We start from the raw sequence: 72,089 nt of genomic DNA, 5'->3' as shown, positions 1-72,089 counted from the left end.
TCTAAATCGCACGGAGTCTATACAGTGTATCAAGCTCTAAATCTCCTGAAGTCTATACAGTGTATCAAGCTCTAAATCTTCCGGAGTCTTTACAGATAGCAAACTCTAAATCGCCCGGAGTCTATACAGTGTATCAAGCTCTAAATCTCCTGGAGTCTATACAGTATAGCAAGCTCTAAATCGCCCGGAGTCTATACAGTATAGCAAGCTCTAAATCGCACGGAGTCTAAACAGTGTATCAAGCTCTAAATCTCCTGAAGTCTATACAGTGTATCAAGCTCTAAATCTTCCGGAGTCTGTACGGTATATTAAGCTCTAAATCGTCTAGAGTCTATACAGCATATCAAGCTCTAAATCGCCCGGAGTCTATATAATGTATCAAGCTCTAAATCTCTTGGAGTCTATACAATATAGCAAGCTCTAAATCTCCTGGAGTCTATACTGTATATCAAGCTCTAAATCGCCCAGAGTCTACACTGTATGTCAAGCTCTAAATCGCCCAGAGTCTACACTGTATGCCAAGCTCTAAATCGCCCGGAGTCTTAACCATTAATTAAGCTCTTAGACTAAATTACTCGGGGTCCATATACAGTTTATTAAGCTCTAAATCGCTCGGGGTTTACTCTATATTGCAAGCTCTAAATCGCTCGGAGTCTGTAAACAGCTTATCAAGCTCTTGATCCTCCGGAGTCTACAATGTATATCAAGCTCAAAATCGCCCGGAGTCTTTACCAGTAATCACTCTCTTAGACTTAATCGCTCGGGGTCTATATACAGTATAGTAAGCTTTTGACTAAATCGTCAGGAATCTACACTATATAACAATCTCTTAATCGCTCGGAGTCTATAAACAGCTTATCAAGCTCTAAATCGCCCGGAGTCTACAATGTATATCAAACTCAAAATCGCCCAGAGTCATATACAGTATAGCAAGCTCTAAATCGCCCGGAATCTAATCCATATTACGAGCTCTAAATTGCCCGGACTCTATACACAGTACATTAAGCTCTAAATAGCCCAGAGTCTACACTTTATAACAAGCTCTAAATCGCTCAAAGTCTATATACAGCTAATCAAGCTCTAAATCGACCAGAGTCTACACTGTAGATCAAGCTCTTAATCGCCCAGTGTTTATACAGTGTACCAAGCTCTAAATCGGCCGGAGTCTATACAGTATAGCAAGCTCTAAATCGCCCGGAGTCTATACAGTGTATCAAGCTCTAAATCGCCTGGAGTCCATACAGTATGTCAGCCTCTAAATCGCCCGGAGTCTATATACAGTATATCAAGCTTTAAATAACCCGGAGTCTATACCATTATCGCTCGGGGTCCATATACAGTATATTCAGCTCTACACCATATAACGAGCTCTAAATCGCCCGGATTCCATAGACAGTATATTAAGCTCTAAATCGCCCAGAGTCTACACTATATAACAAGCTCTAAATCGCTCGGAGTCTATATACAGCTAATCAAGCTCTAAATCGGCCGGAGTCTACACTGTATATCAAGCTCTTAATCGCCCGGAGTCTTTACAGTATAGCAAGCTCTAAATCGACTGGAATCGACACCATATAACGAGCTCTAAATCGCCCAGACTTATACACAGTGAATTAAGCTCTAAATCGCCCGGAGTCAACATTATATAACAAGCTCTAAATCGCTCGGAGTCTGTAATGTATATCAAACTCAAAATCGCTCAAAGTCATATACAGTATAGCAAGCTCTAAATCGCCCGGAATCTACACCATATAACGAGCTATTAATCGCTCGGAATTTATATACAGCTTAATCAAGCTCTAAATCTACCGGAGTCTACAATGTATATCAAGCTCTAAATCGCCCGGAGTCTATACAATATGTCAAGCTCTAAATCGCCCGGACTCTATAAACAGTATATTAAGCTTTATATCGCTTGGAGTCTATACCATTATCGCTCGGGGTCCATATACAGTATATTAAGCTCTACACCATATAACGAGCTCTAAGCTCTTAATCGCATGGAGTCTATATACAGCTAATCAAGCTCTAAACCGGTCGGAGTCTACACTGTATATCAAGCTCTTAATCACCCGGAGGCCCGGAGTCTTTACAGTATAGCTTGATCTAAATCTCCTGGTGTCTATTTACAGTATATCAAGCTCTTAATCGCCCGGAGTCTATGTACAGCTAATCAAGCTCTAAATCGCCAGGAGTCTATACAGTGTACCAAGCTCTAAATCGTCCGGAGCCTATACAGTATAGCAAGCTCTAAATCGTCCGGAGCCTATAAACAGTATATCAAGCTCTAAATCGCCTGGAATCTACATTGTATATCAAGCTCTAAATCGACGGAGTCTACATTGTACATGTTTATCAAGCTCTAAATCGCCTGGAGCATAGACAAGTTGTCAACAGTGAATAGATTTAACAGAGAATATCAAAGGTTTTTCATATACACCAAACGGCATAACTGAAAGTACGCTTACATCACTTAACCTTCTGATATTTAAATCAAACGTCCTTCACTTTGAAATCGACGGCTGCACTTCGGAATATTCATTGTTCTGTACATTTAACGTGTAAAATAGAAAACAAAAACCTTTCTTTTGATCTGTTACGTTAAAGTGGAAAAGTTGAAGTCATCCCTTCGAAAATTTTACGGACGCCATCATGAGTTGATTGATCGTTAAGGATTAATAGTATCGCAGATGACGATGGATATGTTCCAGTTGTCGTAACTACAATCCCGTCCTCGATTGTGACATCACCGAATGAGACTTATTATCTTATGTGTACTTACATGAGCAACACGACGGGTTCCACATTAGGGAATCACCCCAGGTTTTTTAATGGGGTGTATTGTTCTTAGTATAGTTTATATGTTGTGTTTTGTAGAGTTGCTTGTCTCCTCGTGTTTTTCGTTTTTTGCCAAGGCGTTGTGATTTTACGTTCGACATGGGTTTGGATATCCCTTTGGTATCCTCTGTCTCTCTTTAGTGATAATTTGATAAGTTTGCATTAATATGCGCTTTAAATAGCAGTTATCCGTGTCGTGGTATAAAATGGTCATTTACTTTAAATAACAACAGTAGACATTGATTTTAGTCAATTTTTAATGGAAAATCCCCAGATTATTCTTTTTTCAACGGACTTGAAACAGAGAATATACTTATGTAATTTGTACAAACTGAAGTGGTTTTAATTAGTACCTGTCTTGTTTAAAAACAAACAGGAAGAGACAGTTTCCCCGTATTATTTCTCAAGCAGTTTAATTTTCAACAAATTCTTGAATCTATACTTAAGCTATCTTAGCTATAAATAAAGTTCGGATGACAACATGCCATACTCCTGAACATTCACAATTGATCACAATTGCATAAAACATATATATTTGTTATCGTATTGATATATGTAAGTACAAATGATATACCTTGAATATTTTTCAACAAGTTTACACATGTCAATGAAATCGAAAATTGTTCATTGCTATACTATGCCGTAGAAGACAATTTCAATGCATTATTCCTTTTTACCGAACATAGATCTCGAATGTCTTTATTATTGCCACTGAACGTTAAACTCACACAAATCAACGAATAAATCGAATGTCTTTCTTATTTATTTTTAGATAATTACCCAAAATTGGCCAGATTCAATTTTTAACTCCTTTTAGGGATTTATGATTAGGTTTCTTTTTTTTTCCAAAATCATGGATTTATGAATTTAGGTTTCTTTTTTTTTTTTCAAAATCATGGATTTATGATTAGGTTTCTTTTTTTTCAAAATCATACCATTATGTTGCCATAACCTCAATGTACACAACTGAAGCTATGATTCTGTTAACTGTTAATTTATTGAGTATGGACGGTTTTTGAAAACATCCTCATGTGAAATATTTTTAGGAGAAATTGGGCATACCTTGAGATATTCATCTTCCTCCTGAATGTCCTTGAATGCTAAATAAAAACTTCAAAGTCTAAGGAATCACAATAGTTTATCAAAATTATGAGCAGCAATGTGTTTAGCCGTATAAAATTTGAAGTCAATGGATAAGGGTGTAAATTATTGACATAATATTAAATTGCATCATTTAGACCCTTAAATACTCAAATTCTTTTAGATTTTATCAAATTTTGCTTTGAATGAAACAAAAACAAATGTTTAATTTGGCAATTCCACGTTTGTATAATTGTACCCGATATAAATGCCATGTTTTGACATATTGGGAACTTGTTTCTGAAGAAACATTACTTAACATGCTTTGCAGGTAGTAAAACAAAGTTAAAAATTACTGCGTATGCTAGAAACTAGTGGAAATCGTGTTTTTTTTTTTTATTTTCACATAAATACACATATTTGTCCAGTATATGTATAAACCTATTTGTACCGTACAACGCCCGCGTGTTAATATAAAACGGAATAAGGAAGCAAATGTCAAGTGATTTTAACTTCATAATTTGTGTGTCATTAAAACACTTGTAAATAGACAAAAAGGAAGTTTTATATTATATCTATCTTGAAACTCTTGAATGCATTTAACTTTAACATGTATACTTTAACGAATATATTTGCTTTGCATGTTGTTGAATGATACGAATCACCTGTCTGAAGTCTTTTTTTTCTATTTTGGCATTGGAGGATATGAATTTTTCCCTTTCCGTACTTCCGTCCGTTTTGGTTTGGTTTCGTTTTGTATACACGTATATCCATTTCCCAGAAATCAATAGGAAATTCGAACTGGAATAACATTTAAGCTGATTTTAATTATCAGTTCCATATACTAATTTGTTTTTGAAAAAAAACGTTTCAAAAAATAGTCGTGACTTTGTAGTAGAACTTTGCCAATGATAATGATTGGTTGGTCGTTTTTTTCACAGCCATATCTCCTACTGGTATGTAGTTCCAATTTATTTTTGTCTCTTGGGGAAAACACATTAAACAATCATATTATCATTTTTGAATTGTTACACATTTGTCATTGCTCTTTTAAAGCTTACTTTACGGTATGGGTTTTGCTCATTTTTGAAGGTTGTACGTTGACCTATTATATTTGTTTATATCCTCGTCATTTGATCTCTGGTGGATAGTTGTCTCATTGGCAATAAACAACATCTCCTTATTGTTTTTGTATATGTGTCTCCATAATATTCCAAGCTCTAGATCTCTCCGAATCTAGAAAACTTCTAATTAATACGAGACACTATTCGGTATCTATGTATCGACATACAACTAAAGACAACCGTTGATGAGGTTCCTGAATTGGGATTTGTACATGGACATGTAACGGAAATAAACTAGTGGTTCGAGATCACATTTTAATCAGTGGAGATGAAATGTCTTGTACTAATTGTATTTTATTAATTATTGTATAGATGGCACATATGTCTTTCTCTATACCTTGTCAAAATGATGGTTTATTGAGAACAGGAGTACTTATAAAAATACTCTGAACTTATTTATGAATTTGATGCGTACTCCGATGCCAAGCGCTAATCAGCTTTCTAAAGGTCATGACACAGAAAGTGAATTCTAATTAACAACTTTTCCTGCAATTTAATTTGTTTGCTCCTGTTGTCTGTTCAAAATCTTCATGCAAATAAATATGAAAGGTTAAAAGAAAGTAATTATTTGCATAGGCGACAAAGTAACATTTTGGGGTTCAGCGTTTTATTATAAAATAATCTTTAGGAAAAAGAACTTAAGATCCTGAATTTTCAACAGATTCGGTTGTGAATAAATCCGCAAAATAATCATAGTGCCGCCTCTTTTGTTATTGGAAAATGGCATTTTAAGGGAACTCAATGATTCCGGACTCTTTGATGATGATGCTGATGATAATGTATGGCTGTTTAACGTACACCGGCAAATTAAATGCATATTCAGGACGAAAACATGTTAATATTATACGAATATAAACCCTGCTTTCTATATTGTGTTTTGTGGTAATGTTTGTTGTCTTTTTCTTTTTTTGCTATGGCGTTGTCAGTTTATTTTCGACTGATGAGTTTGAATGTCCCTTTGGTATATTTTGCCTCTCTTGTAGAAGACTGTCGCGCTGAGGCTAGTTCACAATGCAACAGTCCGCAGGAAGACATGTCACCCTACCCGACACATGTATTCTGACTTCGAGCCAACCAGTTAGTCTTTGTTCTTACTCCTGAATGCTGCGTGCTAAGCGGAGAAGCACCAAATACCATTGTTTAGTCTTTTGTTTGACCCGACCGGGGTTCAAACCCACGACCTCCCGTACTCGAGGCAAACACGCTACCACGAGACATCCGAGGCGGTGCCGGATTCTTTGAAGTAGTATGAATGAAGAACATAATTGCATAATTTAACACACCATTTCTCGCTATATTTACACCAATAGCTGGTATTCATTTCTCACTATTTTAATTTTGTTTCTAATACACATGGACAACAAAATTGAGCTCGTGATTCTTTTTATCTCCTTTTAACCGAAAACCGAGTCAGTTTATTCCATAGAATCAAATTGTACAATCAAGTATAACTGAAAGCCCTTTATTATCAATTTCCGGACATATATCACAAAAATACTTTTATCGAAAAGAGAAGAAAAGAAATTTAATTTTCTATATCTCCGAGTCATGAATAAAAACATTCTTTGTCATTAAAATCGATTTTGTTTACGTTTTACATAGAATTTTCATTGAAATGTTAATGATGAAGAACACGAATTAATTTCTAGTTTGTCCATTCTTAGGAACGGAAATCATGAATAATAAATAAAAGCAAGATAGATACCGGGTATATCGTAAAAATAGCCCAAAGCCTGACCGATTACGGGATACATATATTTTTTTTACGTTATTAATTCTATAAGTACCCTGGATTTTTATTGCATGGTAAATAGAAAGTGTATTTTTCACGATTGTATTCATATTTCATCATCGCGGTGGTATATGCACAAGTATATAGATATAAGAAGATGTGGTATGAGTGCCAATGTGACAACTCTCCATCCAAGTTACATTTTGTAAAAGTAAACCATTATAGGTCAAAGTACGGCCTTCAACACAGAGCCTTGGCTCACAACGAACAGCAAGCTATAAAGGGCCCCAAATATGACTAGTGTAAAACCATTCAAACAGGAAAACCAACGGTCTAATCTATATAAAAAACGAGAAACGAGAATCACTTATGAACCACATCAACAAACGACAACCACTGAACATCAGGTTCCTGACTTAGGACAGGTGCAAACAAATGCAGCGGGTTTAAACGTTCTAATAGGCGCCAACCTTCACCCTACCTGAAAAATAGCGTAACATCACAACATAGAAAGACACACTATAAAATATCAATTGAAATGGCTGAACTCAATCAAAAGACATATTAATAAACACAAGTGAACATACACTGAACGAATAAATTTGATCTATGACACAATGTAAATACAAAATTAATAAAACAAGGGGGTTCGATGTAAAACAATATCATATACCTATTTTACCCACTCTGCCTTCACGGGTATTTGCAAATAAAGTATATGCCTTTTTCGGAGACGCTTGATCATTTTTGCGTTTTATTACATGCTGTGGTTTTTTTGTCTCGCCTTGACGAAGTCAAAAAGCGATACATAGGTATGCTGTTTCCGACGGCGTCTGCTGCGTCAACAATTTGTTAAAGTTTGTGATTACCAGTAGTTCAGATAAGGTGGAACCACTAATATTAAATCAATGATATTTTATATGCAGTAGTATAAGCATTTGGCACATTTCTATGGAGATTATTTGGTCCTGCCCCTTTAGTTATGGTCTATTGACTTTGAAACTTTTGCAGTTTACATGTTTGTGATTAGGTCAGTTTAAGGGGAACCACTTATGATAAGTCAACGCTATTCGGTATGCAGTTGTATAAGTATTGGCACATCTCATTTCCATTGAGATTATTTGGCCGCGTCCTCTGAGTCATGGTTCATTGACTTTAAATATTTTGCATAACTTACATGTTAAAATAAAGTATTTCTATTCTAATTTCAATATTTGCATTTTACTATGAAAATAACAAAAATGCGAGGCATTATATATCTGTGTTATCAAAATTTATCATGTGCAGGAGTGGTATTTGCGAACGAAATCAGTCTTGAGAAGAAGTTATCTCGACTGGTATTTTTCGCAAATACTCCTCTTAAACATGTTATATATTTTCGTTATTTGAATTCAAGTCGAGAGACATGCTATCTTAACAGGAATACAAGGTTTTCCGCTTAAAATCTTCAATCACTGCCGCGATTAATGAATGAAACCCACTAGTAAGTCTCGCGTCAGTGTTTATTACAATTTTGATCTCTTGGGGTTGTTTTTCGAAATATTAACGCGATTGCTGTGCAGATCTAAAGGTCAAGGTTTTTGTGCGATATTTTGATTATTGAGTTTATTTAATAACAATGCCATTAACCAAGATGTGAGTTTCGATAAACATACTTCAGATGGTCGAAACGGGAGAAAATACGTGCATAGGTGAACGTTCAAAGACAGAGTAAATTCAGGATGAATGGAATATCGTTACATTAAAAGAAACATTATGAATTATGAATTAAGCACGTGAAAGCATATACAAAAGAAATGAAAATAACAAATTTATTGAGAAGCATGTGGTGTATACAGCTATCAACACTGAGTCAATAAATATTTACAAATGTTGCATAATATTAAACACAAATGATTACAGATTGTTTGCATACAATACTAAACATCTTTTCTCATAAAAACAAAGCTGGCAAATTATTTCCTGCAATTGTATATTTTGTTTTTGGCATATAGAAATAGTCGAGTTTACTTTTTTCAAGGCTTTTGTCAAAGTAGACGATTTTGACAGTTGTTTCTCTTTTGGTCGTTTTTTTTTTTGCCATGGTGTTGTCAACTTGTCATCGACTTATGTGTTTGAATATCCCGTTGGTATCTTTCGCGTCTGTTAAAGAGTTTTTTCAAGTCTCAAAATGTTTTGCATCGTTTCACATTCACTGAAATCAGTACCATACAATTAACTAGGAAAAAAAAAGAGAAATGTATTTGAAGATTCCCTTGCATCAAATAAAAAAGGTACGCTCGCCAATATTCAAATAGAATACTTGCTCGGACAATTCTATCATAGAAAATCCAAGTACGTGTAGATACATGTCTACTGTTGATGTTGAGTTTCTTGATATATTCTGAGTATTTTTGTGTTGTTGTCTTATTGACAAACAACCCATATCTCCTTTAATTCATATATGAAATTAACTACACTGCCGGAAGTAAAACACTAAAACACACATGCATTGATTAAACAAGCAGAAATAAAACCGAAAGGCAAGGGAAATTACAATTACAGGTAGTTCATCCCTGGTCTCGGTGACTTTTTTATAATTTCATTTTTGATATGTACCTAGTGGCGGATCCACGGGGTGCGTAGAGGACGTACGCCCCCTTTTTTCACAATTTATTTTTATTATACATGTATTATGTTTTTAACGATTTATATGATATTTAAGCATAAAATCTCCAAAAGTTTTTCGCTTCGCTCGGCGGTATATAATCCGTTTTATGGAATTACGCCACCCCTTTCAAAAATCCTGGACCCTCCCCAGGTGCCAGCTGTCAGTGTCAAAACTGAGAATAATTGGCAGCAGAAAATAGCAGAATAAAGTTTCTGATTCCCGGGATGATATGGTTACTATTGCAGGTTTAAATTTGGAAGCAACTATTTGCCACCAGGTTAGCACTGACCTAGTATTTTACTTAATTGACCTAAGATGAATTTAGTTATTTTTTATGTCCCTTTTGTTCACATAGAACCTCATGCTAAGCTCTGATTCCTTGTCCGACTTTGACTATTCTATCTTTGTTCTTTTTGTGTTATAAGCTCTTTATTTTTTATTATTAAGTTTGGAGTTTCAAATATTTTAACCTCGAGCATCACTGAAGAAACATTAATTTTTGTTGGTACCTTTGATGTTATTAAGAAACTAAGGTTCCGACTATCTCAGGAAAGGTTGACATTAGATGATTTTTTTTTCTTGTGGGGGGGGGGGGTCCTTTTGGTCGTATAGCTCTTCACACGATTAGGTCTTATACACCCGTGGCTTTCAACTATTAGGGTTTGAGCGTTCCTGGTGAAGGTAAATCCAGAGAAAACTTTGGACGCACGAAATTATTCAAGTGTTATTTTCATTTACTGCTCCTTACATGATTTTGTAAATTTGTTAATATCGCCGTGGCATTCAGTGGGGAAAGACTCGTTCATTCATAATTTGAAGATGGACAGGGTCATTTTATTGCTCGTATTCGATTGTTTAAATTCATACATTTCTTTTAAACTATGTGGGCAAAATCGTTGAATTGCCTCGTAGGACCAGATTTCTGATTGTAATCATTAGGAAAACAATTTTAATTGTGTATTATTTATATCTTTACTAAGGGAAGAGAAACTTGATTAAAAATAGAAGACCTATCTATATTACCGGTATCATAGATTTGCCATGTAAATTTCAGATTGGAAAATGAAATATAAACTGAAGTTTTTTCCTTGTTCATGTAATTATACTTTACATTCTATGTTTGTTTTTTGTTGTAGTTTTTTTGCCACTTAAACTACATATATCATGTATCCTAACTATTGTAATAACACAGTTCTACTACAGATTAATTATATTTGACGTAATAATTTACGGACTTCATAAGAGATCATTAGCGATTAAGCAAAACATTACTTGTGACTTGTTCCAATCGAATTGCGTAATATTTTCAGCACTATAAAAGTGCACAACAGCCTTCCTATGTACAACAAAATTTGTCCATTGATATTCATGAGTATATTTAGATTTGATACCATAAAAAAAAGTAAAATAACAAAAATACCGAACTCCAAGGAAAATTCAAAACGGAAAGTCCCTTGTCAAATGGCAAAATCAAAAGCTCAAACACATCAAACGAATCAGTGAAAAACAACTGTCATATTCCTGACTTGGCACAGGCACAATGTATACTAGCTTCTAGTGTAAAAAAAATACTCAGGTTTATGAATTGTTAACTGTGTGTCATTTGTACTTTTGTGAAAAGGAAACATTTGTTGTAATAGTTAAAAAATTCAAAAAAACTTCAATTTTTTTTTAAGTAACAGATTGCACTTGTGTGTTGACATAATTTATTTCTAAAGAAGTCACATGATCGTTATGACAAGTTTGTTGACGATAACAAAGTGAACATTACTTTAACTTTTACTCTCTAATGTTTCCTATTTGCAACATCGAATATGATAATAACAGGCGTTGATACCGGGCAATAAAAATGGTGTCTCGAGCTAGGCAGTATAGGTTTACTTTCCGCTATCACTACTATTATTAGCACAACATTTAGTTATTATTATTACACGAGAGCTTGTGTTCGTTATTCATTTTGTTAGCTGCGATCTGTATCTCATTTTTGTCATTGGAATTTGATTTTTTTCACTAGTCCCTTTAGTATACTTTTTTAATAGTCTTGTGTAGCTACTCTTATTTCAAACGGGATAGCATATCCTAAGTTTTACGGAGATGTTGTTTACCGAGCCCGGAAATTTAGATACGATCCGGGTACTCTTATCGATCGTTTAAATAAACTTGTCTAAAAGTTACCAATTCAACACTGTAATTAGATCTTTGAATATTGTTTTTGGTGGTATCAATATAGATTTTGTTATCAGTAAATTAAAACCAAACTAAATATTATTTTTATATACATATATACATCCATGGCTCTACAATCTATCGATACCTGTATCTTGGCATTGCACAAGGTCATGTTTTTCTCTGACTGTTGATGACGTCTTTGCAATAAATCCATTGGATGTTTGAAGTGCACTGATTGATATTTTAGTCTTAGATGCATGATTTTTTTTAGTTGTTATTGGCTTTGAACTAGCTGTCAGTAACTGCGAGTACTCTCAGATCTGTACTTAGTGTCTTTTTTGTTTGATGGAATGTATAAGTACCCTGCCACGTCCGGTCTGTGTTGTTGTTAGATGTATTTCTCCTTTGTATCGATCTGATGAGTTAAGCCCTTTTCAACTGGTTTTTATAAAATTGAGAATGGAAACGGGGAATGTTTCAAAGAGACAACAACCCGACAAGCTTCAGCTGGCCCTAAACAAAAATGTATAAGTTTGTTCTTATGTTGTATTGTTACAACACTGTCCCAGGTTAGGGGGCGGGATGACGCCTTCAAACTAGTTTAACCCCGCCACATTCTGTATGTGCCTGTCCCAAGCCAGTAACCTGTAATTCAGTGGTTGTCGTTCGTTTCTTTATATCATATTTGTTTTTGCTCATTAATTTGTACATAAATCAGGCCGTTAGTTTTCTCGTTTGAATTGTTTTACATATGTCATTTTGGGGCCTTTTATATCTGATTATGCGGTATGGGTTTTGCTCATTGTTGAAGGCCGTACAGTGACCTATAGTTGTTAACTTCTATGTCATTTGGTCTGTGGAGGAGAGTTGTCTCTTATTTTTATATTTACAATAAGGGATACATGATACCATAACGTGTAGTAGTTTTTCTCAATAACTGTTTAAAAATGCTACCAAAGATTTGTCATCCTAGATTTAGTCACTTTATTAAATTTAGTACCGCTGAACATTAAATAATAATGTTTGCCCCTTCCAACGAAGACGAATATGACTATGAGTTTGCACTCGTCAATCTTGCCGTAGCTTTTAGCCTCCACTCATTCTTTCGCCCAAACTTACATCAGTCAACCCCTTAAGTTTGCATTAACATCCTGAGTTATATACCATATATACTTATATACAAGTACTTCATCGGAAGTGTCCTGTTGGTATCTTGTTCCGTCTCGATGATTAATATATAAGGTTTTCTACTTTTTTTGTCATAAATGGTAAAAGATATTTACCTGCTCATTTAATTATAAATTTGATATGAATTATATTATATTATCAGTATTTGATTTTTGCGCATTGTTCTACTTATTGTAGCATATAGGTGGAAAATACTATATAAAAGAAAAAAAACGTGAAACGACGTTAAAACAAACAAATCCCAAAACACTTCATACGAAACTGTCATGTTGACCATGGTAAGTACACATTTTGTGATAAGTTTCATTCGGTGATGTCAAAATCGTGAAAAGACAACGGGATTGTTGTTACGACAATTGGAACATATCTGGGGTTATCTGTGACACGAAGATTCCATATCGATCAACCAAACAACTGATGGGTCCGTAAAATTTTCGGAAACGTGACCTCCACTTTACCATTTGCAACCATGGGTTCAATAGATTCCATGTAAGCACCAATCCTCTATCAAGGAAATTGAAGTAGGAAGAGCAAGATCGGAAATATCGTATCAATTGGGAGATATAAACAATGTATACAGGCGCTGTTGTAATGTTAGCTACATAGAAATGAAAGTTTACAATTTGGAAGCTAAATTATCCCAATTGACTCAATCGACCCTCATTATCAATTTCTAGAGGTTAGTCAAGTTATGAGTTCGACTAGCAGGTACCATTAAAATATATCATTAAAGATTCATCTGGAATAAATGCTTAATACATTAATACAAATTTGCAATTTAAGTAACAATACTAATTTTGGTTGTTTAGCAGGATCAACAAATACATAATTCCCAAGTTTTTTCTACCTTAGATGATCTCAGCCAAGAATGGTCTACGATAACCAGAAATGGTATCTACCAAGTGGTAGTAATTTGAAAGCACATATTGGATATTTCAAATGCTCTACTGGATTAAACGTTCATCGTGTATAATCAAGTCAACACTTTAAAATACATTGGAAGCGCAGAACCAAACGGTTCTTATTTCAAGCTTTTTTGGAAGAATATTCGCTTCATATCATAGCAGGTAGATGTTACGATTTTAGCTTTAATGAAGTTTACACATCTTTCCGTAAAGTCTCGAATGTCTTCCGAAAATTAATTAATGCTCTGTTCATTGAATTTTGTGCAGACACTTTTATTATCATGCAAGTTGGGCATTACAGCAATTTACCTATGGATACGGACACTGACCTTTTAAGTCATAATGTGAATTTTGCTTTCCTTTCGTTATTGTGTTAAAAGTTGAATCGTTTATGCTTGACTAATGTTTTTTTTCGACAGTGAAGGGCGATGGCAAACAACAAATGAGATGACTTTCCATTTTGATGTAATATAAAATAAGGAGATGTGGTATGATAACCAATAAGACAACTATTACACAGAGTCCAAATAGCGTGGATATAAGCAATAATTATTGAATATCGTGCAGCTTTTAACAATGAGTCAAACCCATACCTGCAACAATAATGGTGTAACAGTACATCATAAGAACTGTAAAACTCAGTTGTAAATGTCTTGACTCATCAGATCGCCACGAATAACGTACCAAAAAAAACCACACAACTCAGGTGGAGAGTTGTTTCATTGGCAATCATACCACATCTTCTTATTTTTATAATAAATAAAGCATGTTCACCGATACCAAAGTAGTATGCTCCTGCATCTGGGATATTTATCTTACCTCCTATAAACTTCTAGGAATATTATTGGTTTAAAGCGAACATGTGTGAACCGTGTATATTTAATATTAGATCAGTGAGCGTGGTTTATTTGAGATACACGGTTAGTAGTAGTTAGTAGTAGTTAGTAGTAGTTAGATGTAAGAGTTACGTTCCTTTATGAAAAACAACACACACGGTGTTGTTCTCAAATGAACATACATTGCAAACATACATAACGACAATTTTCTAGCTTTTAGACAAACACATGTCTGTCTTTTCTCCTAATTTTTATTTTATTCAAATTATATCCTCCTCAAAAAGCTATGAAAGTCGAATGAATATCTTTGATTCCATGGTTCCGTATATAAAGGTAATACGTAAGGTTAAGATATTGTAGCCCTGCTAGTGTTCGCTTGTTCCGGTATTTTTTAAATTTGTACAGGAACCACTAATTCAAAATGAAAATTTGTATCAAATGATGACGTACGAATTTTGCTAGTATAATTGTTCAAATCTAGATATAGAAAATATTTGAACATTGTTATTAAACCTTCTATAACTGATATTCCTGCATATAGGATATCATAATTGTCTTGAACACTAATTCTTAAGAGAATTAAACCCTATATTTTACAATGATTATTTCAACTGATAAGTTTGATATATTTTAATACACTAACATTTCTCTATTGATTTTTGCAATAGAAAATTCTGTTATTTTCTTGAAAGACGTCACGATTGTCTATTTAGGTATTCTTAGAGGCAGTGATAGATGTTATAGAACAGGACTTATATAAGCAGCATAATGATACTGATGACGCTTTAATTATTTTTATCTATTTCGTGTTATACAAAATTGGAGTTAAAAGAGTACTTTTATTTGATAAATTATACAAATGGGTCGTCGATATTAAGGAAATACCTGCAAGCTATTGTTATCCAATTAAGGAATGTTTGTAATATTTGTTCTGTCTATGAAGAAATAACATCAAGTGTACACCACATTTTTGAGGTTGTTTCGAATAGGCAGAAAAAATATTACATTCATTCCTTATAATTTAATTCTAAATTCCATTTCTAAGGAGTAAATCATGAAAAAAATCTTTGATGACGTCACGGTCACGTGACAAATTTATGTCTATGAGCTGATAGACAAAATACTTTCAGCCAATCAGAAGACATATAACATTCAAAATTAAATTATTATAAACAAGTAACGTTGCTGATTTACAAAAATTACGACTGGGATAAATGTCATGTTTATATTAATGTTATCAAACAAATGAATCATTAAAAACATTTAAGTGCTTTTAGTTCAAATGTACTCACTCCGTAAAATGGCCTTGTTCTTGGAACAGAAGACAATTTGTTTAAAATTTCCGCTTAATGTTTTTCAGAACAATAGATACATTAAAATCCAGTTGTTCACGAACGAATAACTGTTCTTAGAAATACGAAAGAAAGGGAGATACTTCTGGTTCATACAAAGTAACATCTTCAGATTTGAAGGTCATGTTTAATGCACCTGAAATCAAAAGTTCCTAGGTCTCTACGACTCTTGCTTTATGAGTGACTATGTCTAACGTCTTATTTTAAACATTGGAGAAGATAAAACTATTAGAAATCACTTTAAGACGCTCACCTAAATGTGTTGCAATTGCAATTAGAAAAAAAAACTGGGAACATAGTTTTGTTTATATAATAGTTTAAAATATTACTTTAACGTCAATTTCAGACTGTATATCAAAATGTCACAGGTCTTTACGACTTTTCATTTAACTGATGTATTGCTTACGTTAAATAAGTCCTACCAGAAGTCACAGGATTCCGATCGTCAAAATTGATTGATTAATTTTGACGATCAAACGGACAAACCTGTTGATACTAATGGTAATGCTTTTTTGTTAATTAATGTTATTCAGGGTTATATCTGGTCTATATACCAGCTTTGATAAGTGTTTGGTATTACTATTAATTTTCACTTCTTCGTACTATGAACATCAACATTATTTATTTTGTAAAAATATTTCCTTTCTCAATTTGAACTGTACACGTATACCTAACAATAAAATTATTTTCATTTACCTGTGTTTAAAGTAATTGCTAATGGCTGATAATTTTGTTCAAGCATATTGTTTTTCTTGATGGTTTAGCATTTCACAGCGGTATAACATGCTACTTTAATTATTCTTCCCTTAGTTTATTTATTTTGTATTTACATTGTATCATAGATCAAATTTATTTGTTCAGTGCAAATTCACTGGTGTTAATATGTCTTTTGATTGAGTTAAGCCATTTCAATTGATATTTTATAGTGTGTCTTTCTATGTTGTGATGTTACACTATTGTTTCAGATAAGGAGAAGATTTGGTACCATTAAAACGTTTAAACCCGCTGCAATTGTTTGCACCTGTCCTAAGTCAGGAATCTGATGTTCAGTAGTTGTCGTTTGTTGATGTGGTTCATAAGTGTTTCTCGTTTCTCGTTTTTTATATAGATTAGACCGTTGATTTTCCCGTTTGAATGGTTTTACACTAGTAATTTTTGGGGCCCTTTATAGCTTGCTATTCGGTGTGAGCCAAGGCTCCGTGTTGAAGACCGTACTTTGACCTATAATGGTTTACTTTTATAAATTTTGACTTGGATGGAGAGTTGTCTCATTGGCACTCATACCACATCTTCTTATATCTAATTAAAAAGTATGTCAATCACTTTTCCTTTTTCATTGGAGTTTAGTGACTATGTTGGTCGAAATTATTCCGTTGAAACTTGAAAAATGGTTGCTAAAGAAAAGGTTAGTACCCTGGCTTATATCTTTAATTTAACAGTGAGGGTATTGGGAACTTAATTACGTCTGGAAACTACAGTGAGGGTTGTTTAAAGACTTATCTTTATGTTAAAAAAATTATTCAATTTTAAAATGGTGAACTTAACATTTCAGTGTAGCAACATTCCAACAGCACTTGCATATGGAGTATATATATCCAGGCTAATACGATATTCCAGCGCTTTTCTTGATAGATTTTTTTTGAACTGTATTTGAATAGTTTTCATACTAGACCATATCGAACAACAAAGACATTAAATATTAGTACTCTTAACAACTGTATTTGAATAGTTTTCATACTAGACCATATCGAACAACAAAGACATTAAATATTAGTACTCTTAACAACTGTATTTGAATAGTTTTCATACTAGACCATATCGAACAACAAAGACATTAAATATTAGTACTCTTAACAACTGTATTTGAATAGTTTTCATACTAGACCATATCGAACAACAAAGACATTAAATATTAGTACTCTTAACAACTGTATTTGGATAGTTTTCAAACTAGACCATATCGAACAACAAAGACATTAAATATTAGTACTCTTAACAACTGTATTTGAATAGTTTTCATACTAGAACATATCGAACAACAAAGACATTAAATATTAGTACTCTTAACAACTGTATTTGAATAGTTTTCATACTAGACCATATCGAACAACAAAGACATTAAATATAAGTACTCTTAATAACTGCATTTGATTAGTTTTCATACTAGACCATATCGAACAACACATTTGAACTTGTTAGAAAATTGAGTACCTCGTCACATGCTGAAGCAGCACCACAAGAAATCCTGATAACACATAGGACCATGAAGTTGTCTAGGAGCAATATCAGTGCCCTTTACCACACAGAATTTTCGAAGGCGATACCTACACTATATGAATCCAGCAATAAGGACTAACAGGTTTCATTTGAGTCCTCTTAGAGCCGCATAGAAATGCAAGAAAATATGTTACTTTTATTTTCATAGCTAGGAAAGTAAATGATGAGCAAACCAGAGACCTCGGATAGAGAAAACCAAAGACACATGTAAATAATATCATAGATTTAATCCTTGTATACTTAATAAAAAAAAGGCGCGAGAAATTGTAACTTCCTTTAAAAAGAACAGGTTACTCGCTAAAGGTAAACATTATGGATAAGGACCTTTTTAAAGCGAAATTAAACATTGGAATATAAGTATACCACAAGACATTATTTTAATGAACTGTAATTATCTTAATTATAATTAGCAGCAAATTTTCTGAAGAGATTGAAGGATTTTTTTACTCCGCCAAGGTAGTGAAAAAAGTAAAACTATGTGCTAATTTGACTAGTTTCTGAAATTGGCCACGTAAACATTAGTTTCTCACTTTTCGTATGCTTACCTAAATACAATATTAGTTGAACGACAGTTCTGTTGTTTAATGATATATTACTTGTTAAGTAACAAATAAAATCATATAACACCATTTATATTGTGGCATACAGTATCAACTTCAATGAACAAGATTTGACAGGTCTATATTTTAACAAACTGTATAAGGCGAGACATTGTACAAAATAAGAAATCGATTTAAGCGTTACTGAACTAGTTTAATGCTGGCTCGTCTACACGCACGTATCTTTTTTTTCTAAAATTATGCACGGTGTATATATATATAATGACTTATTACGCAATAACAATTGTTAAAGATAGTTTACCAGGTAGAATAATAACATGTAATATTGTAGATAATTACAAGTATGACGTTAAACTACGCTTTATTTTGTCAGAATGCGGAGTAAGACTTGTCTTCTTTATCACTTGATTTGCTGTCTTGCATGAGTGATGAAGGAAAACTACTAATGTGCAGTAAAAACTCCACCTAGTTGAAGAAAAATAAAGATGGTTTAATAGCGGAAAGCATTTTTAATTAATATTGGTCTTTTCATTTATTATACCGTTTTACCTTTTCCAGGTATTGCGATTGGATAGTAAAGTTCCTCGTGTAAATACCCATTTGAAAATAAATTTGGACTGCATTACTCTATAAAGAGCAAATATCCCTTTGTATTACATTTAAAGTAGATGTGGGGTCAAATTAAGGTGCTAGTCCGAACAAAACCTCATTTGACAAATAAATTAATCAACTACAGTCATAACAATGTTATCACTGGCAACATTCATACAGCGGAGCGTGATGTGAAAATATCAGTTTTTGCAGGCAACGAATGATAAATTTTGTAGAACGTCATCAGATATTTACTTCTCCCACATGTGTTTTGCGAGTATATGTTACAGGTTTTGGAGCATAAGAGTTTACCCAATTCGATATTAAGGGCAGTCTTGAACTTGCTGTAACGTGTGAGGTTTCACTTGGGACAGTCATAACCTTGTTGTTACGGAACCGTTCTCACCTTGCTGCAAAGTATGGAGTTTCATTAGGGCCACTCTTACCTTGCTAAAGCATGGGAAGTTTCAATAGGAGCCGTCTTAATCTTCATGTCATGTTTGATGTTTCACTAGAGACCGTCCTGCCCTTGATGTCATGTGTGATGTTTCACTTTAGTGGTCGTCTAACTTTGCTGTAACGTGTGAGGTTCCACTAGGGGTCTTCATGACCTTTCTGTAAGGCGTGAGCTTTCGCTAGGGCCATCCTTACATTGCTATAACGTGTGAGGTTTCACTAGGGTCTGTACTAACCCAATTGCTGTCATGTGTGATGTCATATGTGATGTGTTATGTTTCTTTAGTGGTAGTCTAACCTTGCTATAACGTGTGAGGTTCCACTAGGGATCGTCATGACCTTTCTGTAACGTGTGAACTTTTACTAGTGGTAGTCCTTGCCTTGCTATAACGTGTGAGGTTTCACTAGGGGCTATATTAACCTTGCTTTAATGTGTGAGGTTTCAATAGGGCTGTCCTTACCTTGCTGTATATAAAGTGATGTTTCACTAGTGGTCGTCTAACCTTGCTGTAACGTATGTGGGTTAACACAAAACTAAAGCTGTAACACCATATGTTGCTAAAATTGTTCCTAAATACCTTTTAGATAATGGACACCTTATGATTGATCCTGTTAAGTAATACTATAACCTAAAAGAACTTATGATTAAGACGTCAACACGAGACCACTGAAATACTTTGAAAATAGACTGTGCAATTTCCCTATTTTGGTATAAAACAAGAAAATGGAAACGGGTATCCCTAGTTTTATTTTACTGAAAGTCTTTGATAACAGCTATCATCACAAATTTCAGTTAAGTTTATACTTCCTGTCTCTAATCAATCAATTGTGAGTTTTCCTTTAAAAATATTATTTACATAAAAGAGTTTTGCTCAACTTGTAAACCAAAAACGGAGGCATACATTTTTATTGTATTTATTAAAGGAGTAGTTAGGAGTAATTTATTTTAAAATTTGATAAAAATTCATATTTAGAAAAAATAGTAATTTCCTATCTTCAATTTCTACGTTTCCTTTGAGATGGCCTATCAATTCGCTAAGATACCCAGCGCAGACTCCGACAACAGTATTGACATTTTGCATGTCAGTGGCCAGATTATTTATTATCATATTAATCTAGCGATTAAATTTCTTTAAATATTTAAATAAATCGTGGGCTCAGTAATTGCTTTTATAATATTTTTATTAAAAATAAAGAATTTCATAGTTCAAATACGCTTTAAGTCTGTTTTGTCCACAGCCAGGGTTCAAAGCTCAAGTTCAGATTGGGGAGAAACAAGTCAAATCTATGTTAAAAAAAGCTACCTCTTTAATTCAACGTTAGTGATAATTAATTATAAATTTCAAGAGTTCGTAGTCAAGGTTTTAAATTCGAAATATTTGACATAAAGGCATGTCCATATACTTATTTAAATACGAAAAGTCACAAATTCTTTTGAATGGCTATCACGAATTTGAGTTACTCAGTTTGTTAGAGGTACGTTTTGATTACAAAAATTCAAATTCAAATATTTAATTGGGTAGAGCACAATCAATATAATACGAAATCCAAAAGTACAACATAAAACATAGCATATAACTACATATAATGTTATCAATACATAGCAGGTGACAAAATTATCTACGTATTATTACATAATCGATGTAACTTTGTGGTTTTTAAAATATTAATATTAATGCGACGTAGACCAGCTGACCCCAAGTCTTGTTCTGCACATCGAAACTTGGATAAAGAGACACATTCAGAAAAAAAAGTACGTCTCATCATGTATATATTTTTTACATCTTAGAAGCTTCAGTAGCAGATGACATGCAGATCAATCACAAACAAAATAATGTCTTGTATAGCAGCCGACACTCTCACATATATCTTTAACTTGGAATAATTTTCGCTGTATAAAGTGATTATCTTTAAGACAATTTATTGGGGTTAGTCTTAGACTGGAGTTAATTACGTACGAAAACATTAATGATTTATTCCATTTTCTTTTATAATACCCATTGCATTAAGTTATTTACATTTTGAAAGGCCAATATTTTACGCTTTAAATGGCATATTTTTGGCTGAAATGTCTATTGTAATAATTCTCTATAGCCCGACTATCTCTTTTTGTTTAAGCTTAAATGAAAAGATCGTATTAATTTACAACAGTTATGAAGGTCAATAAACTAACGTGCTTGGCAATTCTCTACGGAAGTTTTATCGACTGAACTAGCTTCATCTTCAATCTTCTTACATCCTGTCGTTTCAACTAAGTCTTTCCAGAGTTCTGTTTATATTCCATCTAAAATCTACTTTCAGAATTGTACAGTTTTCACTATTTCATTTGAAAAATTTTCTATCATTTTGTAGTTCAGTGCTAACATGATTTCACATTAAAAGTACTACAAAGATATTATACTTTCGTAAAATTAACAAAAATATAAAAAAGTAATCACGGTCAATTGTTTTGCAATAAAGTAAACTTATTGTACTAAGTTTCCGTTGATCCAAATCAATACGTCCAGTCTTTGCGTCTAAACAATATATCTATTGTTAGCACTTGAAATTATGTCATAAGACAGGGTTGTAAGTATAATTAATATATTACCACAGCTTTCGTAACTATGTTGTGTAACATGATTTAATGATAATGTATTAGTAACAATATAACTTACGGAAGAAATCATAAAATGCAAATAAACTATTGGCGTAAAACAAGCATTGTACTCAACATTTGTTTAGCAGCTTGTGCCACAGCCATGTTCCTATATGGTTTATGTGAATGTATGTTGTCTTTTATTGGTGATTTTTGTTGTTACTGTTAACTTCATTTTTTAATACTTGTACTTTAATATGAATTGATAACAAACACTATGATACCTAGCACAAACTTACCTTCCATTTCTTTAATGCAGGCATCACACTGTCCCAAAATTGACACTAGATGGACACACGGTAAAGGAAATGCTCAAATTTGGGTGTAATCGTAAAAACATCGGGCCATTCGGCAGGGCATCTTAAGCCATCGTATGACCACCGGTTGAGTTTTCAGGCTCCGGCACTAATTAAGTGAGCGATGGCAAATCTTTGGCATGCCAAATATTTTCGAAAGACCTTGCGAAGGTTTATTTTCGTGTTAAATTCGTATGTCCATTTTGCCCTTTGTAATGCCATCGTGAGGGCAACTTGTCAAATCGTGTCATCTTCGTCTTTACTTCGTGTGATCATTGGTGCCATCGGGGATTTTCGCCTCATGAAGACAATACGAAGGAAACAAGAAGCTGCCCGATTGTCTTAGGAAGGCCACACGAATACGTGAAGCCCTAGTAATACTGTCGTGTATCCTTCGTATTATAGTACGATGACATCGAGATTGGACCACATTGTTGGCGAAGACAGCCGAATTCGAATAGCTCAAGCGTTGCACGTGTGTCATGGTAACTTGGACATATAAGAGGCCAGCCTCAGAGCATCTTCCTCACACAGTCTTGTGCAACTATACAGAACGGAGGCTTTGTACCTCCCCAAGTTTCAACCACAATTATTCACGATTCCGTTCCTGCGGATTGGCATACTTTTATGATGAGACAATCAGGAAAAAGAAGGCAGCATAGCTTTGTCATATCTTGCTATTTGCCTTTCTAATATTCGACAATGTCCTTATCTTGTTTTGCTTTTTCCAGTGCAGGAACGAACTCAGGCGAAGTTGGAAACCGAGTCGATGTGGGTCAAAAGATGGATGTCTGACAAAAGAAAAGAACGCCATGGCCACTATAGCACTCTACTAAAGGAGCTGAGGACAGGCGTCTACGATGAGGTCCAGCGATGGGTATAAGGCAGAATAGACACATGGTACAGATAAATTCTCCCTCATCGTCTCAAGCTGTCCATCACTCTACGACACCTGGCTTGCGGTGACAATTATCCAAGCCTATGCTTCAACTTCAGAGTTGCCCCAAACACCATCTACTTATCGTCAATGATGTATGTGATGCCATCAAAGCCGAGTTTGCTGTTGAGCCATTTTAGTGTCCTGCTACAACAGAGGAGTGGACCGCCATTGCTACGCAGTTTGAGAAGAAATGGAAATTTCCACACTGCTTTGGTGCTCTTGATGGCAAGCATTTTTCGGCCACCTGTCCTTGGAATACTGGCTCTGTGTACAGAACTACAAGGGCTTCTCAATTGTTCTCATGACCATGATCGACGCAGACTACACGTTTCACTGGATTGATGTCGGCTCTAATGATTCAAGGAACGATGTCAGTATTTTCAATTGGTCACACTGAAGGAAGGCCTGGAAAGTCCGAACAACATATTCAAACTCCCCGAAGAGGAGTTTCTACCTGGTGATGACGTTCCTGTCCCATACTACATAGTAGCGGAGAATGCTTTTGGGAAGAAATGGAAATTTCCACACTGCTTTGGTGCTCTTGATGGCAAGCATTTTTCGGCCACCTGTCCTTGGAATACTGGCTCTGTGTACAGAACTACAAGGGCTTCTCAATTATTCTCATGACCATGATCGACGCAGACTACACGTTTCACTGGATTGATGTCGGCTCTAATGATTCAAGGAACGATGCCAGTATCTACAATTGGTCACACTGAAGGAAGGCCTGGAAAGTCCGAACAACATATTCAAACTCCCCGAAGAGGAGTTTCTACCTGGTGATGATGTTCCTGTCCCATACTACATAGTAGAGGAGAATGCGTTTTTGATCATAAGTGCCTGATGAATCTGTTTTCCATCTGAATTAAATGAAGCACCGTGAGAAAATATTTAACTATAGACTTTCCAGAGCCAGGCATGTAGTGGAGAATGCCTTTGGTATTCTGGCACACACGTTCTGCGTTTTGATGAAGACTATGAACCAGAGGCCGACCGAAGATTTGATACCATCTGGAGGCCTCGTGAAGCCTTCGTGACCAAGTTTGAACGCATCGTATACTAGTACTCAATACGACATCGCATAGTCATCGCATTGCCTTCGTGTGCCCTGCGAATAAACATCGTAATAAAAATTCTCATCTTTGTGTTGCCTCCGTGTGTGGTTCAGGTGCCATCATGTGACCTTCTGTAGGCATCGTACTTGCTTAGGCCAATGATTGGCTGTTGAACAAATTCGGAACAATCTTCGTGCGAAATTCAAAATTCCATATTTGTGTGGCCATCTGGTGTCAATTTCGGGACATTGTGACGCCTGCATAAGTAACTAGCAATCATATTCATTTGTAAGTCGATTGGTCCTATGTTTGTTTGCAAAAGGTTTGAATAGAACGATTACTGGACCATGCAAATTTTACAAAAAGCAAAGCAACAACATATAACAGGAAAACAACAATCGGGAAAAAAAACTAATTTACAACTGAAATAATTCTGCAACGAAAATGAGAACAACCATGAATATTGGAGTAAGTTAAAGCGACAGTACATGTAGATTACCGATGGCCAAATTTCGTAAACCGATCAATACGCGACAAATCAATATAACAAACAAAAACTGAGGTAACCGCATCAACTCAAAAGAAGCGAAGCTTTGCATGCATCTCCCGACATGCAAATTTACACTCAGGCAAAATGACACAATCGGGAAGAGGCAGCAATCAGTTAAATTACAGATCAGACAACTATACTGGTATCTTAAGATCTAAGACCGCGAAAACATGTCACTAGTGAGTTTAGACACCAATTTATGATAGTGACCGTAAACTTTTGTGGTACCGATTTCAGTCGTTCTTCCTCATAAGTCTGTTAGAGAAAAATAGATTTCACCACTGCAACACGTGTGTTACGATATTTCTCCACTCGAGACAGTTAAATTTTAATATTTTTAATATTTAAAGCGCGAGGCTTGCCGAGCTTTTTAAATAGTTAAAATTTAACTGTTGAGAGTGGAGAAATATCGTAATACACGAGTTATAGTGGTGGAATCAGTTTCTCTAATGATTTTTATCCTTCCTTTTCAAAGATTTGCAGAAAGTTGTGTTCTTTATATGTGACGTCATCAGGCATGGTCGTCTTTTTTCATGACGTCACAATAGGAAATTCAGAAGAAACCAAGAAAACTTGACGTCATAATTAAATTTCGACCAATCTTTTGCCTAGAACAGATATTTCACTAGTGAGGAGAAATATTTTTCTCACACCGATCAAGAAATGTAAAAAAAGCACAAAAATTAGAAATTCTTGTGTAAGGAGCACACCATTGGTAATGTTGTACGTAAAGTGTGGCTCGAACGAACGTAACGTTTTAACTATGATATGTAAACGCCAAACAACGGAGCAGAGGGTATGTTACTGCTGAGATATGGGAAGTTGACAATTGGAAAGTTGAAATCATCACATTTGTCATAGATTCTAGTTTGAAGTCGTTCATCTGTGTCAATATCAATATCAAGGAAAAGATTAAGATATGGAGCAGAACTACTTTCGGTAGTATCCTTAAGCTCAAGTTCACTGGGATGTATGAAATCTAAGCACTCATTGAAATGTGGGTTATTGATTGACAAAATATCATCGATATATCTGAATGTGAAATTAAAGAACTTAGCAAGATGTTTTTTTCTTTTTGTCTTTGAGAAGTAATACCGGAAGCATGATTTTTAACAATAATTAATGGAATAAAATGACGATATCAAAAGAATAATAAATCATGACTTGCGCGAACCAAATAAATAAACTAAGAAATGGCTAATGTCATTTAATCTAGAAAGAACACAGAGATTGTAATATATTTAAATTCAAATACCTCCGATATGTTCGAATTTTCTTTTGATTGCAAAAATATCCCAATAGAAACAAGCCATAAGCACTTGGATGTGTTTGTTGTCTAAAATTGCAAACATTAGGGTACCCAAATTGCACCTTTTTGGACAGTCTTTTCAACCACGTATATCTAAGATCCAGACAAAAGTTTTCATTCTGTGTTAATTGTGTAGATGTATCCTTAATTTTCATATAGTTCCACAAAATTGATTTTGAATCCATAATGAATCATAGAAAAATGAATTTGAACGGACCTCCAAACGACCCGAGATTCTGTTATCAGGAGTACCTAAATTGCATCCATGCCTAAATTCCCATATGTAAAAATCAAATAACTGTTGTTTTGTTTTATTTCTCCACATATTTAAAACAATTTGGCAATTTTCTATGCTTATTTTTTTCATTTTGTAAGAAATAGATGCCTTGGACTTATTTTAATTGCTCATTTCTAAATATTGATCTTTTATTGACGTCGCATGCGACTTTTCCGTAAATTTTACTTTTTTCTCAGGATACTTCGTCTGTTGATATATAATGCGATCGTTTTGTGCATATTTAAATATACTAAGCAATGTTGAAAGACGTGTAAAATGGCAAATTATAAAAGTGCAAATCATTTAGTTTCTAAGAAAACTTGAAAGATTTCCGCTGCAATTCGGGTACTGTGGCGTTATAAATGAGACGCCCAAAGTAATACTATATAAATAAAATGTCAATAAACGTTTAGGAGTACTAAAACATTGAAATTCCAATTGAAAGACATTATAATTTATATTTACTTTATGTCCGTCCTCTTTTGAATATGATTGTGCAATCTGGGACAACTGTGCGTGGTATTGTCTATTCAGATAAAGATGAAAAACTGTAAATGGAAGCAGCGAGAATACTGATAGGTTTACTAATTTTTACAAAAACAGAAGTTATATACACTGAGACAGGATGTGAAAATTTAGCCATATGTCGATATCGTTGAAAACTTCCATTATTGTATATCATTGTAAATGGCGATGCACCGGAACATCTACAGGAATTAGTTCCTACATGTATACACAGCTCGACAATTAATCCATTTTGAAACGGGGATGACTTAATAATCATTTTTTTTAGACTTTCACTAACTATTTAATAATTTGTTCTGCACAATCAGAGAGTGGAACAAATTGGACCAATTTATTCGTTATATAGAGTCACTATCTATATTTAAGAATTCTCTACGTGCAAAGTGTAATTCTGGTAAAAACATTTATGGCCAAAACATTTTTCTTATGCCACTAGAATTAAATATTAGCTTGACGCAAATTAAATGCGGTGCTTCATTTCTTTATAACGATTTGTAAAAAGAAAATATTATAGTATCTCAATTGTGATTGTTGATCTCCACAAGATGATGTTCATTATCAATACATTTGTATCTGGACTATTGATAAAAGCATACATGCAGTTTGTCTTTAAGATCCTGACGTTTTTAATAGCTCTTTGTGATGCAAGATTTCATATCCAATAGGTATAATAAATGAATCTGAAATGAAAGTTGTAGATTTATCTTTGAAGTACGGAAAGATTTCTTCCTGAGCAGATTTTTAATGGAAGATTATTGACTGCTTCCAAACCTTTGAAATCATATTTGACTTGAAAAACCTTGAGTCATCAAAGACGTCAGGCATGTAATTTGGTACTCCAAGCGCGTTTTGTCTACCTAAGTGTCACCAGTGGCATTAGAATCAAACAGTTAGAAAACCAAATTAAATACGAATTAGAAGAGCGTAAAAACTGAAAATTCCGAAAAGTTAAGCTAAGTAGGGCTACACAATCTATATCAGGGGTAGAAAAAAATTTTAGTGTTCGGAATAATTGCACATTTTATAAACAGTAGATTTTACAGAAAATTAACATATCAATGATATTTCATGTCAACATAAAAGTGCGGACTACTGGGCTTGCGTCACCCTCGGGGACGAAAAATCCACCAGCAGTGGTATCGACTCGGTGGTTATAAAAAACATCAAAGATACCGGGCTTGTCATTACGTGTGCCAAACATGTGTTTCGTCTAGATAAGAATCTTCGAATTAAAACAGGAAGGCCAAATCAAAAACTGAACATTCCGAAAAGTTGTGCCAAATATGGCTAAGGCAATGTACGCCTTGGTGTAGAAAAAATCTTTGTGTTTCGAATGATGCAACATTTTATAAATTGGCAATAACAAATTTACCAACACAATTTAAAGGGAGACGAAGGATACCAAAGGGACATTCAAACTCATAAGTCGAAAATAAACTGACAACGCCATGGCTCAAAAGAAAAAGACAAATAAACAACAGTACACAAAACACAACATAGAAAACCAAAGAATGAGCAACACGAACCCCACCAAAAAACTGGGGGTTATTTCAGGTGCGTCGGATGGGTAAGCAGATCCTGTTACACATGTGGCACACGTCGTGTTGCTCATGTTAGTACAAACCCGGTAATAAATCTAATTCGGTAGGTCACATTTTGGGAAAAGGGGACGGGATTAAATTTGGTGATGCGTAAATTCGGAAGAGCTGATAACACTCCCTTTTACAGAAGTCCTCTCTTTAACGTCGGTGTGAATTGTTTAGTTATCCCTAATACGGAATTTTGTTTTAAATGAACGTGTTTGCTTATAACGTGGAATTGTCATGGATAATCGCTTTATAAGTCGGCTGGGTAATTAGTGCACAAATAAGGTGTGAAAACCTTAATACATGTAAACGGAAATTAAAAGAAAATCTCTATCACGAACATGAACGAGAATGTGTTCGATAATTCAAACTAATATACTTTACTTCACGATGATTTATTATTAGAAAATAAAAAGGTAATTTATTAGCAACTCATGATAGTTGTACGTTATTTAAGATCAAAGTTGTAGACATCATTGTTATCTTTGAGATGTGCGATTGATAATAGAACAATCTATGTGGGTTGTATCAGCTATTTACTTTACTCTTCTACGCGGAAGTTGTATTTCTTTTCTCTTAGGATTTGGATTTGCATCAAACTTTTAAAGTTGTATGAAAGGCCTTTAACCGCGTTAAGGTAACTGTGCAAAAATAAATTAAAATTAAAAAAACATATCCGGTTCAAAAAGATCACTGAACGCGTAATACATTGTGTCTTCGTCTGTAAAAGGATATTAAAAGATTAGTTTGATAAAGTAAATATATGTACCATCACAAATCGATATACAAATAGGATTGGTGGTAGATGTTATACATCAATTTTTTAGATTCGGAGTGATTTAGAGTTTGACATATTGTCTTCACATTTGTCTATTGTTGAATCCTGTACGTTAATCTTGATGATTTTAGTGTTTTTGTTTCGCTAGGTTGCTGTCTCTTTGACATATACCAAACATCTTATTTTATTCATATCTGAGATAATATTTATTATGTATAACAAAATTAGCATGCAGAAGAATATTTAAAGGGTGAGACAAGAGAATAATATAATAACAAAAAATCAGCGAGACTGTTTATAAGTTTTTAGAATGTTAAAGGAAACAATCACTGTCGCTGTACAGATAGATCGTCGCACATAAATGACGGTGCTAGCAGTTGAACCGTCCTCTAGTTTGCTTGTAGATGATTTTTGTATCATATGGGTTTACTTATTATTACATTGATTTTATACAGATTTAAGGCGACTTGACTATTGGTGTGTTTTTTCAAATCGTCATCGTGTGCACTGAATGGTACGCGGTCTTTAATGAATAATATTGGGTTTCGGAAACTAATAGATTTTGTTATTGAAGTATTCTCGATAACTTCTGATCTTATATGTGGCATGTGATGAAAAGATATGGATTCCGATATCCAACTTATTATAATTACTAAAACGAACATCCCCTTTACGATGAAATATCTATGCTCATGCACCATAAGTAAAATGTCTTCCGTTTGATTAACATAAGGCCGGTTTGTGAAAAAAAATGCAATATTTGTTCATTGGTTTCTCTGGTTTATTATTTCTGTTTCGTATATCGTATATGTTTCAATTCAGTTCTAGATTCCGAGATGCTGATATTCGGCAGGAGAAAATCTATGTGGAGCCATAATTTAAAAATAAATAGTATTGCATACCTCTGTAACCTGAACACACTTATCTTTGATAGACATGAAACCATACTATCAAGTGGAAGACGATACCAAGGGACAATAGGTAAAAAAATGTATTAACCAAAATACCGAACTCAAAGGTAAATTAAAAAAAGGGAAGTCCATACAAAACCTGACAAAACCAAATGCTAGACTATATCAACCAACGGAACGAATGGAAAACATGCATTTTCCGACGAAATTAGTGGTTTAAAACCGGGTTTTATTGCTAGCTAAACCTCTCACTTGTATGTTGTCATTAGTTCCGCCATATTGACACAATTGTTTACGTGACAATAATTGGGATCCAGCAGCTGAAACTGTAAGCAAATTGCTATGTGTTTCTTTATTCTACATTGGCTAGAGGTATAGGGGGAGGGTTGAGATCTCACAAAACATGTTTAACCCCGCCGCATTTTTGCGCCTGTCCCAAGTCAGGAACCTCTGGCCTTTGTTAGTCTTGTATGTTTTTTTAATTTTAGTTCCTTTATATGTTTTGGAGTTTAGTGTGACGTCCATTTTCACTGTACCAGTACACAATTTTATTTAGGGGCCAGCTGAGGACCACATCCGGGTGCGGGATTTTCTCGCTGCGTTGAAGACCCATTGGTGGCCTTCGGCTGTTATCTGCTCTTTGGTCGGGTTGTTGTCTCTTTGACATATTCCCCATTTCCATTCTCAATTTTAAATTATACACAATCAATGAAAAAAACTGGATTATAGCTACAAGTAATTCGCATCCGTAGTCATCTATGACACACACGGATATTCAATAACGAACAACTTTATCATGATGGCATCCCAAAAACGTTCGGAGGAATACTTCAATTTTACCATGCAGATCCCTTATGTCAATGGTTTCTTCGTAAGCAGCAACCATTTTTCAAGAAAACCATGGCAGGAAGTTCAAGCCTATGAATATTTTATCACCTGGTATATATATATATATATACTCCATATACAGTTACTACTAATATGTTTCTACACAGAAAAGGAAAGTTCACATGGGAAAACTGAAAAAATCATCCCTTTTGCCAGAAAATTTAGTTTTATTTGTCCAGATATAAAACAGACTTCAATGTATCTGTGGTAACCGTTATTTCAAGTTCAATCGGATAGATGTGATCAATTTATTCAAACTTTGAATTATTCAGTGTGAGAAAACATTGATAAAACGAAACACGAAATTAGGATTACGCTAGCTTCTTTTCGTTCCTCATAGGATGCACTTAAATGAAGCTTGCCTCACACGAATAAAGGAACATGTCGACAAAAACAGGAGCTTAAATTCTGGAACACGGTTTCATGGAACATTTGGCCGACCCAAGCAAAATATCGGGCACTCACATAATTTGAGTATCTAGAAGAGTGAAAATTTGAAAAAAAAACAATGTTACAACATGTACATCAGTAAATAAAGTAACTGGAAATTAAAGTCCAGTTACATAAACCCAAATCTTACATAGTAAACATATAAATACGTTTAGCTTGCCGCAATAATGACACAAATTAAAAAACGACATTCTTCTCTTATTTAATAAAAATGTGTGGTGCGTCGTAAATCCGTTTCATGCGGTTTTACATATAATCGTTGGCAATTTTATAATGCAAATATCTCAATTAGTGCTTTATAATTTAATAATCATTATTATTTCTTTGCCTCCAAACTGCTTACCATGCCGGAGAACCGGAGATCACCCCCGGTTTTGGTGGGATTATGTTGCTCAGTCATCAGTTTTCTATGTTGTGTTTTGCAGACTGTTGTGTTTTTTTTTCGTCGTTTTTCGTATTCTTTTTCGTTGTCAGTTTGTCTTCGACTTATGAGTTTGCATATTCCTTTGTAGTTCTTTGGTTTCTTCCGCCTCCCTTTTTCTGGACCCAGATTTGTTTGGGTATAATGACGAACGGGTTACGTAGGAAAGAAAATTTTGAAAGAAACATCTTATATTAAAGTATATAGTTAGGATTTGCAACTGGCTGAAATATGTTGAACTACATGTGTGTATAACTAGGTATTTTGGTTTGTGCAGATCGTCAGAAGCAATAATATTTGATTGTTGAAACATTTTTGCCAGATAGAAATGAAGGATAAGGCTATATTGGGATTAGATTCACTGTTATATGTAATGAAATATGATTAACTCGATTTTCTTATCTTTTTGTTTTGTCAAATGATTTATATTAAACTTGTGGATATTCTTTTAACCTCTATGCATACTTAATAGTGTTTTATTCTTGAGTTTGTTCTTTTGGTATTGGACCGGTTATGATGATTATGGCAGAATTTTGCCTGGTGCCTACATCCCCTCAAAGAAACGTCGCAGATAACTATAACTATTTAAGGCTGTAATTTTTCCGTTAGTAAGTATTGGGGAATATGAATGGACTGTCATGAAAAAATATTGATTGGCAGATTTTATCACAATCGGTCTGTCTTAAGGATGACGATGAATGTCATGTCATTGTAATAAATCATGTCTTCGGACTAGTTAGTCAATGCATGTTGTGCCTGTTATTAATCACCTGACCACACTTTTGCTCAGACAGAGCATATGACATCATGAGAACAGTCACTTTTAATTTGTTGTTGCGACGCATAAATTAAACGACAAAACTATATTTACTATTATGATAAGGTTTAAAAATTCTGATGGTGTGAATCTCACGAGATAAAAAATAGGTCAGACAAAACAAATCTATTGATTAATTTTATCGTTTTACAAAGTAATATAATAAATACGTTATACTGAATTTATCTCTTTTAGTTGCATGTAAGATTTCTCTAAGAATTTTCCAATTTCACTTGACAGTGTAGACTAAAACCAATATATACAAAAACTGATTTTCTTTATTTTCATTTAAACATTTGTTTTTTTATTTCCCTTATGACGGAGACGGCAAAATGGAAGGAACGAAAATAGTGATATTTCATAAAAGAGACGGAATGTGTGAGAAAGGGTAGAGGGAGTAGTACAAAGAGCGGAGAGGTATGTATATTCTCCCCTATCCATGCAACCCTTCTTTGTTAATTATTTTTGGAGCCCCTTGCACAAGATATAATCCCTTCCAGCACACTGTAGTTTACATATTTCGATCGGTGTTTGGATTTTAAACCAATGTTTGATCTTTTAAAAGATAATGCTTCCGTTTTCATTTTTCTTATGTGTTTTCCATGTTTGTTTTAGATCCCTTTTGATAATATAGCTCCTCACGATCGTGTTAACAAGTAAAAATTTTTTAATTGTTAATAATCATTTATATACAACATTTTATAAGCCCTTTTGTACGTTCATGCATGTTGTTAAAACATGAATCGTTTAATCAAATACATCCTTACACATGCATGGTAAGGTCATTAATTAAACTGGAGAGAAACATTTCTTAAATTGTATATAAAATAGTATAAAGGATAACACAAAAGAGAGAAATTATATTATGTTTATGTAGTAGATTTAGGGAGCTACCATTTGATTTTTATGGGGGGGGGGGGGGGGGGGTAAGGCTAGGATGATAATGTTGTCCTGCATTTTTATATAGTTGTCATCTCTGTCCTGCCTTTTTATTTTTCACCCTATTCGGTCCTGCCTTTTTTTTTTATTAGTTTATCCTGACTATTTTTACATAAATTGTCATCCTGCCTTTTATTTTGCCAAGTTGCTCATCCTGCCTTTTTTTTACTCAAAACTCCTGTCCTGCCTTTTTTTTTTAAATTTCATCCTAGCCCCCTCCCCCCCCCTCTAAAAATCAAATGGTAGCTCCCTTAAGATAAGTTATAGTTTAGCTTTAATTATTATTTCGGTCTAAATGGCAAAATCAGGGGACAGGGGAATACCTCTTAAACTTCGTCCATTGATATTACGAATATTGTTGATAATCAAAGGTCCCTCGGTTAACGTATTAACAATACTAAACGAATTGAAAGAGGAACTAATTTTACCCTTAATAATTTGTTATCTATATTTAAGACTTGTAGTAGGCATCAATTATTACACAAACTAAAGGAAGTACCACTTGTAAATTACATGGTGTTTTCATAGAGTGTAATATTGTTTTGTCCATTCCATGAGAGTACGCGTAACGTTAAATTTGTTTGTAACCATCGTATTGATAACCCTAAAGATCATAAAAGCATTTTCCTAAAATACAACAGCAAAAAAATGTATCAACTTATCGAATGATTTAATGACTCCACTGTCCAAATCTTTATATTCTTTATTAAGATAAAATAGAGCTAGCTACCTTTCATTTCGTACACGTATAAAAACCAGTAGAAGTTTGATTTAAAATTAGTTACATCAGACGACGGTAAAGTAAATAATCCTGCTTCAACATGAGACTGAAACATCGAATTTTGGATCACCTGAAAGACTAACAGACCATCGAAAGTTAATTGGAAAGAGTGTCGCCAGGTAATTAAAGATGCTCTTTTATCCTATTATGAAAAATGAAAAAAAAACACTGTTATTTTATTCTCACTTAAATGAATAGATATTCGCATATCACATTTCCAGAAAATTCAGAAATTATTGAAATGACTCATATTATGTCCATTTCTAAGATTAAAAATAAACATTAAGTACCTGTTCGTTCGGTCCGGCCCACATATCAGCCAAAAATGTGCCAAAAAAAACTGTACGCTTCCAGTATATTGAAAAAGTATACAATCATATCATTACAACATCTTACCTTATAGCCTCCTCTACTTAAATTGATACAATTGATTCAATTAATCTTGGGACTTTCGATTAATACAATTGTTTCAATTGAAATCTCGAAGTCAAACAAGTCACAGAATGTTTTCCTTTATTAAAACTGATTCGATTGACACCATTGATCTTTGTTGTTCAAATGAAACCACGCCGTCAAACAAGTCCATTCTTTATGTAACTTAAACTGGGTCAATGGAACTTCAAAAGAATTGACTAATCTGACATCCCTAGATCAATTCAGTCGATTTTATGGATATCAATTAAATCAATTGAGTCAATCCAACTTGAAATTGTAAATGGAAAAAATGACTTGGTTAAATCCCTAGCTAAGTTAAGTTGATTGTAACAATAGTACTATAGGGAACAATTGGACCAATTGAGTCGATTGGACTTGAAAATATAAATGAAGACGAATTGACTAGTTTGACATCCCGAGTTCATATGAACCTAAGAATATATATATAAAAGAATTGACTCGATTGACATTGCGACTGAACTGAGTTCAATTGAGTCAGTTGTATCAATTGCACAACAGGGTATCAATCAAATCCATTTTATCAACTTAGTTAATTCAACTCGAAAATATGGGACAGAAAAGAATTGACTAGGTTGACATCCATAATTCATTTGAGTCAGTTGTATCAATTATACCGGAGAGATCAATTGAATCAATATAAATATTATATACAATATTTTACAATACATAATACCTAATATAAATGACTGATGATTGACTCATTTGACTTCTTTATTTTGTATTTTTCAATATTCAATACATGTTTCGTACCAAACTATAAACTAAAATAAAACCAATTTTAATACCGATAAAGACCAATATTCAAATATCTTGCTTAAATGCTTAATTGATATTGTTTAACCTAGTCACATTCTTTATATTTTTCTATCTGTTTCAAGTCTGTAGTCTACTGGTTTTGTATGTTGCTGTCTGTCATTATGGGTTTTTGTTAAATGTTATGAGACCATTAAATTTCTTTTTTGAATTGATTCACGTTTTTTTTTGTTTCCCAAGGTCTTTTTTTAGCTTAATGTACTTTAGGGTTTTGTTCATTGTTGAAGACCGTATTGTTATATATAGTTGTTGACAATATTGTCTTATGGTCTATGATGGATAGTTGTTTCAATGGCTATCATACCACACACCCTTATTTGTATATCCTTATATTGGTTATTGCCCCTAAATGACAATTTGTTTTGTTTTTTGTTTGGTTAAATTTGGGGAGGGTTTATATTCAACATTATAATAGACAGAGGGAAACTGTACACTTGCCAGCTTTAAGACAGGTTTTACATAGAAGTAAAATATGCGAAATAATCAGTTGACTCCTGATAAAGAGTTATTGTCCCTTAATGGCTAGTTAACCATCGTTTTTGCATTTTGATAATATCTTAAGAATAAACTCATTAGAGATACCAGGCTTAAATAAAGGCAAAAGTTGTTTACATCCTTGGCTATTAATCTTTGTGAATAGTTGTTTCATACCATATCTCCATATTTTTATATTATCATTAGAGTCATTGCCCTTAATTGATCATGGTTTACTCTATTTGCCTTTTTGGCAGTTACCTTTAAATCATAATATATAGATACTAATAAAAGCACAAATCATTAGCAAGAACATCCTACAAATAAGTCAGCATAACTGAAATTATCAATTTTGACCTTAAATTGCTGTTTTACCTTTGATTTTTTTCTCTGATACATTGGAAAGTATAACCGTTATGGCTGCCACTGTTTCTGAAGGTTGCAATGTTGCATATATTTATCAGGTGGGCGAATCAGGCCCCGAGGAGCCTCTAATTTATTAATAGACACGTGTTGCGAGATTAACAATTTGCATGATGTTTATTCATTATAATGTTAAAAAATAGGTCAGACGAAACAAGTCTATTGATTACTTTTGTTGTGGTAAAAATATAATTTACATTCAGGCCGTATTGCATTTCTTACATTAAATTGCATGTAAGTTGTCAGTTTTTTCATAATTATTTAATCTACTTTACAACGTAGAAAATGTTTCTGTTCTTTTAAAAAGAATTTCAGGTCCTTTATGAAGGGACTACAAAATGACAGAAATAAAATGAAGGGGACGTGATTTGAGAGAAAGTTTGAACAAAAAGAGGCGGGAGATATCTAAGTAAGGAATAAACCAAACTCATCAGTCAATGAAAGTCAAGAAAAAAGTGCAGGCGAAACAAATCTCAAGATCGGTATATGCCATAAAGAGGATGGGAGGTAGGAGCATAAGAGAATGAGTAGGAAATAGTGCGGAGGGATGTGTAGAGATTGCCCTTTTACTAGCACGTCTTATTATATTATTATATAATCATTTGGTTTTCCAACCTTGTTAATCAATGTTTTGTCCGACTGTTAATTAACAGATAGATTGCGAACGCCAGACGAGCGTTTCGTCTACAAAAGACTCATCAGTAACCCTCGAATCCAAATAGTGTGAATTCTCCTGCTTATCTTGTCCATTTCTATGTGAGTTCATGTGATTGACACATATTTTGTTTATTTTTTACCATGATTTGTATCTTCAAAATGAATTTACAAGATTTACACATCGGTAATCTACTGTTGCCTCTAATGTACACTTAGATATTGAAATAACATCTGTAATTCTTAACCAAGTTTTATTATCTTGAACAATGATTGAATTCCCTTTTCAAAAATACTTTCAATGATCAGACACAAAAAGACTGTTTTGAAAAGTTTTCCTGGATAAGTTCATTTGTTTATAATTATTTATTAGCTGCATTTGAGTAGTTTAAATCGTATTTATATATAAGTTATATACGTCTTTAAAGTTCATCGTTAAATTGATCAGAAACATTTTAGTATAGAATAGTACAGATGAGAACATTAAAGCGACATCCTAAAATGGTTATGCATTTATTAGAACCGTATACCTTTAAATACATTAAAAATTTAATGACGATACTTAAGTCAATGTGTTATATTCGGGTTCTGCACATGACACCACATGGTATACCTACTGAGAGCAGTGTATTTTGTGTAGTTACAGAAACCATCAAAATACTATAAATTGAATAACACAAAACCTAACTTCTTTCATGGAAATTTATAAAGTAAAAAAAAGTACCTCATGATTTTAACAATTTACTTAAGCATTTAATTCTTATAAACAGCCCTGAAGTATTCAACACTTCTTATCTGCCATAGATGCCATCATGCTCAATTAAAAGATTCTATATATCGTTTCTTTCAACAGAGCTTTGTCTACTAAAATAGGAATCGTAGATACTAATGTTTTGTTTAGGTCATGAAAAATCTTACTTTGTGTAGAACCACACTGATTCGAAAAAAAATTACACTGAGGATGATATCACCAAAGTGCTGGACATTTTGGTCGACAACATATTTGTTCAGTTAGGTGTATTGATATTTAACATTCGGTCGGTATTTTAATGGGCACTTACCTCGCACCTCTATACTGGCCGACTTGTTTTTTTAATCATATGCAGTAGATTTTATACAAAATCTTCTCAAAGATAACAAAAAAACATATTCCAAAGTGTTTTAATTTCACATTCAGATATATTGATGATGACTTGTCACTCAATAACCCACATTTCGGTGAGTGTTTGCATCTCCTATATCCAATGAACTTGCGATCAAGGATGCTACCGAAACTGGAGGGTTTACTTCGTATCTTGATCTTTTCCTCGATATTGACATGGATGGACGACTTCAAACGAACATCTATGACAAACATTATGACTTTAAAATTCCAATTGTCAACTTCCCATTCATCAGCAGTAACATACCCTCTGTCCCATCGTTTATCGTTTACATATTGCAATTGACACGTTTCGCTCGTGTATCCTCAAACTATGCGGACTTCATTAGCAGGGGTGTGATTCTTACACAAAAGCGACCCTTACACAAAAACTGCTCAAACAGAGTTTTGAGGAAGAACAACTGAAATCGACACTTCAAAAGTTTTACGATCACCATCACGAATAGACCGATATGATACGTCCGTGTCTCAACTTTCTAGCGACATGTTTTCCAGTCTTATATCTTTAGATACGAGAATATTCGTATATTCTATAAGTTTAAAGATTGTGTCCTATTCCCGATTGTGATACTTTGACTGATTGTGGATTTAAATGGCGGGTGATGCATGCATAACAGGAGACGCTCATGTGTCTTAGTCTCAGCTCACTAGCCACATGTTTTCGCAGTTTTAGATCTTCAGATACCAGATTTGTCGTTTAATCTATTATTTTAATGATTGTGTCCTATTCCCGATTTGGACAGTATGACGCAGATTTGCATTGCAAGGGGATGCATACTTTACAGGAGACGCTTACCCTGTCGACGCATCCGGTTTCGTTCCTTTTGAAGTACGTGTGATAACCTCTGTTTTGTTTGTTACCTTGATTTGTCTTCTTAATGAATTTATGAGATTTGAACATCAGTAAACTACTGTTGCCTTAATAGGCATACTTGTTTCCCACAAACAAATACAAAGCGATTTCTAGGGCATAAGTTGTCTATTAAGAAAATAATTTCTTACAGAACTTTATCTTTCGTTTTTCAACTTGATTGCCATTGAAAAATTAAGGATGTACTAAATGAAACGTTTGAGCCAAACTAGGTTTGTATTACAACAGAACAATTATGTACCCTCTACCTTTATGTTCTCCGCGTGGTTTGTTTTCGTTACAGTAACGAAAACAAGTTATAAAAGTATCTATTTTTTTGTCGTAATGATGAAATGATTGAAGAATACCTCTGTCAGTTCAATTCCATAATACTGTCTCAATGTGAGGGTTTATAAATTACTTATTGGTCGGCGAAGTGATGGACATAGAAATGCCGGCATCCTGGTGATCGTCCTTCCGCCTTGTAAAGCATTGTCACGCATATATTTCTCTGTCAATTTTACTATTCGTATTAACATTTTACGCAAGGTTTCTAATGGCTAAATCTCAATCAAGTCCGAAAAGGGTTCAGATGATGACGGGTTACGGGATGAAGGGTTACGGGACTTACGGCAATTTGAAGTGTGCCTTTATCGAACACTGTCTTCTACGCACTCTCGTGTCTGCATTTGTCGACAAACTACGACGAAAAATTCAAGATTAATATCAAAAACATCTCAGTCGACTTTGAAAATCGATTACGATTGAAAACTTTTCCGGCAGTTATCGCCCTTGCGATGTTAATCACGAGGAACGTTGTCTTCTAAGAATTGTCACTTCTCCATTTCTCGACTAATTATGACCAAATAATGACGGATTTATGTCAACAATTATATCATCGAACATATGTGCTGTTTTATAATTTTACGGGAGGTATGGCCCTATTGAAATATAAATGATGTGCAACATTGTTTAATAAGCACTCTCACGTTTACATTTCTAACTAGATTTTGACCAATAAATTTAGATGTTTAAGATGACAAAATCTCAGTCAAATTTGGGAATGAGTGCTGATCTAATAAAACAAAAACGGAGTTAATATACTAGAAACATAAATTGTGTTCAAACTGTCTTGTTAGCACTCCCAAGTCCCCATTTTTCGTCGGAATTGACGAAAAATGTTTACCCCTGCCATCCAATGTCTGTCCTTCCAATATCCGACAATTCTCCGGTTTTGCTTGTACATTGTGAGCTAATGTTTCGTTCATATGTGTATAATGATGAGTTATAGATCGAGTTTTCGTTTCGTTATGTAGAATAACCTACATTTGTAAAATTGTAGTCCGTGAATATTATTTTTGTCCGGGATATTTTTTTATCGCTCCTGAAAATATTGAGCTGGTTATTCATTTTCAAAACCTTTATATCATTTATGTATGCTATAAAAACTTGAAATTGGAAAACAAATAACCACAGATGTTTTATAGGTACAGTGATGTTTATCACAATTAAGATTTATCATAGTTACGTAATTTTGTTATTTCTTAATCAATAAAATATGTTTCATTCTTGTAGTACAGTAATGTTGTCCTCTTTAATGATGAAATGCATATCGTTGTTCCAAAACTGTCGTCTCCAGATTTTATAATCACTAACTTCAGCTGTCGACGAGATGATTTCAAATTTACCATTAGGAACCCTTGATTCATTAGCTTCCAAGTAAAAAAGATGTCATGTATCATGGAAATCCTGGTATGATTCGCAATCCATGGGATATCATATCAACTGGTAGATATATATACCATATAGAGGTGCTTCTGGATGATTGATTGTTGGTTGCTTAACGTCCAGTGGCAAATATTGCATGCATGTTCAGGAGGATGGGTGCTTCTGGAATGTTGCTAGATAAAAATGGAAAGCTCACAATGTGAAAATAGAAATATCTATGTTCAATTCACTGTCAATGTCTAGATGTAAGTCAAGATATGAAGCAGACCTAACCACATCTAAGCAATTTTTGGAAGTTATTATCAAAAGGCTAAAACCATAGATTTTGACTATTTTCTCTGCAGCTATATTGTTCTTTAGAATCCACTATAAAGAAAATAAGTCTTTCACCTCGTTTAAAATTGCTTAAAATGATTATCCTCTCTCCATTTTAACCTATGCAACTAGCGTGGCTGTTGTTAAAAAGCATTTTATACTTAAATGATTGATTGTGTCTATTCGAACTTATATGGTAAGGTCATTTGCAGGAGCTGTTTACTTCCAAATGCAAATCGTGTGATCCTGATCATTATCCAATATTTCCCCACTGTGGATTATTGTTACATAAGTGATCCTTTTAGGAGATATAAAATTAAGAAGATGTGTTATGATTGCCAATGAGACAACTCCCCGTCAGAGACCAAATGACGTAGGAGAGAGTTATTTAGGGAGATCCCATTGAAAAAACGTCTTCTCTGAAATGAAGAGGCCAAATAAAAATATTATCTTAAGATGCTTTCTACAACACAGTCTTAAGCAAGTTCTTCTCCGATTATGTATTTATAATCCATAAATTGATGTAAAGTGAAGTGACATAGACTTCCTCAGATTCCGGGCATTCAGATGCAAGCCATTAGCTATTTTGTTGGGCTCAGAGGCGGATCTAGTGGGCCAGGAGGCGCCTTCTCCTTATGGAGCTGCATATATAATAAATTGTTTTATAATTATTTAATTTCATTTGAGGTGACTTATAGGTCCATTGGGCCGGGTGTATTAATATTGATATTTATAATATATTGTATGTTTATAATCTGTACATATTTACACATGTCACTATAATAAATAATTTACTTACTATATAATAAATGCATAGACTTTTTACAAGTATCAACCCAAACGTAGGCATCGCAGGGGCCCCCTTTATCTAATATCCTGGATCCGCACCTGGGGCTTATTTTGGCAAAATGGAACCAAACTGACTGATAATTGCGAAATATTATTTCGATATTCCGCTTTTATAAATGTTTGAAAGAATAAAAATTATATTTTGTCTAAATCGAGATCAAGAGAGAGAGACTATATAGGATACGTGTAAAAGATTTTTTCTTCTATTTCTGATGTTATGTTAAGTTGATTACTGACGTAATTCTGTTACTTATATCAAATGCGTACCGTACGATAACCGGGTAAGAAATGTGAATCAATACGTTCAAAAAGATGACGGACATGTAACTGTATTTCAACTAAAGAAAAACATCAAAAAGGTCAGTTGGTCACCTATTAATTCCCAAAGAAGCTGTCTAATGAATATAGCTCTAGATTTCCCGACACTCTGCATCAAGGTAAACGTTTTAAATTTGACCAAATGATACTATAACTTTAGAAAGGGTAGTATGGGTACATTGTATGTATAAAATGCAGTTTCCTATAAGAAATATTTTGCTAACGAATACCTATAGATTTTTGTGTTATGGATTATATTCTTAGGGCACTAACCGTTAACATACAAAACAATAAATGAGAGATTAACACCCTGTCAATTAACTAGAGAACGTCGACATATGTCCGCACCATTTCTGAAATAGGGGTTTTAATTGAACTTAGTAAAATAAGGGAATGCAATCCGTGTTTAGGAAGATGCGTCACAATTTCATGATATGATCAATTAATGGTATTAATTTGTCTAGACCGTTAGTATGTAATAATGTAAGAGAAATTTCTAATAATATAATAACATAATGCGCAATACAAGCATATTTTGTTTACGTCGTGATCCATTGTAAGTGCTTGTTGCGTGGTTTCGACACGTGATGTATCGTAATTAATTTTTCTCAAACAGTTGTATATATCAGCGCATATGAACAATTTGAAAAATATTTTGTCCTGTCTTTTTTTCATGTGTACGTGTTTGTATATTCTAATGGGTTTGGGGTTCCCATAGCAAAACAAATCTTTGTAAAACATTTCAAGAGGGTTGACATCTTGTGTTTGCAACCACTCGTAGATTTTTAACTCTTTTTAGGTAAAACCTAGTAAAAATCTTTTGGAGAATTTGCTGGAATTTTGCACATTTTAATTTTTTCTATCTTAATAATTTTTCAGTTTTGCGGTACAAAACACAAAGTTTTCCGAATCAAATGAAATTATGTATCAAGTAATAGCTTCTCCTCTCACACCGAATAGTTGGACTTAATTACCGCAGAATCTTGATAAATAGTATGCCAATGTGCACGTCGTCTTTTTTCATTTTTTTTTTAATCCAAATAATATTGTTTGGTCGAGGCATTTGATAGGTAGTTAAAAATAAGGGAGATCTGTTCACAGTTTTATACCCCGTAGACGTATGTCATTGTCGTTCCGTACGTCTATCTGACCGCTCGTCCGCACAACCACGCCCAACGACAAGACAAGTTTGCTTATCATTATAAATGGATCTTTGTGAAATTTTAAACAGTGCTTATATCTATGAAGACGAGCTCTCTTTTGATTTTGACAATTTTCTAATTATTCGTTGAATATTTGATTGATTGTTGTTTGCTTAACGTTCAGTGGCAAATTGTTATTGCTTATTTGTGACGAGAACAAATTAACAATAACTACAATGTATATATATGTATATATATATATATAAATTAAGATCCATTTATTACATCGGTGATCCGTTTATTTGGCAATCGCCAATGGCAGTCAGCAGGGTTTAAGAACATTTGTTGTTCGACCAGTTAGTCAAATGCGTTTTGTTAAAATATACTTTTTCACTTTTTGGTCTTTTGGAAAATGTTGTTTGTGCTGTATTTAGACCCCTCTAACAAGAAATTTGTTTTGCATGCACACGTATAAAAATTGCGGTTTTTATCCAACGCAATCATAGGTTTGAACGTTGTTTTCAATTTAGACTTGTTTATATTTTTTTCGTTTGGGCTTGTATTATATTTGCCTTAGGGTTTATATGATCCGTTCATCCTATTTTGACTCCTCAAAATATAAGAGTCTATCCTAAATTGAGGTAAATCGTTGGGCTTTCCAAATACCGTTTCGATTCCTAACATCACTGAAGAGACATTATTTGTCGAAATCCGGATATGGTGTACAAAAACCTTTGCACCTTTTGTTTGCGGTATATCATCTTTTCCGCAAGTTTATTGTTTTCTGTTTAGTATTAAATTTAAAATTAAGATCCATTTATTACATCGGTGATCCGTTTATTTGGCAATCGCCAATGGCAGTCAGCAGGATTTAAGAACATTTGTTGTTCGACCAGTTAGTCAAATGCGTTTTGTTAAAATATACTTTTTCACTTTTTGGTCTTTTGGAAAATGTTGTTTGTGCTGTATTTAGACCCCTCTAACAAGAAATTTGTTTTGCATGCACACGTATAAAAATTGCGGTTTTTATCCAACGCAATCATAGGTTTGAACGTTGTTTTCAATTTAGACTTGTTTATATAATATATATATATAGAAGTCTATAAAAAGGACCAACCAGCAAATTTAATATGAACCGGATCGTCTAGAATAGCCGGTACTGCGCAGAAAAGGAAAAAATTATATAAGATATAATATATATATATGATAGGTAAGTTCTGTAAAGAGGGTAGAACGGAAGCAGGAAAAGAAATTTAGACTGCCACCGGAAACTAAGGGTATGTTGGATAGGATAGGAATTTCAATTTCTGTGCCAGGCTACTTACGAACCCCAATAAAGTTCTTTAACCATGCAGATTGGACTTATCTGCTTATTTATACATCCCGCATAGATAAACGGGTTTAGCGTGACTTCTACTCAGTTTTCTACTTGAAAGTAACTGTCCATGTGCATGTTTGGATTGATTTGATGTTGTTTTATTTACGTTCATGCAGGCGAAAATACTAGGAACTGTCTTATTCACGACAGTCGTACTAGTATGCTGTAAGAATATATCATGTCGAAGGATATTGTTTGTTTGTTGCTGTTTTATTTTTGTATATATTATGTTTCTCTTAGTCGCTAATAACGAAGAAGGGCAATTGTTTGTCTGTGCGGGGATGTGTTTGTGTTAAATGTTTAATACCTCATATTTCATTTTTTCTGATTAGTATTTTTCAAGAAATATACTTGCACGCCTGAAAGTGTATGCAGGTATATGAACGGATATATGTTTTGACACTAATCCCTACTTGTGTAAAAAGAAAGATCACAAAACGGAAATTCAATATTATGATTAAAGAACTTAATAAAAACAATCGGCAAGAAATTTAGATTGAACAACAAACAGTTCCCATATTGACATGTTTAGTTTTTTACCTGACAAAAAAATGATTAAAATATTCCTCATATTAATGAAATGGATATAGAAATTGTGAAAAGTAAAAAAATACCTGTAGATGGCATATTTTTTTCTATGTTTTCGTCTTAAGTTATTCATTTACAAATATTATTCACATACAATGAAATATTACATTACAGAAAACATAATTTCGTGTCATTTCGCCTTTCGTAAAGTCGTTAGGGGTGAATGGCTTTTATATTCAACGGACGATTGACGTAAAAACTTTATTTAAATACTGTAAATTTTAAAAACATATAGAGTGAACACATAGATTTATGAACGTTAATTTAAAATGTTTAAGTACTTTGTCAAACAAACTAAGATATGCGTGAAATTTAACTAAAATAGATAATAAAAGTATACAACATTCGAGACAGATAGTAAGACTTGTAATATTACGTCAATTATGGCGAATAATAATAGCGGGAAATGTTAATAAACGGATCACGGAAAAGGATTACAAAATGACAAGATAAATACAACCTTCTACAAACCATGTAGATTGATAAAATAAACATTCCACTTTTCAATAATAAAAATGAGAAAACGATCCGATATATAAATGAAGATGTGAAGGCACAAGGGCGAATCCAGGACTTTTGAAAAGGGGGGGGGGGGGGGCGTAGTTTCCGATAACTGAAGATTAAGCGCTTTTTTTAAATTATTTTCTTACGATTTTATACCAAAAATTTATATAAATCATGAAAAACATGACATTTATTATGTGTTGGGCGATCAAAGGGGGCGTACGCTCTCTATGTCTAACACTCCCCCCCCCCCGGGATCCGTCACTGAACTGAGACCGCGTAAAAATGTCAGTTAAAATATCGTTAATAGACACATGGTCTCTGATCAAAATAAGATACTCGAACAGTAATTAATATCAATATATAGGAAAATGAATAGAATTCTTTTTGACATCCCCTTAACGTATATGCATGCCTATTGGCAATCTTCAGAACTAGCTCAAAAGAATCTCTCTATCCCTCTCTCTCAATTGTTTTTGCTCCGAGAGAAAGAGAAACGATCTCGCCTCTTTTCCTTACGAAATATCGGCTTGACTTCAGAAATAACCTAGCTATTGATAATTGTAAGAGCTCTATTCAAAAACAAAACCAATTAAAGATAATTGAGTGAATTATATTACATTACAATTGAAGTAAGGTTCTGTATTTATTAATTATACAAGCTGGTATTCAATCCATGTGATAATATAAGTAAAATAGTATGTAGCTATTAATCAATTGTATGCAATGTATTCGTACTTTGGTAATTTCACGTTAGTTGTCATTTTATCGTTTTTATTGTAAATTATACATCTAAAAGTGGGATATTTTAGTCCACTGTATTGATCTAGAAGTAGGAGATCGTTTTCCGTCGTTGTTATTTTTGTATCAAATTGACTGATTAAATTCTATTGAAACTTTTTGCTATATCACACAATATAGTTTTGTTTACGTTTAAACGGCGTGTAAAATTATACCTTACACGATTTTCCGTAACAAGGACAAAATAGTTTAATAAAAGATTTCTATATTACATCAACTTTGTACATTTACGGAATTTTATAGTCATATTACCGGTGTTCGATCACGTATATTGATTCATGCAAGGCTGCCTTCATATGAATATTATATATTTTCTAAGCAAAAAAAAAATAAACAACATTTGCGTTAAATCTTTATAGGGTGTGTATTTTCATCTAGACATATAGACTTTTTATTGTATTAATTTAAAGTAGTATCGTAATACAAGATTGATTCAAGATTAACACGGAAAAATATTTCCGTAGCACGCATAACTAAGTGTGTTGTCAAACTATGAATAAAGAGCGATTTAAAACATCATGACTCTGGGAGATGGACTTAAAAACTTTTTACATTTAGATATAACGGAGACGTGTAAAGGGTTTTTAATCATCCGTACTTTTTGTAACCGATATAAATTTTAAGTGAATGTTTTCCGTCAGAGGATTCAATAACAAATGCCGGCGCGACATGGAGCTAGAATTGTGAGTTTTTATTGATTTAGAAATAATCAGAAAAACGGTTCTAACAACAAAAGAATCGACACGAAAGAAAGCGATATTGTCTACTTAAATAATCAGTAGGAGATTACCAATAGAATGCCGACTGAACCACGAATTATACATACAGAAAAGATAATATCCGCAAAACGCTTTCAAATAGCAATACGATTTTAAATACTTTCGTTTTATGACTATTTGTTGAACATTGTGCATTACATAGGCAATTGATGATAAAACTTAACACGAACTATTTTATATTACTTATAAGAGATTTTTTCCGTAACTCACGCAGAACGGATACGGTTTTCTGCCTTAACAATCACACGATTGGTTTTAGATTTCATAGATTTTTCCAACTTTTTAATATGTTACACGTGTACATGTCTCTTTGTTTGTACAGGATATAAATGTATTCTGTACTGGTGCGTGCATTATTCAAAGTTTTCTGGACATGAGCGATAAGCTAGCGTTAGTGTGAATTATTTTTATTGATAATCAATTCGTTGACGACGATTAAAAGCCTGCAGGATGTTTGTGCTTGTATATATCATCTCAATTTAGAGTTTTGTTCCTTGTTTAATCATCGCATATCATTAACTGGCGGTTTATGACGACCCAATTTTAATCTTTCTAAGCCACTTTTGTTGTATATACAGGCGGAGTGAGTTCGTATTTAAACAGCACTGGGAGACACGAGGAAAAGAGACGCTACGAAAATATATACAACACATGTAAATGTCAAAGAGGCCATCTCAGTAAGTTACAGATTCATGATTTGCGTGTGTTGAACATTTGCGTAAAATAAAGTAATTAGAGATTATGCTATATTTTACGCAAGATCATTGAAGGATCATATTACAATTTGTCTACGGAATCTACTTCAATGTAAATATTATGAAGGCGAAGTCATTTACGGAAAAGAGAAAAATTAAAACTGAAGGTACGGAAAACATTGAAAAAAGTGAACTAGCAATGAAGAGAAGGAGAAAGCACAGGGCGGGAAAATATTCTATTAATGAAGAAGTAAATGTTGCAGATGCTGAAGATTATATTGTTACTTCTATTGAAGATGGAGAGACAGTATTAGATGTACAGTGCGGAACAAATAAGGCTACATTAACACTTGACAGATTGTGGCAAGGAAGTAAAGGTCCGTGTATAAATTTTCAAGGTTCATGGTTGACACCAAATGAGTTTCAATATGTCAGCGGGAGGGAAACGGCAAAAGACTGGAAACGTTCAATCCGACACCAAGGAAAAAGCATTAAATTACTTCTTTCAAAGGGTTATATAAAAGTTACAACAGACAGCGTTGTAAGTATACACTAATTAACATTATATATTGTTACATGTATTCCTAAAAAGAGATGCCATCTGTCGTGCTAAACTACAATTTATAATTTTCCGTCAGTACGGAAATGAATACAATATTGGTATAGGTGAAGGCGATAATAAGTGTGTGTACGTGTTTATTGTCATGAAAAGTAAACAAAGAAAAGTTTAGACAATTGTAAATACTTTTATCTTGTATCGACTAAATATTTATCCTTTCTGTTCTTTGTATGGGATTACAATATTGAACCGAGAACATATTTTTGTTATCGACGAGATAGCGAGTATGTATAAGATTAATCCTAATTTTGTAATCGAAAATGCTTGTCACGAACGGGAAAGAAGATTAAAAGTAGGGTTTTGTTTCATGTCGACAAAAGTTTTATCTGTAAAAGCATTTATTAACGTACGTCCGTCAACCGTCATTATTGATCCCTATTTGAAGCATATGTAATATGCGTGTTAAAGGACCGACATCTTGCACTAAAATATAGATTATTTTTTTCTAAACAGGATGAATTTCGTCACGTTTATTCAATAAATTACTTTTTTTTTATTTCTGTATTTATGTTCATACGAAGTAGTGTTTTCGAAAATAAGGTGAAGAGGCGGTAATAGAACAATAATATAATTCCATCTCGCTTAGCATGCAGACTTTTCCACATTTCTATATTTATATTTCATGTATGAAATGTTATCATTCGATCTACGTAGTAAAAATGGTCACATTTTAAAAGTCATTTAAAATTTACGATTGTACATGTTTTAAACCATTTGCGTCAGGATATCCGCTTTTCAAGCATGTCAAGAGAAAAATGTAAAATTTATTTATAATCGCATTACCAGATTTGATACGTCGTATTCATAACACCACATTAATAATTTTTCATGGGAGAATTTTTTTAGTATATTTTCTTGTATAAGACGCCTTGCTCTTGCACGCGATATTTCCTGGCTAAGGTTGATTAGCTGTGCATGCGATAACAAAGCGTTATCGTAAAATACAGTTTATGGCTTTTGTGTGCTTTTCCGTAACCGAGGGGCGTTACATAAATAATTAAATACATAAATGAGACCTTTATTTCAAAGTCGGAAATAGATTAAGCACGAAAAGATGTGGCGGCATTGTTATTTAAAATAAATAAAATAGACGAAAGACGATAGCAATAAAACTTATTGAGTTTAGGAAAGTATATATTGATTAATTTATCACGATTTCACTGGCATTTATCCAAGCATTTCTGCATACGGAAAGAATTTGAAATTAAAAGAAGTTTGCAAAGGGTCGCTGCTCTTGTCGGCAACGTAAATGAAATGCGATCTTCGTAGTATGACTTCGCAACAGATTGAAGTCATTATACAATGTACGCTATATTAGAATTGTTTCAGCAGACATAATTACGGGCAAGTCGATAAACGCTTCTCTTTACGATTTTCTGTGCAAATGTTGCGGAAAACATACGAGTAGACTTTTAATTCCTCACGACCATATTATCTGAATGTAATATAGATTATACGGAAATTTCATTTTGGTTACCTAGAAACAAATTTGAAGTATATCAATTCGTTTCCTTGTCAAAATTATTTATCTAAAAGTATATATCATCTGATTGATACGATTTCAATACGTCGCATACGTCAGAACGTTTTTCCGTATGGCACTATACGTGTATAGTAGATTGAATGGTTTCTAGGAAAAAAGGAAACGCCCATACATTCGAAAGTATAATGCTACAACAATAACAATAGAAATACATTGTTGACGTTTCCGGGTGATAAAACATCCAATGTATAGGTCAAGTGCAAGGCAATTATTAAACAACATTTGTAATAAAAAAAAAATTTCTCCTGCAATTCAGAATTTAACTTGAACAAACCTAGATAAAATGTCGAAACGTATCTTCCGATTCCTTGAATCCATACGACAAAAGTTCCATAGCAAGCAGTATCGAAATGAGAGCGACATTGCACACAATGCAACAATGTTACGACAGAAAGGTCCCTTGGAAAATCAGTATTACAACTTGCAATGACTTTCATTATTAGTAGGTCAACCGGAACGGAACGCAAATTCCAAATCTTTAAATCTTGACTGATATTTAAAAAAAATGCAGATGAAAACATTGTCGATGAAAAGACATTGAGTCTGACAAACATTTATTTGGATAGAATTCTCTTTATATCAACCCAAAGAATACAATTACACACAAAAAAGCAGCACGGCATCCGTGAAAAAGTATACATTTGTCGCGAAGCTATTATAACTGTTTGACAACTTACGGAAGCGAAACGCAAAGTCGGCCTGGAACCCCAACCCTTCATTATACAACCAAACACGCATATACATTGTGAACAAAAAAGGCAAGTTAATGAAAATATCAATTACAAATGCTTGGGTGTTGTTTTTGATGCTACGAATAAAGCGTAATTATTTAATCGTGCATATTAGTTTATATAGTAATAATCAATAAATATCTCGAGTCACTGAATGCTTCCAAATATTATTTATTCTCAGATTACTGAAATAGGTATAAACTTGAGTTTTGCGTGTCTGGGTGTACATTTGTCGTAATGATTATTGATAAAATATCGACAAAGCGTTGGTTAAATAACGACTATGTATGAGCGGAACCCCCAAGACAGGACAAAAGACTATATTCTCACGTATCCTGACATCTAACAAAATCGTTAAAATGATGTTTATGCGATCAATGCTAAGCCGTATATAATGATATAATTGTTCTAAACAACAACACTAAAAATCCTTACTGCTCGTGTCAATTTTGTATGCGTGAACGCGCATGTCTGTATGCCTAGAACATTAGGTGACACGTGACGGCAACAGCTGAAAATTTAACGAAAGTTTTAAATAAAAAAGCGTTCGTCTGTGAAAACATGAAACCAATACATATTCAATCATCGTTTAGACAAAAATGAATATTCATTCCATCAATACGAAGATTAATGATTTTTATTGCTACATATTTGCAATTTATATATATTTTACCAGACAGAAGACATACTAGAATAACGTTCAAGGCAGAAACAAAATCGTAAATAATTGCTCATTTTGCGTCATTCACACATTTCAAGTCATGGTAAATCAGTGATATAACTATAAAACTAAGGTTTCTCTTTAGAAATAATCAAAACTCTTTACGTGTTAAATGTTTATTTTTGTCAGAGAAACGTGCTCAAACGGTTCTTCGTCTTTTCGCCACATTTATTACCAGAAGGATTTGTAATATCGTACATTAATTCAATACAACAGCTGTAGTCTTGATGATCAGTAGAGGAAGATATTATCGGTGTTATATTCTTTTTTCTCAAGTACGGACAGTAAATAGATGACGTGCATCGCCGCGGCATTTTTCATACATTCTATTGTATTAGCGTCACGAATATCTCGGTTTATTGATCGAACTCGTTCGAAACTAATTTACGATTAATTTATATTAATGGCGAAGTTAATTAATGTTATCGTGACGTTTTAAAAAGTTGGTTATCAGTTCCACACGTTCAATGATATAAAAGTAAACGACGCTTAAGGAAGTCGGTTACTTAGGAATACATGTACGTGTAAAGATTTTTCATTATGGGACATCCGTTTCTGTCTAAATCCTCAGGAAATCCTCCTTCTTGTCATCAAACAGTTACACGCTACTAAATATCACCTCATTTTTTCAATCGTTATTTAACTGAATTCTTCAGTGCATTAATCATTTGAAGAAATTATTATTTTTTATTTCAATGACAAGTATTGAGTACTCATTATTGAGTTTAACTACTATATCTAAAAAGAAGAAGAAGAATGACGTAAATTGCTTCTCTTTTGTTTGTCTTTTAATGAATTGTTTGTCAGTAGCAGTTGTTTCGATGTAACGAAATTCTTATATTTTAAGTATGTATATTAAAGTGATGTATATGCCAAATATGTTTATTTTCTGTTTTTTATATTTGGCACGTTTTTATTATTAAGTTTGTTGAATAATCGTCGTCAGTTCATTTGTTTCTGTATCAAGTTCCGGTTATCTGCTTGCAATTACTTTAATAAAGCGTCCTTATCATTTATTAGATCTCTCTGGTGTACGTGCTTATTCTAATACATGGGCCGTAACAATTTATACCGTCATACACAGTTACAAGAGTAAACCATTCTGCCTTTGTTTAGTTTATCCACGAAACTGTAATTATAGAAATTTTCCCATTTACTACAGTCGTAGCTATCAATGATAAATCGATAATAGTCATTTTAAGGTTATGCGGTTATTAACACCGCTCAAACAGAGCCGTGGCTTTATTCTTCAATTTGCCTTTTAATAGGGTTAAAGCGCTTTATAAAGAGAAAATTCCTTGTACGATATGAAAGTCACGCTATCGTCTGATGCATAAAACAGTCCAATAATTAATGTTATTATTAAGAATCTCCGCATGATGCTGTAGATCAAATATTATTGAAGAAAATTAATACTCGATTAAAAAAAAATATGAAATATTTTCAGGTGTCCTTGATTTTGTACATTATTAGGTACAGAGGCGCATATTTTCCTTTTTTCAGAGTTAAAATAGCCTGTGTAATATTTGCATAGCACATTACTTTTTTGCCATCGCCACAATCATGACAAAATTAATTTTAAACAGTCACGTACTTCCAAGAAGTCCGCTATACTAACAATATTTTTTTTAGATGTGCAGTAAATGTAATATATAGTATCAGCTCAAATGTTGATACTTTATTTCATCCCGTGACTTGGTGTCAGCGATGCTCTAATTTTTCCTCTGTATGTGTAGTTAGGAATACTTATTTAATCTTATGTTTGAGGTAAGGGGTACTTTTTGTCCTCTGTTTGTCGACAAGGATACTTTATTTCATCCCTTGTTTCAGGTCAGCGATACTTTATACTATCTTCTGTATGTCGACAAGTATACTTTATTTCGTCCCCTGTTTGAGGTCAGTGATACTTTATTTTATCCGCTTTATATGTAGTCGGGGGTACTTATTTCATCTTATGTTTGAGGTAAATGATATTTTACACTATCCTCTATTTGAATTCAGTGACTAATTACTTTATCCTCTGTTAGTGGTCAGGATAACTTCATTTTATCCTCTGTTAGTGCATGGTCAGGATTACTTCATTTTATCATCTGTGGTCATTGATACTTCATTTTATGTTTTGTCAATAAATTCACAACGTCACAATGAACCTGAAATCTTGAACCTTCTAAAGTTGTTTGAGAGTCATGAAACATAAGAATAATTATGGTTTCCTGGTCGTATGATCATGATCATGAAGATATCGCAATACTATCAAGTCGTAATAACAGCACGCCAACACAGAATATCATACAAAACAGGTGTTGTATCAACAGTAGAAACACATACGTATAAAGATCAAACTTGTGTTGATATCAGTCATATATCAATGGTTTGCAAATAAAATAGCTATTGCCGAATTATTATTGATTCCTGTAAAATACAATTAGTTAGTATATATTTTTTTTTTTTTTGCTTTACGCAAGTAAGAAATGCCTTTATAGTGAAACATATTATCAAAAAATGTTAAATATATGTGATTTAACTTAAGACCAACCTAGTCTAGGTTTTTTGTCTCAGCAATATTAGACATCAATCTTTAATGAAACATTGTCTTGCATCAATTGAAAAAAATATCCTAATGTTGTATGTTCTTTTTATAAATGCGGCGAATAGTAGAACTAACTAACGAGCAAGAGTGTCAAATTGAGAAATTAATAAAACATTCTTGTAATCTGTAGTTGATTTCATTCATTCATCGTATCTATCAATGCATATTTCTTGCTTTCAGAACAATGAATCCAAGACTGTACAATGCAATGAGGTCAAAAAGAAACGACGAGGAAAGGGGAGACGAAGAAAAGCAAAATCGGTGGTCAACCAGCCAGTGCTTGTTGACATTCCTGGTCATCTGAATGGAATACATATCAGCGAAAATGACAAAGATAAGAAACATGATCTAGGGAAGGATGTGGAATCTAAGGTCAGTCAAGACTATACCGACGAGAGTCATGACGGTAATGAAACAGACGAAACAATAGAAAATTATTACTCGGAAAACGAGTTCCAAAAAGAAAATGCGAATGCAACGAAAGCGAAAGATTCCGGCAGCGAAAAAAGTATTAACAGTTTCTTCACAGAAAACGAACAGGATGAAAATATTATCACTGATTTTAATCAAAATAAGGAGTCCGAAGATGAAGATTGTGAAGACAGCGAAAAATCTTCAGGCAAAATAGACAACCGATATAGAGATAGTGGTTACAGCGATCAGACAAAATCCGAATTTCAATTGACAGAAAACGCAGGAAAAGATAGTACAAGAAAACTACGTGAATCAAATGTTGACGCTGATATTCCTGATATTAACCATCACACTGATTTGTCTGAGAAACAACACGGAGAACTACAGGAACAGTTTGTCCTTTGTGAAGGTGCTCGGAGGTATGGTTAAATGCTTATTGATGCAATTAATTATGTTGTTTAATATGTTGTGCACTGCATGACGAAATTCAAAATGTAAAAAAATACCTGCCTGATTAAGCGGAAAGATTTGTCATGCAGTTATTTGCACTCCCCAAGACAGATTGATAAAAAACGCAAACCATTTAATTTGTTTCTGTCGTTTATGTGTTGATGCAGATACGTAAATGAAAAAGAATGTTAAGTGGAGGAGCACGATCTCACACTCGACTTGCATAATATTCATTTGAAAGCAGGCACTTCCAACGTACCAATGATTTTATTGAATTGCAAAGTATCAACGAATGACAAATTTGTCGTAATTTATCAAAATTAAAATATACGGAAGGAAATACATATTTTTGTTGCCTTGAAAAACAAATGAATAATCTACGTTGTCCATTGAAATGATAAATATGATCTAATATATGAAAGTACAACATATTTGACCTCGATTTTCCGTAAATATTTCCTTTGGTCTAAATTTATGTACATTACGGAAGAAATATTATTTTCCGCATGATAATTTTGCTCGAAAAGTTTGAATATTTTACAAATCTTGAGGGCACTGACAACAAACAATGATATATAACAAATGACCTTATTTGCATTTATTTTTATTGTATTGTATAATTTATCTGTATTGATGCGTTTAGTTTACTGTGTGAAATCTGATAAATTATCGTTTTTATCACTACTGTTATCAAATTAAAGTCTTTATAGAATGCGATATTTAAAAAACTTTAATACGAACAAACTATAATACACTATTGTTAAAAAACTCATGATATTTTACTTCATTTTAATAGCATATCGAAAACACTTATGGAATCTAGTCACGAGGACAGCCATGTTACAGGTCAAAAAGCAGAAAAGAATATAACAGAAGAGCTTTCTCTTTGCAAAGACAGAGTGCAAAGTCCCCAACAAAGTATGGATTGTGATAGCGATGTCATGCCGGATGTTGTATGTGAACAGCCAGCAGATATAGCAGGTCCAACGCCTATCGACCAGGATACATACAGTACAGGTACATTAGTTTGACTGGAATTAAGTCTGAATTCTCAAGTTTTACAGTACATGCATTTTCTTTTGACTGTGACTTAATCTGAATTCTGAAGTTTTACAATACAAGCATTTTCCATTGACTGTAGTTAAATTTGAATTCTGAAGTTTTACAGTACAGGCATTTTCCTTTGACTGTAGTTAAATTTTAATTCTGAAGTTTTATAGTACAGGTATATTTCCTTTGATTGTAGTTAAATCTGAATTCTGAAGTTTTACAGTACAGGTTTCTTTCCTTTGAATGTAGTTAAATCTGAGTTCTGAAGTTTTACAGTTCATGTTTCATTCCTTTGACTGTACACTGAAGGAAACCTAGTAGGTGTACTAGCTTACCAAGTAAAGAAGAAATTATAACTAGTACACTTGTTAATTTACTAGTATTTCTGGTTAAAATTACTAGTCTTTCAAGTCAAAATTACTGGTCTTTCTAGTTGTCTACTAGTCCTTCTAGAAAGTTACTTTAATAAAATTGTTCAATTCTTAGTTTTCTATGTTGCTTTTTAGACTGTTGTTTGTCTTTTGAACGTTTTTCGTTTTTTGCCATGGCATTGTCAGTTCGTTTTCGACTTTTTGACTATCCCTATAGTACCTTCCGCCACTCGTTTACCTATTTAATTCAACTATGTATTTCTTTGAATGCAGTTAAATCTGTATTCTGAAGTTTTACAGTATAAATATATTTCTTTTGATTGTTGTTAAGTCTGTATTTTGACGCTTTAAGGTACAAGTATAACTCTTATTAGCTGCAGTTAAGCGAGTATTCTGATGTTATACACTACAAGTAATTTACCGGGCCTTTGACTGGATTCGGATATTCGACACAAGCAAAAGCAAACACGAATAAACACAAAAGGAATACATTTATGCAAATAGATAATCCTAATGTACACGTTGCTAAAGGGTAACCATTTAACAAGATTGCACTTTGATAGTTTTTAATCGTAAAGAAAAGGGTTAAACGTATAAATCGACCATAAAAAACGAAGTATCGAATATTGCGCGTTACTGTAGTATAAAGATCAATACACATGAAGGGTTTCACCATTACGGTTTATAGATCTATTGGTGTATAGATTAAGTACAAAGTAAACATTATTGTCTTTATAATCAAAGTTTGTTGAAAAAACAGATGTTAAAACGCTTTCTTATTTCCACGGTACTTCTGATAATACAACCTGAGAAATCAGTGAGTGAAAGCAATTTGATAATATTTTATATTATATGTAACACACGTAAATATTAACATGGCGGTATCGAACATAAGTAGAAAAAGATGCGCTTCTGCCCTGCTGCACAGTTAAACGTCGTTGTAAATCTAAAAGAACATGTGTCCGCTCGCTGTTCAAAGCTGTCGTATATTATTCAAAAGAGCCGTTTATGATATTAGAGTTTTTAAAAAACCTATTTAAGCTACTACCCTTGTCACGAAAGGCTAGTGAGAGTTTTTTGCCGACTTGATGTCCTTTGGATGTTAACCTTTACATTTCCACCATTTCCCTTTCGAAGCACCTTAGATCACCCCGGTTTTTTGTTGGGTTCGTGTTGCTCAGTTTTGGGTTTTCTATGTTGAGTTTTGTATACTATTTTTTGTCTTTTTATCGTTTTACGTTTTTTTGCCATGGCAGTCATTTCTTTTTTACGACTAATGAGTATTCCTTAGGTATCTTTCGCCTCTCCTCTAAACTGTTGAACCAAACTTAATCGGAATAATAATAATTCTTTACTGTCATATAAACAATTTGTTTGTGACAAAGAATAAAAACAAAACATAACATAACAAAGATATAACATTTAAGCTAATAATAAAAATAATATTAATTATGAGGGTTCTGTGCTCAATTCTAATTTTATTTCTTATTTTATTCACTTTATTTCAGATGACGAAGACCCACCAACGCTAGAACCACAAATCATTGGGTTTCATACTGAAAAGAAGATCATTCCAGCTTCGCCATCTGAATCACTGACTCCATGTCATGTTGAAACGGGCTTTGACAGCTCTGTCGACGATACAGAAGTCCCATGTTCCAAGAAAATTGTATTGTCGTTACCTTTGAAGAATGTTTGCCAAATGTCAAGACAGGATTCAGACACCAAGATGACATTTCAAGAACCACAACAACACACTAGCTTCACAAAAGACCATAACCAAGAACTACCGCAACAAACTAGCTTCACAAAAGATTATCACCAAGAATCAAAGGAATGCAACGATCGTGCACATGAACCTAAAGAAGGCGTCGAGAAGGCAACGGACCCCGAACAGTTCTCTGATAATTCTCAAAAAACTATTGATTCCGTTGTTAGTGTTAACACTGTCAGCAAAGATATTAGAAATGCGTTGAATTCCACTTCTACTAAAATACCGAACAAACGAAAGCGAAAACGGTCATCAAAACATGTGAAGAAAGTCGACACAATATTACACAACATTCCAACAATAACAGGACCAAAAATCGATTCTCAAAACGATACTGACAATAACTTTTGCCAACAGAAAAATAAAACAGATAAAATATTAAATAAGGAAATGTCAAAAGATTGCGACAGAAAGTCAAAAGATAACATTTTTTTCTGTCAACAAGATTATACTGTCGAACATAAAATTAAATCTAATTCACTAAACAAAGAACCAACAGTTATCAAAGAAGAAACGTCGATGAAGATACCAATCACAAATATGGACAACATATCGAATTCACGTATTGATACATCTAGAAATATGAACCAGATCAACAAAGATCCCAATTTAAAGTTAAAGATTTCTACAAAAGATGATAAAAAATCACTGATAAATTTGTCAGCTACCGTTCCTCGAATGAATGGTGACACCAGAACGAGATCACCACTTCAAAATAGCTATGACGACTATATGCGAAGACTTGAGGCGTCACACTCTTCTACATCGTGGTATGTATAATAGTTAATTGGACAGGATTTTAAAAATGCATGTATTACAACAATTATATATAAGGAAATCTAATTCACTTCGCAATGATTGGAACAAATCTGAATAAAATTGAGAATGGAAATGGGGAATGTGTCAAAGAGACAACAACCCGACCATAGAACAGACAACAGCAGAAGGTCACCAACAGGTCTTCAATGCAGCGAGAAATTCCCGCACCCGGAGGCGTCCTTCAGCTGGCCCCTAAACAAATATATATACTAGTTCAGTGATAATGAACGCCATACTAAACTCCAAATTGTACACAAGAAACTAAAATTAAAAATAATACAAGACTAACAAAGGCTAGAGGCTCCTGACTTGGGACAGGCGCAAAAATGCGGCGGGGTTAAACATGTTTATGAGATCTCAACCCTCCCCCTATACCTCTAGCCAATGTAGAAAAGTAAACGCATAACAATACGCACATTAAAATTCAGTTCAAGAGCTGAAGCATTTAATATGTAATATATTTTTGTAAAAGAATTTGACGATGTCTTAGGTTAAAACAGTAACATTCCCATATCCGCTTTTGTACGCATTTTAACAGAAGAATACGACGGGTCTAACTAGTTGAGCTGGAACTGCTTACCCTTCCGATTCACCTTTGTAAACCCCCTGTTTTTTTATTTGGTTCGTATTGCTGAATCGTTTGTTTATTCTGTAGAGATTTTAGACTTTTGTTTTGTCTTTTCATCGTTTTTCTTCAACTAATGGTTGCTTATCAAACCTCTTAAAATTTTCTCCTTAAAGAAAATTTCTATTCGCTTGCACTTAAGTGTGCCTATATATTCAATCATTTCTCATTTCCCACATGTATAATTTGTACATTGTACGATACCGGATAGTATTGCCATCCAACATTCATTTCAAACTATTAGATGTACATTTATTAATGATGTTTAAGATATCCATCCGCTATCTGTCATCTCGATTGATTTTGTACGACATACTATGATCTGTATTTTAAATTTCAGGAATCCATACTTCCCGTTTTTTCAATTACCGAGACATTTAGAAGGAATGAGTATACCAACTTCATCTTTTATGTCTCCATATCCACCATTGCTTGGAACTGCAAGAAAACAAGACCTTGAATCATATCCACGAAGTCTGATAACTCCAACTTCGTCTCCAATGCTGTCTCCTTATATTGCAACATCTCCGCCATCATTTGATATTCCAAAGTTACCAACTGTGCCTAATATGTGGAATGGAAAGGATTCGTTTCCCGACACCAAATATTTCCATGGAAAATCAATCGATTCAAAATGTACATCATCGTCAACAGATACAACATCATCTTGTCTAACCATAAAACCAGCTCATTCAGTTATGCCTGACTCATTGTGTTCTAATATGAAACGTAATTCTGATGAATGGGATACACCGCTTGATCTTTCTATGAAAAAGACAAAATATCACCATATTAAAAATTCCACTTTTACCGATCTTAACAAAAATAAAATCACAAACTTTAAATACAATAGAAACGACCGGGTAAACACTCCAGATACTGTTTCTAAACATAAAAAGTTGAAAAATGTATGGATTAATAAAACAGACAATGAAAAGCAAAAACTAAGTATTCCAGAGAAATGCTCCTGCTTTAAAGACAACTTAGAACATTGGAGCGTCGATCAAGTCTACAGTTTTATCAAACGTCTGGATGGATGCAGCCCATATTCCGAGGTACGTATAACTAAAACGAAGTCTGCAATGTGAAAAAGAAACTTGATGATGATTGATTGGTATTTAACATCAAGTGGTTCATATTACATCAAGACGATAATATGAATATGAACCATGCATGCATTGTGCTAAACCGATATGCTGAGCCATATTTTTAACGTTCTAGTTCACAAAATAACAGTCCGAAAAAAGACACGGTCACATTGTTCGGACTCCGAGTTGACCAGTCTTTGTCCTTTCTTAACACCGTGTACTAATAAAGAAGCAGCAAATACCAATGTTCAAGTCTTTGTTTGAGCCGACCGTGGATTGAACTCACGGTCTCTTGTACTCGGGGGGCGAAAACGCTACCACTTCGAGACCACCAAGTCGGTGAACAAAACCTGACAATTTAAAAAAAAACATCTGTAAATGAAGCCTTTGTGATAAAACATGTTGACTGACGTCTGTTTGACTAGTGTATTGGTCGAACATTATGATTGAATCATAAATCTCAGCAGTCATTATATGCTGTGTCTGACATCACGTATATACTACAAAGAAAATTTGCAACATCATCTAAACGTTATAAGAATGTCGCATCTAAACAGCATGTATTTTATCCAGTTACGTATTTTCATACATGTACTTTCTTCTGTTAATAAGGTTATTTTCAATTGATTAGAACTGGGAAATGGGAATTGTTTTATTGATAATTGATTACATTACCCCTCTGCTAAGTAGAGTAAACATCTTCCTATTTAATCTAAACGATATAGTAAGCGTAAATAGCTTTCATTCAGTTCTTTAGGTGAAATCGTTGTTCGAAAGTAATGTGTTTTGTTATCTATTTTCATTTAATTCTCATCTCTCATTAATATCAAATTTTATAGGAATGCAGAAACACAGAGTCTATTAACAACACATTTAGTTTAAATTGATTATCATTTGAGAAGTGTACATCTCAGTATTAGACGGAATTCGATTCTGCAGAATCACTTATTACTTATTTATGGATAAAAAGTATTGTTTGTTTCTGGGATCATCGATCATAATTCACCAGTGATGAACATTATTTGAACTAGCTTCGCTAGTAATCGGTTCGTGTCTGTAATGCTATTTCCGGATGATAATGATATTTAACGCTAAGATAATTGAATGCATTTTTAATACTTTTTACTAGTCACGTAACAATTCAAAACCGAAATATTAGGTACATGTTACTAATGATTCATATACTATTGAAGTATGCATGTTAAAACTACCGTTGTTTTGATTTTATAAGAAGAGTTAATGTTCCATTTGAGATGTGAAGAAAATGGCTGATGGCAACAAACGAAACGCCGCGATTATGATCGTCTGTTGTATTAGAATATAATAATTTAAATATCGACAGAAAAGCAATGTGGAAATGCGACGGTTTTTTTCCCTCAATGTGAAAAACTTTTAACCTAGTGAAAACAATGACATTGAAAAAAATATCTTATAAGTTGAAATGATTATGAATTAAACACCAAAAAGTAGAATTACACAAATTAATAAAATGAATTTACGATAATAACATGTTTACTTCATATATGAAAAAATAATTAGTTTCAGTATTATTTTTACTTATATATAATAATCTTAACTTTTGTTGTTACTTTTTTGTTTTAGAAATTCAGACAACACAACGTTACCGGCATGTCACTTCAGTTTTTGTCCACAGACCACATGACCAGAGGCATGGGGATGAAAGTTGGACCAGCTATTGTTCTGAGTGACGCTATTACCCGAGAAGTGCAGAACAGCAGGAAACGTTCGATGTCATGTTACCACTGTAATTCGAAATTACTCAGGGATGACCATAAACTGTTTGTTTAAGTAAACTTGTACTGTATAGTGTATTATAGATATAAAATTGAACAGTGCTATACGCCATGCAAATTTGAAGATTACGTGAAGTGTTCAGATCTCTTTTCAAAAATGATGCATGACTATCTAATAAATCGAAAAAAAAATATATTCGTCCATTTCTGTTCCTTCATTTCATGACAAAAAAATGTATGGTTACTACTTCTTTTTGTCACTAGGGGTTAAATAAAAACGTTGATGTAACACAATGTGTGTGTGACGTGCATTGAAACTGATTTGATACAGGTCAAATTGTGCTCTAACACATAGCACACAATGGAACAGACTTCTTGCTTTGTAGCACAGAAATCAAGACGACAGTTTGATTGTGTGTTTTTTAACCCCTATGATATCTAGAAATTTAGGAAATGAGAGATGTTTGTGCACACGAAAAATTGGATTGACCCTACCACATTTTGTGGCTGTACCAAGTGTTGTTCAGTGTGATTCTCGTTGTTTGTTTGTCTGTTTTTCGGAGAAATTTGACATTGGTGGTTGATGTGGTCTGTTGTGCTGCGCCGTATTTTTGGCGATTCATGTTTTCAATTTTATGCATTTTATTATTAAGATTTTATAAGTAATCTGTTTATAAAATGTCTTTGTTAAAACATTCAATTTATTAAAATGAATGTCATTAAGTATTTGCATACTAGATATATAAGGGAAAAAAACGAGGAATTTTTAGAGAAATTGATAATATTGCTGTTGGGATCTTGTAATGATTCATAGTAACAGACCAGAAACAAACAAAATGTAAGGTGATAAATTAATAAACCAGAATATGTGTCCAGAGGTCACCGTACCCTATATTATAAGCCTGGTATCTTTGATTAGTTTTTACAACCACTGGGTCGATACCACTGCTGGTCGACCTTTCGTCCCCGAGGGTATCACCAGCCAAGTAGTCTGAACTTCGTGTTGACATAATATATCATTAATATAGACGATTTATGTAAATTTTCTGTCTATAATTTTGAATCATTCGAAACATTTCAGGTTTTTCTACCCACAAAGATAGATTGCTTTAGCCGTATTAGGACCTTATTTTTCTTATGTTTTACTTGTAATGCTTTTACTTACTATATTTGATTTGGCCTTCCAACTTTTTTAATCGAGCGACACTGATGAGTCTTGTGTAGACGAAACGCTCGTCTGGCGTAACACATCATTAGAAATATTGCTTAGATTTGCACATACTATTTTCTTGTTTTTACATCTATAAATAATTAATACAACCTATAATTTAAAGTTCAAGAAGTTATCCTATATAGTTTAAAGTATGTATCCCAAACAGTATGAACTTTGTATCTCCTGATTGTTTTTATTTAAATATTTAATTTATACCTTATGCTAAAAACTCATCAACAATACAAGGCTAATAATTTTGTACGCCAGACGCGCCTTTCGTCTTCAAAAGACTCATCAGTGACGCTCGAATCAAAAAAACGAAAAGGTCAAATAAAATACGACGTTGTAGATCATTAAGGGCCTAAAATTCCGAAAGGTTTTGCCAAATACAGCTATTTTATCCATTCCTGGCGTAGAAAATCCTTACTATTTCGAATAATTCAAAGTTTTGTAACAGTTAATTTATAAATATGACAATATCAATGATGATTCATGTCAACACAGAAGTGCTGACTACAGACTATACAAACCATATAAGTTGTTGCACTTTTGTTGACTTATTCAACAAATAACACACCTAAAACGTTAAAACGCGAATAAGAAACTAATATTTTGATATACGAACATATTCTATTTAAAGATTAATTGGTATTCTTTGGAAAATGCATGTACCAAGTCAGGAATATGACAGCTGTTTTTCAGTCGTTCCGTTGGTTGATAACGTTTGATTTTGTCAGTTGTTATGGACTTCCCCTTTTTGAATTTACATTTGAGTTTGGTATTTATTTTTGTATACTCTTTTATTCTCTTTCCGATTGGATCAAGCTTGTGAATGGTTGACATAAATCAGAATTAATGGCTAAATAGGTCTATAAATACTATTTAAATGCTTAAGTTTTGCTAAACACTCGACTTACTTCCTGACAAATATTTTGTAACTGCAGAAAAAGCCCAAAACAATACCGTTTTTGCATGTAAATTAGTGTATATAAACTGCCTACTAAGTGAATACGGTATTGACAATTCACTTACAGGAACTACTGAGGAGTGAATTCTGAACGAACATATGTCTGTTAAAAAATTGAAAACAACACGTTTAATAATCTCATGCGTCCGAAGCGCTTTTCTGGATTTACCTTCATCAGGAACGCTCAAAGCCAAACATTTGAAATCCGAAGGATGTATAAGTACCGAAACAGTTGAAGAGCTATATGACAAAAATACATAAAACAAAGAGCCAAATTCATCTAAGGTCAACTTTGCCTGAGGGAGTTGAAACCTTAGTTTCTTTATAATTTCAAAATTTATAAACGGACAATTTTAGAAAGGTTTGTTATAAATCATGTCAGTATCGAAGTACTGACTACTGAGCTGATGATACCCTCGGGGACTGATAGTCCACCAGCAGAGGTATCGACCCAGTGATGTAAAAAATTGAAAACAACACGTTTAATAATTTCATGCGTCCGAAGCGCTTTTCTGAATTTACCTTCATCAGGAACGCTCAAAGCCAAACATTTGAAATCCGAAGGATGTATAAGTACCGAAACAGTTGAAGAGCTATATGACAAAAATACATAAAACAAAGAGCCAAATTCATTTAAGGTCAACTTTGCCTGAGGGAGTTGAAACCTTAGTTTCTTTATAATTTCAAAATTTATAAAAGGACAATTTTAGAAAGGTTGTGTTAAATGTTCCTTTTGAATTTCAATAGAAGATGAAAAAATCGATCGATCTTCATTCTACTGGATACCCAAATTACAAAGTTGACCAGACAAACATAGAAATTTTGCAGAGTCTATCAAATTCTCAACGAGAAACTATTTACATCTATTTCATCATCATTTAAAACCGGGCTTCAGATTTAGAGTGAACTACTTACTCTTGGACTGTAGTGAACCAAATGTGTATACTAACACATTCCAAATATTTGTTCCAGTGCATGCAATCTAAGCCCCTCTCCTAGTGCAATAGTCTTTAAAATTGAATTTTCCAACCTGTTACATAAGTTTTCCTCATTCTAAACATAAAGACATCTTGACATATTGACAGAGTTCAGTTTCGTAAAAAAAAGAATGGCCAACATGGAATCAATTATTTGAAAGGGACAAATCGTACTTTGTAAAAACAATACTTTTGAATCACATGAATAGTTAAAATGGCGTCATTAAGATGCTTGATTTTGTTCTTGAAACTATATTTGATTTGTTAACTTTGATGGAAGTGCTTTTTCAATAGACGATCAGCATTCCCATGGTTTCTAACTGTGCTATTCTTCTAGCTAAAATGTCTCTTTATTCGTATGAAATATACATCATACACCTCTTTCTCAAGACGAATGAAAAATGCTAGCATTATTTTGATTTCCTCTTACTGCATAATTAAAGGTTTTGTGCAACTGAACTTGAACTTCAGGATATCCTAGATACAGGTAGGTATGTTTCATATCATGAATTCCATTTAGTAACTTAAAACTAAACTGTACAACAAAATAGAAAAATTTCAATTTTTCTATTTGGCAACATTCCAGCAGCATCTACATATGGAACATATCTCTCCAAGTTAATACCGGAACTATAATTCAAGATGTGTGTTTCTTTTCGGGATTTTATCGTGGCGCTGCTTAAAAGGAAGCTAATGAACAAAGACGTTTCAACTGTTAAGTTGATATCATATTTTCGAATATTTGAGTAAATGTCATCATAATTTTGTAAACCGCTATGAAATACCAGTGTCACAAATGGCCATTGACATGTTCCCGTTGTCTACCCTCGACCCGTCTTTGTTCTGAATTATGTTATCACCAAATACGGTTTAATACCGGAATTGATAGTTGCCATTATCGAATCAAAAATATCTTACCCTTCCGAAGTGCATAATTTCCCCGCCGTTGTTTATTGAGTTTCTGTTCCTCAATCATTTGCTTTCTATGTAGCGTTTAGTGAACATTTGTTTGTGTGTACGTCTTTGTTCTTTGGGCCATTGTGTTGTCTGTCTTTTTACAAAACCAGCTCATTGTCTTTTCTTGGTATCTTCTTCCTTTTAAGCTCACCTGATCGAAGGTCATGTGAACGTTCCCATCACTTTGTCAGTCCTCCGTCCATTAGCTTTTCACTTTTTTATCATTTTGTGATCCAAAACTTAGCACAGGTGTTTCAGATACAAGGCTCTTTTCAAGTTTTGATACTTTGGTGTCGATTCGTCAACAAGCATGGCCGACATTACATTTTCTAATCGACTGAGTTACAATTGAAACCAAACTTGATGCATGTTCCTGTGAAGGTTTTAAAAAAGTTTTGTTACTTTAATGCCGATCAGTAATTCAAATAATAACCAGTGTAGGTCAAATTTTACATTTAAATCATATGGAAAATTACGCTTTGCTTTTGTAAAAAGAACGGGTTGAGTGAAATATGAAAAAAAAGAAGCAATTTTCTTCAAAAGGTACTTACTAAATGTTGCCACTTTGGTCCTAGTAAAGTCTGTTTTCAAGGGGCAAAAAGTGGGTCCGATGTTCAAAGTTCTGCTAAAAACACTGAAGCAGTTGATACCAAATTTGTCAGATATGATTCATTAACAAGTGTTGCTACTCTTAGGCCGATCTGGAGGCAAGGGAGGTTTTGCAAATGGATATTCCGGCCTGGTAAGAACTGAAAAAGATAACCTTGCTTAAACATAAAAAAAACCAATAAATTGGAATACCTTGCCCAACAAAATGCAGGAAATAAACAACAGCAAAAACGCGAGACTTATTCCGAGATTCGGGTCCAGACAAGCAAATAATGAATTCGATCTTCTATGGTACAAAGTGTTTTGAGAAATAGTGTATTGGTGGCTACGCCTTTGTAAGTCGCATTATCTTTGACTGTATGTGGAAATAGAAGTATTTATTCTCCCATGCAAATAACCAAATAATTGTGAAAACATTTTCAATTGTCTTTGTATAAATACGTATTCTTTGGCTTTCAGTGACCATTTCCTTTAATGATACACCACTGACTCAACAGATAGGTCTGATGACGAACATAATTTTAGTCAATTATTCTTTGTCGTCTTATTGACAGAACATAATGGAACAAAAACATATTCCCTTGCGATGCTTCAATAACATACTTCCGATCAGACCAGTCCTAAATGTATTCAGTTATTATCTAGGAACGATATGTTCGCAAGCTATAAGTTAGAGTAGTTGCGCAAAGGATTCCCTTTACAGAAATGTTGCTGGTGTGGTATTTTTTATGGACTTATACGTAGCTTTATATTTTCCGCACATACATGAATAACACAACTAAACAAAGAAGCAAACTATATAGGTTCGGTGTTTGGTCTAAAGGTGAACCTGAAAATTTAAAACGATTAAATACACGTTCATTTCCAAACGAAAGCATTAATCCCATTACCACTGAATAATCCAAAGAAACTGATACGTTCCTTTAAATGCAAGGGCGATTAGAATTAACTGCGGTGAATTAAAAATAATTAAAATGAAATTTAAGTCGATGAACACGCAATTCAAATAGGAAAGGGAGTTTTGTTTTGAAGTCGTGTTTACCTTGATGAATAGATACTAGCAGAGCAAACAATCTACTATTTAACTAGGAAAATAAAAACGATTGAAAATAAATAGAACAATAGAATTCTATTCTATCGATCCGCCACTAAGAAACTAGAAAATAAGGAAGTGCATGTAAAAGATAACCGCCACTAAAATACCAGAAAACAAGGAAATAAATATAAAAGATACATCCCCATAAGACTAGAACGTAGAAAATTATTACAATACAAGTTTGGGAAACCCGAGTATATGATGAGAAAAAAAAACAATACCGCATAGTAAGCTGTAAACCGCCCCATGATTACAAAATGCGAAGCAATTCAAAAGAGAAAACCTACGGCCTGCTTATACAACTACACTAAACGAAAAACAGATATTGCAGACAGCAACTACTGACGATAACCACTGAATTATAGGCACCTGGCATTCGGTAGACACATAAAGAATGTGTTGGAAGTTAAACATGTTTATGAGCGCTCAACCTCTCCTAACCGGTGACATTAAGATAACAACTCAATATAAGAACAATGTATTAAAATTAGTTAGAAATTATTAACTAATATGTACGAAGCACGAAAACATATAAAACTGAAAAAGACAAAAGACACAAATTACCTATTCAAGAATATTTGCAGTTACTGAAGGCTATTTCAAAGCCCAATTTCAGCTAATTGATAAACTATGTTCTACCATACTGAAATATCAATCAGTACACCTCCGACGGATTACATGTAGAGACGACATTAGCACTATGAGAAAAGCATGACTTTGTCCAAGCCAACATATAAGTATCAACAGAATGTAGGAGCATAGGTGTAAATTACTAGATAGCAATAGCAATATATGTTTAGTAATGTATTAAACTATTTGAAATGAAATCAGTATAATAGTACCGATAAACACAATTCATTTTTCAATGTTAAATTAGTAATCTTTAGAAAAAGTTTATTCAAAGAACGAATGAATTTGTTTAAATCGTATATACATGTGTATATCTTTATTTAACAGTCAAGGAAAAACGTCGTCCAAAAAAGGAAATTGACAACAGGGAACGAAAAAACCTCTCTTTTATCTTTAATTTCAGTATAGATTTTCTCGTGTGAAACTGAAATATATAAATCAATATATTGACAATTAAGGCTGTTCATAGTAAATTTATTTTATATTTGTTCCCTGTTATAAATGTCAATAGTATAAATAGAGAATTCAGTACATAAGATAAGTTAATATCAGTTGCAGTAAATAAATCAATATCCAGATTTTTCGAAGGACCATGAATTATGACCCCTATCAAGCTGCTTTTCTTTATGGGGTCAGATATTGACGTATTCAGATCGAAAAATGTACAGAAACAATTAGCCATTATAGACATTATGCACTTTAGTTGAAAGGACAAACTCTTTTGAAATATTTTCAGTTACGTTTTTTATGAAGTTAGAAACATTTCCTAAAGTCAAAAGATTAAAGACCAAAAGCTTTATTAATTCTTATGCCGTTTATGAAGAAAACATGAGAATAGTTTCACAGTTGCCATGTCGGGGCCTTTTATAGCAGACTATACACTATATACAGTTTGTTCATTGTTGAAGGCCGTACGGTGACCTATATTTACTTACATCTACGTCATTTTGAATCATAAGGAAAGTTGTATCATAAACAATCATACCACTATAGCACACCAAAGAAGAATTTCGTTAACCTCCGTGTCCAACCGAATGTTAACACTGACAATTAAATGGGAAATCAAGAAGACATTCATCCATGTATCCTTTAATTGAGCTAGTCCAAGTAAAGGATGTTTGATATAGACTGTCGTACATCTGGATATGGAACGCCAAAACTGTCTTATGATGCATATCTGGAGTCAAGTACCCCGTTTTCCTGACTTGTATTTTAGCAATTGTTTAGAAATTTGAAAAGCTAATTTCAGTGTTTCAAAGACAATTCAATTGAAAATGTGAATAATATTCTCCATATGAAGTACATAAATATGTGCTATGCAGATTAATGCATAAACATGGCTTCAATACGTCAAAATATTTTTGTGATTTTAATCTGTTGTATTTTTGTAGCCAGAAGGTTTATTTTAAAATTAATATAACCAAAATGAAAACAAAATAGTTCATCATTCAGATATTTCAAAATATTTACTAGAATAGAAATAATGAAAGATGCCATATTAACTATATTGTAAAGAGAAGAGATGTGTTCATACATATTTCCACAAAGGAAGTATCATTAAAGACCCCATCTGGCCTTCAAATTTTGACGAAAATCAAAACTCTCTTTTGAGCAATTCTTTGGAATTATTTGCTAAGTTCTTTATTAAGGTTTAAAAAACTGGAAAAATAAATGTTCCTTCCATGTGTTTAAATGGTAATTTTTAGTCAGCAAAAGGTTAAGGGTAATAGAAATTGATTATATGTGAGTGAAATTTGCCGCAAAGTTTTTTTGTTTTTGATTGATTGTTTCCGATTATATGTTTGAATCAAAAGATTGCTTAATTTATTATAATTTGCTGACGTGTAATAATTTGAAAGTCACAGTGACCTTTATCTGTAAATTTATGTAGTAGATTAAAATCATTTATAAGTCTATATCTAATTGATTTCCGTACAAAGACACTATCTACGAAATTGACTAAATTTGTACGGATATCAATATGACCACCCTCCTTTACGGTTGCATAATTATGGAATGTCACGGCGAATTAACTTAACACTTGTTAAATCTTCTATGGACATGTTTTCTGACCAAGCAGTCTGTGCTTTTGGTATTGCAATGATGAAATTTACTGAAAACGAACAGAAAACTAACAAACGAATGTTTAACTACGCTTAAGGTGGTACCAAACACATTGACTAAAATTAATTTGGCTCGTTTCATTTTCATAAAATTTTGACAAAATATTTACTTTAACCCTTTAA

At 33.5% G+C, this 72,089-nt stretch overlaps 1 protein-coding gene across 5 annotated transcripts; it reads left to right on the top strand.

Moving 5' to 3' along the window:
• Positions 1-33,599: 33,599 nt before the first annotated feature.
• LOC127708653 (uncharacterized) lies at positions 33,600-64,118 on the top strand. Of its 5 annotated transcripts, none has more exons than XM_052213716.1 (7): positions 33,600-33,616; positions 48,732-49,389; positions 55,233-55,885; positions 56,713-56,933; positions 58,846-59,878; positions 60,893-61,607; positions 63,243-64,118. In XM_052213716.1, exons 2-7 carry the CDS (start codon positions 48,970-48,972, stop codon positions 63,447-63,449), a joined length of 3,249 nt encoding a protein of 1,082 aa, XP_052069676.1. In that variant the 5' UTR covers positions 33,600-33,616; positions 48,732-48,969; the 3' UTR covers positions 63,450-64,118. The 5 variants fall into 5 exon arrangements, with proteins under 5 accessions (XP_052069676.1, XP_052069675.1, XP_052069674.1 ...); XM_052213715.1 differs by lacking the exon at positions 33,600-33,616 and adding an exon at positions 45,327-45,380; XM_052213714.1 differs by lacking the exon at positions 33,600-33,616 and adding an exon at positions 47,843-48,057.
• Positions 64,119-72,089: the final 7,971 nt, after the last annotated feature.

The sequence above is a fragment of the Mytilus californianus genome, unplaced genomic scaffold, assembly GCF_021869535.1.
Source record: "Mytilus californianus isolate M0D057914Y unplaced genomic scaffold, xbMytCali1.0.p SCAF_7, whole genome shotgun sequence".
In the NCBI taxonomy this organism is placed as follows: Eukaryota; Metazoa; Mollusca; class Bivalvia; order Mytilida; family Mytilidae; genus Mytilus; species Mytilus californianus.
The sequence above is the reverse complement of the archived record's forward strand: the minus strand, read 5'-3'. Positions and strand labels throughout refer to the sequence as shown.

Coding starts and splice junctions, on each gene's coding strand:
- LOC127708653 (XM_052213716.1), top strand. CDS start 48,970: ATGAAGGCGAAGTCATTTACGGAAAAGAGAAAAATTAAAACTGAAGGT. Junction 56,934..58,845: donor CCAGGATACATACAGTACAG/GTACATTAGTTT, acceptor ACTTTATTTCAG/ATGACGAAGACCCACCAACG. Junction 59,879..60,892: donor TCACACTCTTCTACATCGTG/GTATGTATAATA, acceptor TTTAAATTTCAG/GAATCCATACTTCCCGTTTT.